This window comes from Enoplosus armatus, chromosome 15 (genome assembly GCF_043641665.1).
Source record: "Enoplosus armatus isolate fEnoArm2 chromosome 15, fEnoArm2.hap1, whole genome shotgun sequence".
NCBI classification, from domain to species: Eukaryota; Metazoa; Chordata; class Actinopteri; order Centrarchiformes; family Enoplosidae; genus Enoplosus; species Enoplosus armatus.
The window spans coordinates 17,945,978-18,016,939 of record NC_092194.1 but is presented as its reverse complement, the minus strand read 5'-3'; the positions used below and the strand labels follow the sequence as shown (position 1 = coordinate 18,016,939).

Below are 70,962 nucleotides of genomic sequence, written 5' to 3'. Positions count from 1 at the left end.
CCTCCAGTCAGTGAATATCACCCACTCAGGTCTCACACGGAGACCAATTAGAGCAGGTTGGTGAAGTCAGAGGAATGGCAGACTAAAGAGGGAATTAATGGAAACAAATACTCACTCGTCCCCCCCCCATTCCTCCCATCAGAGACTCATCATCAGCTCTGTTACATCAATCCCATCTCACAACACAAAAGTAAAACAGAGTCCATTCATGTGATCTTGTTAACAGCTTTTTTTTTTTATTACAAAAACAGCATACATTAAACATTTTGCGAAGGGAATGCCAAGACGTTAACGAAACCTAGCATTGTCCCTCATTTTGTCATTTTATTTTAAATAAAAAAATGTACAAAAGTGCTTACATGGTGCAAATAATGAGAAGTAAAAGGTCTATAAAAGAGGAAGGTAAAGAGAAAAAAAAAAAAAGTACATTATATCCAACTTCTAAAAATGCAGCAGAGCAGGAGAGATGCGACTATATTACATAGCAGTAAAAATAACCCAAAGCTGCTCAGGAACTGTTCACTAGGTAGTTAATCCTCACACAGCAGGACTGCACTGTCACTGTCTGTTAACACGGTCTGTAAATCAAACATACCCTATTACTTAACATGAGGTTAATAAATATTGCTTAAATAACCCACAGTGCTGGTGGGTCTCTGTTTAAACTGATCTATTAGTTTGACTACAGAGCTTGTAAAATCTCCTCTCAAGCCTAACAACGTTTGCCACTGGCAGTGATTATGAGTGACGTTACAGACAATAACACAATAAATCTCCCATTGTTTGCTAATACAATCACAAATTCATGTGAATTTTAATGGCACTTTTGTCAATAATACCTCTAGATAACTTGTAACTCAGTCCGCAGCACAGAAAAGTGAGAAAAATGCTAAGTAACAATGTTCATTTGAGCTTTTATTGTTTCTCCTTCTGCTCGAAACAGTTTCCTCGTCGTTTGTGATGAGCGGAGCTACAGTGAACTTGTTGCTGGTGTAAGGCTACTCATGGATCCAGAATGAAGAGGCTCCCCTTTTACTGACCTGTCGCTCCCGTGATCAGTAACAAAAACTGTTTTAAACCAGACGTTTCTCTTGACGCACAGCCTTTGGTGAAAGTCCAGAGTTTTCTCCCAAAACTGTTCTCTAAAAAAAACGATCAGCTGTCTGGAGGAGGCTCAGTAACTGTTCTCATGACCTGCTAAAATGTAGAGGTTGCTGAGGGCCGTGGGGTTGTCTGTGGGTCGGCTCTCCAAAACCACCACCCTGCAGAAGAAACACAGACACAACAGAATATGTATGTAAAACCAAAGCTGTAACCAAAACTTTAATGACACTCCGGCAACTCAAGAACTGAATTCAGCCACAAACATGGAAGCTGAAGGGTTTCATCATTTGCTATAATCGCATGTACATTAAGGAATATTTCAACATTTTTGGGAAACATTTTTACTTTCTTGCTGAGAGTTAGATGAGAAGACTGATACCACTCGTGTCTGTGTGGTGGACGTATGGCACGAGAGCCAGAAGCTGTTAGCTTAGCTTGGCATAAAGACAGGGGGAAACAGCGAGCCTGGCTCTGTTCAAAGGTAACAAAATGCACCTACCAACACCTGTAAAGCTCAATAATTAACACATTATATATATATATAGATTGTTTGTTTAATCTGTACACAATCAGCAATTTAAAATCACAACTTGTTTGTACATCTTAAACAGATACAACGAGATGTAACATAGTTTCATACAATATCAAAGTGCATTTCCAAAATGTCAAACTATTTCTTTAACACTGACTGTTTTCAAACCATATCATAAATTTTTAGATGGGTGAATGCTTCTTCTCTACCAGGTAGTCAGCACGTTTCGTCAGCGTTATTTTTCGGTCAGTCATATCCTAACTTTGTATGTAAATGAATGGAAAACAATGGCTGCCTGGAAAGTAGAAATCAGTGGACAGATTTCCAAATAAAACAACAAATCTCCAGGAATGACAGATGTTGAGAAAATGTTAGAAAATACTGAGTTTAGGGTACTGACGTCTGTCACCAACAGAAATCTGGAAATGTACTTATGTTTAGTAAGTAGAGTAAGAAATGCTGCTAATTTAACTGCATGACGAAGCTCCAAGCATCATGTTAATGGTATGGATCTACTCAGAGGGCAGCGGACTGATCCAGCTGTCACAGTCAGATCAGGACGGCAGAGCGTGCATCTTCAGATGCCACTCGTCCCGTGGCGGTGACAGGTGAGCAGGGAAGCTACAGTCCATACTGTCCGTTCCATCAGATGAAATTACAGAGGCATGGAGAGACACTCAAACCAGGCTGGCAGTGCCCGGGCGGCGGTGAATAAAACATGGGGGGCTGGGCAGAGAGAGAGGCCTCACTCTGTGCCACAAGCAGGGCGGCTTCAGTAGTCTTTACTGATGGAGCTGCACTGCTGGGAGAGCCTCACTGAGCATGCTCTGTGTGTGTCTGTGTGTGTCTGTGTGTGTGTGTGTGTGTGTGTGTGTGTGTGTGTGTGTGTGTGTGTGTGTGTGTGACATGGGGAGCTCAATCACATCCTGCTGTGTCGGCAGCTGAAACCAACCATCATGACATCAGAGCTGAAAATTAATCTCCAACTATTTTGATGGTCGATAAATCGTTAGTCATTCTGTCACGCAAACTGCCAAAAATTGTGTAGTTTCAGTTTCTCAAATGTGAGGATTGACTGTTTTATATAATTCTAAATTATTGTGGAAGTAACTTTCTAAGCAAAAGGGGTCTTACACATCTGCTGCTTTTCTTCATCTCATGTGATGTAAACGGATTAACTTTGAAGACATATGATGACATCTCCTTGGACTATATAAAGGAAATTATAATCATTTTCTGACGATTCATAGACAAAATCATTATTGGATGAATCTAAAACATAAATAACGAAAATAATCGTTAGTAACTGCTCAAGATATTTAACCAGCAGAAATGCCAAATGCTGTCTGGTTTCAGCTTCTCGAATGTGACGATTTGCTGCTTTCATTTTATTCTATCTGGAAGACCTTTAAGTTTTGGACTACCGGTCTGACAAAACAAGCCATTGTAAGAGATCACATTGGGCTCTCACGAACTTATGACGGGCCTTTCTCACTAGCTTTTGACATTTCATAGATAAACAATGACATAAACGTATCATATACATGAACGATTCATTGATGTATAAAGAAAATAAAGTTATCCACAACAAAAATAATAATCCCTTAAAGCACAACTTTGTCATGTTGCAAGGAGGCTCAAGCAGCGACACGTTGGAGGTTGGTGACTGTTACTGAGGCGTCTAACATTTTGCTTGGCCTTCATGTGTCAGAGCTACTGAAGCAACAAGCATGAAACAGAGAGTGAGAGTGAGAGAGTGAGAGGGCATTTAAGGATAAAGTCAGGGGTGCATTCAGGGACAGTAGGGTTTAGAGTAATCAGAAAGGAAAATCTAAGATCAGAAACAGATGAAGAGAATTAGCTTGAGTTAAGATGAAAATGGCGTGAGGAGAGGAAACATGGCCGGCTGCAGGTCAGGTCGAGACAGAGACAACACAGCAGGTGAGCAGGTTGTTTGGAGGTTTCCAGGTAATAGGACCTGAGGGAGGACGGCCATAATCACGAGTTCCTGGTATTATGTAGGTCAGGGGGCTGATAAATTATACCAACTGTTGTACTGAGGAAAAGACCCTATTTGTAATCCTGTTTGTTTCATATAATGTGACGTGCGTTTTAGATCTTTGTGGTACGTGCTCCTCCACTTGCTGCGTCTGAGCACTCATCTGCACTGACGTAGCTAAAGATGGAAATATCTCTGTACCAACCTGTCTGATCCGAGGAGGCGGAAGACTCTGCTTGGATCACAAATCTCCTGGGTCACCTGGAAATGGAAAAAACACAACTGACAACTGGTTTTTGAAACGCATGAATATCAGTTTCACCAGAGCACCTTCAGCTCCACAAGGACACACACATAAATCTGTAGCATGGTGGGGGGGGGGGGGGGGGGGGGGGGGGGGGGGGGGGCTCCTGTCTTCAGCTGGCAACTGCACGTCAAACAACAACCGATCTGGCAGAAATTCTGATTCTAAAATTAGTTATGGCGACCAATTCAGGACTAAAATCGGGCCGAGACCGCACAGTGTTAGAGCAAGCATTAGAGTGATATACTACCAACTAGGCTGTATACAGGAGGGAAATAAACATTTGCAATTAGGTCTGTTAATACATATTTCCGGTGTACATATTTAAGAGACTGAAGTAAAAAAAACCAAAAAAAAACCTATCTGTTTAAATGATCATAATTGAGATGATAGGACTGCTGTGTTTACGAACATTAGTGATATAAACTTTAATAGCATCACAAAACCTTATTATTATTATTATTATTTGGCAGCTGTTTAGTGTTAGTTTGTGTATTGAAGGACGTGTCAATCAATTTCAGAGTCAGAAAGTTCCCGTCCTGTGTTTTGAATTTTGGTGGAAGGGCGACCGTTTAAATTTGGGTCACTTATTGTGCCTTAAACAACAAGATGTCTCTGCGTCTTTTAACAGCAGACTGCAGGTAACTGAGTGCTGTCTCTAGGGACTCGGTGTTACTGTGTACAATCCTGGAGCTTACCTGTTCTAGTCCCAAGATGTAGCCCGACACTTTGCAGTGTAAAAGACAAGGGCCCCTTCAAAGCACACTCTCACGTGTTGACATGTCATGAAAACTTGTCGACAGATGTGAGATAGTCGGCGTGTGACACCTGCTAGGTGTAAGTCCTTGGCCTTGGGAGAGATCTGATCTGTTTAAGTCTAAACGAGAACAAGGTCTCGGGTGTTCAGAGAAGCACCCACCGAAGCAAGCACGGATCAATAGGCTCGCCCCCCTTGAATGCCTTCGCTTTTGAGAGGAATCATAACGAGACAACGGCTGAATTATTTAGCGCTGCTCCCTGTTGTGTGACGGGTTTCGTTTATGATTGAGCATGAATTTTGCATGGCCGCTGACATTTCAAAAATCCTTGCTATGGGAGAACTGTCAAGCTGGGCTGGGCACAGACTCGACAGGACCACGTCTGACACGGCGGGCTTTCAAAAGGGTGGCCCCTGTCGCCGTATCACTTTTCATAAAAACAGAATGCTTCACCTCCCTGCGATCTCTTGAACTTTTATTCTTCTGCTGGTCAGGTTAACATGGAATCCCTCCATGAAAGGTGGACAAATTCATTACCTCGGCCCGACACAAAGACACCTTGTCCGGCTCCACCTGAGGTCTAATCTCCGGGGATCACCTACAGCGTGTAGCCACACATATAAACGGCCAGCACTCAGGGTCTTTGTTGACAAGGTGTTTGTCCACGTGCAGAACAAAAAAGCCTGTATTCAAGGGAGTTTCTACTCTGTAGTCAATGGGAACCCATGAAAACTGAAACTGATATTTTGTTATCAATATTGACTTTAAAGTAGCAAACAGCTTTAACATGTTGAATTAGTTTAATGGAAAGTTTTCTGAGTCGACTGGCGTCTTTACTTGAGCGTCATCTCTTTGTAAAGACTGAAAATTGTACAAGCTTAGAAGTGAGGATAATATATATATAATAATATAATAAATATATTTCAATATAACAACCAGAATGAGCTTTGCTGTTCTAAGGTACCACCCAGCTGTCGTGGTCATGGGATATTTTACCTCATTAGACTTGAAGCTCTTTCCCTGCATGCCGTGTTTCCAGAAGGCCAGGACGCTGTCCTGAAGGCACACTGTCAGAGGAGAAAGGTAAGAGGCCGTGTGTCAGTGCACAACTGGCGAGGCAGCCACTGAAACACTGCCAACTTGATTAAGAGGAACAATGCAATTCAGTTTGAGTTTACAAAAAGCTTTTTCTGTACACCTGTCAGCTTGTTGGATTTATATTTTAAGACTTCTCTTAAAAAGGTAAGGGATTAAAGGTCTCACACAGAATTATATATACCTCTATTTCTTTATCGATTATCGTTAAGTCCATGTCTAAAAGCTTACCAACAGTTCCGATGCAGAAGTCAAAGCTGAGCTCAGATGCCAGCTTCTTGTTGGACTTCAGTCTTCCCTGGAGATTAACAATCTTCAAATTTTCTGGGGAGAAAATAAAAGGCTGACGTAAGAATGACGTGGCAGAACATAGATATTTACATCTGGACTGTACAAAAGCAGTTTGTACTTACGGTCCAAACACACCAACACTGTGTCTCTCTCTAGCTGGGTGACATGTATTGCATCCACCTGCTGATTAGCTGTGGGAAAGAAAGGTACAACAGTAACAATCCCGGCACGGTAACATGTACAACGTGAGGCTGCATTGCATCTGTGGAGGCCACAGTCAACAGAGAAATTGGCTGTCTTACTTGCTCCCATCTCTGTGAACCAGGAGGAGCAGGAGTTGAGGTTGATGGTCTCAAAGCGGACCACCTGGCCCGGCTCTGTGCCCTGGCTGATGGCCACACACACCAGAGGATACTCCTGCTCTGGGACCACCAGCATCTCAAACACCTTCAGTGGGCTGGGAAGAGGGAAGTCAAAGTGCTGCGGCAGGAAGAGAGAGAGAGAGGGGGGGGGGGTCAGCGGTGTTTTGATGTTTAATGACGCTTTATTTTGTGGCGTAAAAACCAGTGACACTTTGCTACAGGTGCAGTTTTACGCTCATAAAGAATATGCTCAGGGGCAATGGACATTTCTAGTTTATTCAGGTTATCTTGATCCTTCTTTAATTGCAAAGCTAAGTCTAAAAATGTAACTACAGATGGGCTACTGAAAGAAATAATATATAGTACAACCTTAAAAACATGTAGTCTTACTAGGGAAAATTATGGAGGAACAGTTTATGTTGATAGCTAACTGACCTTGATGAGCATAAACCTCTGCATGGGCTCATACCACTGCAACAGGACAATCCCAGACTGCAGCGCCCCACACAAGTACTTGTGGCCTGTATACGGGTTTCTCACTGTGAAATAGAAAAGACAAGTCAAGAAGTGTAGCTAGGCTGAGCTATATAGGTCTTTTATAATTACAGGACAAAAACATTGCAGCAAAGTAAAGGGAGACATGCCTAGTATGGGGATGTTCCTCATGTATTGACACATTTCAATATGATGGAAGGGCGAGTACATAAAAAAAAAAAAAAAGAGTGGTTGGGAGGGAAAGGCCACTCACCAATGCAGCACTTGTGACAGCCCTTTGTGTCAGGGATCTTAGTTGTCAAGGCAAACCTCCTGAGGACAGAAAACAGTCAAGTCGTTGTGACCACAGTCTTAAAAGAGCTGATGACGTCTAGAAAGAGGGAAGTCGGCCAGTGGTTCTTTTTTTCTACTACCGCAGTTGTTTATCTTGACGGTCGACAGTGAAGCGCAACAATGAAAAGACCGCACAGCATGAAGTAAAGTGACAAGAGTGTTGTTGAAAATTTTGTTTAGAGAACGTTACATATACTGAAAACCCCAGGCTTGTTGGTCTCACCTGGGTAAAATTTTGTCTGGGAAACGGTGAGTCTGGAACTGCGCAGCTAGGCCGGGCTTCTTTAGCTGCTCAAACAGCCCGATGAGATTGTGGGAGTACAGCTGGAAGGTTTTCCCTACAGCAGAATGCAGCATATTCAATCATCAGCGTAAAAACAATAAGCAGCGTAGAATTAATCAAAGCCGGGAGTTAAAATATGTTTATCTTAAATATGACAGACAAGAACCGAGCAAACTTTTCACATTCTAAATTATTTTAAACATAATTTCAGATTTTCTTTAACAAATTCTGGATCCCATGAAGCAGCTTTCACACGTAGAAAGGTTAGATGTGAACAGGGGTAAAAACAGAAGTGTGACGATGATGTGAAGCATGATTACCTTCTGATGAAGCCAGTTAGTAGAATATCAAATCAAGCCAGGCGAGAGGAGGATGGACAGTGTCCAAGGGAAGAGGAGAAGAGAAAAGAGGTTAAGTATACCAAGGGGCAAACTGGTGAAGGTAAAACCGAAAGTAGACCTCGCACTTTGTAATCCCATCCTCAACTGTTAAACCGAGAAAAGTCTTCGGCGTCTAGGACGGCCAAACAAAGACAGTTTGGTTTCAAATGATAATGATTTGAATTTTCTGACAACAAATAGCATGTCAGTTTTAATATATGAAAGAAACTTCACTTGCTTTTGCAGCTAGTATGCATTGTAACCTACAAAGATCAATATATCAGACTGGTTCTTCAGCAGGCTGTAAAGCCAGATGTGTCACTCATGAGTCACTGTGCTACAAGGACACAGGCTCTCTGATGGCAAACAAAAGAAACAGTTATTTTAGAGCTGCAGATATGGAGTGACTGTCTTGCCCTCAGGCAGCCAGATAACACAGGACAAAGAAGCAGCAGGTTATGACAGTGGACAGTGAAGCAGAAGGCCGTGAGAAGTCCGTCACTCACCAGATAAAGACATCAGGTTGTTGTTGATAACGTACAGCCATGTACACTTCCTCGGGAACAGCTAAAAAGGGAATTAAATAAAGTCGGGACAATCACCATGTCGTAACAGCAATTGCCCAATCGTAGTTTAGCAACTGTATGTAGTATCAGTCCAGGCACTTTGCATGTGGCTGCAGTAAGAGCAGTTTTTTTTCATGCCTTTCACAAGATGAAATGTATAAAGAATCGCTTTACCAGTGAGTTTGTCTGCTCTAACACAAGCTGAATGTCCTGCGAACTAGCTTACTACCTACAGTGGTAACCGAGCGTTGTTGATGTACATGATTACATGTCTTTTACATGAATCATCAACTGGTGATCCTGCTGACTTTTTGCCTCGGACATGTACCTTTAGCCTTTTAGCACGATATAAGTAACGTTAGCCATCAAGTGCACATCTAAGATCCTTTTCACCAGATTCTTTTAAAACCAATCAGCTGGAAACATTATAGTCAGCCAGTGACAGCATTTTCAACCAACTCACAGAGCTAACATTAGCTTAATTAGCTAGCTAGCAACACAGCAAACAAAATCTGCCATCGACAGATCATCTGGCAAAATCGATGGTCGTTGGCTAGAAATAAGAAGTCTGCTTTTGTCAACCTCAGTCTGAAAACAAGGACCCATTATTTCAAAAATTACTAAAAAATGTGTGAATTGCAGAAGGAAAGGATCGCTTGACGGTGTAGCAACAGTAACTATGGCGGGCGGGGCTTAGCAAACAAACTAAGTAATTTGTTTAACAAATACTGGTTCTAATAATTGTTTAGATTTAATTTAGCTGTTGTTACCTGCTCCATTGTGGCTTCATGCAGCTCATTAAGATTCAGCGTATAGATGCCATCCTCCGTCCCAAAGATTAGGTACTGATCTAGAAGAAAAAAGAAAAAAAAATTACGCACTGGCTTTAATAAAACATGTCAATTCTGTGTGTTTGTGTGCGGAGCTTGTTTCATGAAGCTGTACCTTTGGTGTCTGGATGAATCCATGATGTGGCACAGTTGATCTTCAGTGGACAGCCATCAAACACTTTAGAGAAACAGGCTCCCATCTGAAATGAAAAGCAACATGGCTCAGAACAGGCAGCCTCTGGCTCACTGAAGCGCTGAAATGTCAGCCAGGGTTTAATGAGCTGGAGCTGGAGCTGAGCTGAGCAGAAGCAACCACAGAGCAGAAAGCTCTGTGGACCCCAAATATCTACAAAATGTACAGCAGCAGCTCAGACAAGAGCTCAATAACAGAGCCCATGAAACCAGTCCAGCAGGGAAGAGTGAGGACTGTGAGGGACAAAGCAGATGATTCACTCACCAGTACTTTAGGAGTGGGTGGCAGACCGTTGATAGCGGGTTTCTAAAGGAGGAGCAGAAGAAACAAAAAAACAAAATAATGTAGACGCAGAACACACAGACAAAGTACTAACTATTATTTTTAATATAGCTCCGGGCTCAACAATGAGCCAAACAAAAAAACAATACAGTCTGTTTTCTATTGTGTGTGTGCTGTCAAAGTCAATTAAGCGTTCAACATGAGTGGATGCCAGATTTCCCTCTTTAACGGTTAGTGTTTGGATCTGACGAGGGAAAAACATCATATTTGAGGTTTCAGTGCAAAGCCAGCCAGCTAGTTGGAGACACTCCACATATAAAATACAGGCTCTTTGACCACAGATGACATTTTCATCCTAAAACCCACTGAAACTAAAGATGAGAAGTGTGGCTGTCAAGATTGAAATACATATCGTAATGTAATATGTTGTGGAATATCTTCAGACTCACAGGGAATTCCTTTTTCTCCTTCCGGTGCTGTCGGTTGGGTGGTGGCTTGGGACTGTCTCCATTCACACTGTCATCCGAATCATTGTCTGTTATGAGAGAGCAGGCACATGAAAACAATTACACTTGGAGTATTTGAACTATTAATCATACTGTCAAACACAGAATCTAAATCGAAAGATCAGACACATTCACATCAGACTCCCTTACCTTTACATTGAGATTTACTGAGAGCTTGTAAAAAATAAAACAAGTGCTCATTTAGTTGATCTAAGAAGACAGACACCAACTAAAGGCTTATGAATCAGTTATTGCACATAAATACAGGTAAATTCAGACACTACAAGTGAGGTGAGAAACGCTGAGACTCACCAGGATCAGAGGCGTGAGACAAAAGGCCAGGGCTGCTGACGCTGGCAGAGAGGAAATCTGGAGACGAGTGCTCCTCCTTGTTGCTCTGCTCAGGTGTGCTCTGTCTGCGAGCCGCCTGGCTCGGTCCATTCTCAGAATTAGGGAACCTCCGAACCGTCAGAGACCTCTCATCATTAAGGCCAAGCTCCTCTGACGAGCTGTTTAATCGTGGCTGGGGATGGTGGCAAGGGGAAAGAGTGAAAACAGTTTAATTCACAGCACAATGCAGTACATACACTTCTCACATGGATTCTTATTGAAAAAATACATATAGTAAAGAATATTTTCTTTTGGGTCTCACCTTTGGGGGCAGAGGAGGAGGAATCCCTGGCTTGAGGGTTGACCTGAAATGGAATTTTTGTTTTTTAGAAAGATTTAAACTACAGCAATGAGTGTTTTTGTGTCCATGATGAAATCTTTAAGTGTTGACAAAACTCACAGCTCCACTTCTTCAAAGGCATCTTCAAGGTGGGTGATGTGTCCTCTGCAGGAAACAAACACAGTACTCAGTGTGGAAAATAAGAGTCATCGGAGATCAGGAGGGGTGCTAATGGTGCAAATGTGTATGTAAAATCCTTCCTTAGAGATGAAGAGAGTTATGACTCTAAGGAGAAGAATGGGGGTGTAGCTGTTCTAGACTGAATCCTAGTGAGCATCATGGGATGGAAACTACAGGAACATACATTTCTAGAGCTGTATTAGAGACATTGTTTGTCTTGCTAGACAAGAGTGTATACTTCAAACAAACATCTCTGCGGTATGTCATTCACTATGACTACAATGATGTTAATTTGAAAAATGAACACTAGGACCAAAACAAGGTCTGCAGACAACCTTCGGACTTCTAGAAGCCGTCTCTTTATTCGTCCATCCATAAAACTAGACTTAAAAGTATTTAGAGACCGTTTAGTGGCACATGGACATTACTTGGGTTAAGTCTGAGAAAACAAGTAATTTTAATTGAATGCTGCAGTTTGCATTTAAGTATTTTCCCGTTTCGCTCTACATCACACTGTTCAGCAGTATGCACAGTGTGGATCTACAGCTGTTATCACACATGGTGAATGGAGGGATGATTTGTGGTGGGCGCTAAACTTCACTGCGAAAAGGGTGGGGACCGAGCGAGGGATGGAGTGGAGTGGATGGCATAGGGTACTACAGCACACAGTGTTAGTGTTACCGTTGGAACAATTCGTCCTCAACGCTTTTGAGGAGGCTCCTTCGGGGGACAAGACGAGAGAGAGACCGACAGCCAAAAGAGGACAGAGAGAAGTGGAAGAGTCAAAAGCACATGGACAAGTGAGAGGAAGCTTACAGGCCAAAGCAACATTTGAAACAGCAGACGGTGAGAGTGAGTTCATGCACAGACACAAGTTAGCTCCAGTCAATAAGCAGGTTAGTGTGAGAGACAGTGAGGAGCATTCATAACAAAAATATATTTACACTCAGTGTCAACAATAGATTTCAGATTACAGAACATGACTGTTACGACTGACATGCTTTAGGCTCTTCATCGCAAGAAGTCTTATACACTACCACTACTAATATTGTGTGATTTTGTGTTTTTAATATTAACAGGCTCCAAGGCAGTAACAACAACACATTTGTTTCCTTTCTCTCAATGAATCTCAAGAGATGCATCCATCTAATAAGTAAGCCAGGTCAAGAGAGAGTGTGAAAGAGAAAGAGATTTTTGGGGGGGTGGGGGTAAATAGGTTCCCTCCATAGTTCCCGTGACAACAGTTTCCATGGATTACCTGGTTGTTATTCCTCCCTCTGCAAAGGGACTCCAGGGGGAAGGGAAGTCATTATCTTTACTGACATCCTGTGGAAAGCCACACATGCACAAAAATAGAATTTTTAAAAACCTGCATTTTGTAATTTGCAGTTATACTTTTTCTTTTTCTACTTGCACTTAAAATGTATTGATTACAAACAGAAACAGAAAGTAGTACATGAACACCGATTGAAACTAAATATGACTATCACCATTTCAGAATGAGCCTCAGTTTCCTTCCGGAGCGGTGGTTCAAACTGGAGCTTGTCGACTGTAAATGAAAAAAACAAAAACAAACGGAATTTATCTTATTTTATTTTTTTCATCTTGCACATAACTTTGGCACTAGAGGGCATCAGATCCCAACACTTCAAGACAGCCTTGGGAGTAGTGTCCTTGTGTATTAGCAGCAGAAGCCTTGGAAAACACTCTGCGTCTGTTCTTAACGTAAACTCGCATGTAAGAATGAACCAAAAGCAGACCAACTGCTTCCATTACAATGTACCTGCCAAAACACCTTCAATGATTTATCATGCTACTATGTGAATGTTTGGTCTGCAGTCTAAAGACTAATCGGTCACCAAAGACAAACACAGATTACATTTGACACTAACCAGATCTGTTCACTTTGGGAAAATATTGGTGAGAGCGCAAGAATGACAAATAAATCACGGAACAGATTCCTCTTAGTTTATGTTTGAGGTTACATTCTTTCAAACAGTTGATCCCATAGAGGAGACTGGTTTAGTGTCCAGTGTAAACATGGTGTGATCCTGCTGCAATTAGGAAGGTGAAAGAAATCAACCAACCTGCCAATAAATACTCCCACATAATCAGCTTCTCATTAACAAAGAAACCTTGTATTCAAGAATTCAGACCACAGATTTGTGTGTATTTCTCTGCTAGAGGTATGCTGATAATGTGGAGGTGCTGCAACATTTAAAACACAGATAACAGTGAGGAGGTGAGTCACTGGACTTATGAAGCCAAGATACAACAAAACTTTTGAGAATGTGAAGTTGAGGAATGAGGTGAGACGTACGAGTCAAACTGAACTTCCTTGTTAGGATCTGATTAGTCACTTACAATGTCATTTTTTTTTCAGCCAGTCTAACAGGAACCAAGATGTCAAAATGTCCAAATTATTCAACCCCATGCTGAGGAACTCACCTTATTAGTGCCACTAAAATCTTAAAAACAATGTTCTGTTATGTGCTACTACATTATCCCATTTCTCAGGAAGTCTTAGGAGTGAGCTAGGGAATTATGCAAACACACACTGTCTCACTACACTGTCACTAACCTGCTTCCCCCCTGTGTCCCTCAGTGAAGCTAGGACTTGAGCATGGCCCTCCGTGGTCTGTCCCATTGTTTGCTTCATGTGAGAGGGAAAGTCAGATGTGATTGTGAGAAATATAAATAAAACTAAACAGGAAGTGCATCTGGTACAAACGATCACAGTACGAACAAGCAAAAAACACAATGAAGCACAGCACGTACCGCTACAAATAAATACATCCAACAAAGACACATATCTCACCACTGGACTGTTACTACATCAAAATGATGAAATGGGAAACAGTCTGACTTCTGACACGACAGGCACAACACAGCGCTCAACTTTATCTACAACAACTGACGACAACACAGACACACAACAACTTCCCTGAAGGGTTACAAAATTACACATTTACACAATCGATTAAGCTCAGTACCAACAATAGTTGACTGAAAGCCAAAATCCTCAAGAAACCTTCATTACCCCTTTAGACAAGCTATTTCACATTATTCAGTGAGTAAAAAATGAGGGACAGTTAACTTGCTACTTAAAAATAACACACTACACAGAAGCATCATGGACTCAACTACATCCACTTTCTCTTCCGTGAATCCCCAGGCTATTTTTATACACACTACCACATGCTGTGGTCTGGAAAAGTGCCAGCCACTGCTGCAGGATTAGGGGGATGACCCTCAGTCAAGCTGCCGGACCTCTATCAGCCTAAACAGCCAGGCTTACTGACATGCTGACCAATGGCAGGACAGATTCATGGCAGGGGGGTTGGACTGGGTGATGGGTTTGGGCTTTTTGTTCACTTACAGTTTATCTCTGAGCGCGTCCTCTCAGCTCTGGCTTGTTTGTTGGTGGAACGGATGGTGTGTCTGACTGCAGAGAGGGGCTGAAATAAAAAGGGATAGAGACAGAGATTTAAAGATAAGAAAAAAGGTTTTGACAGCGGGAGCAGACAAATGTTATCAAATTATATAACACCGACGCTGCATTGCCTCGAGTCATTTGGCACAATTATGATATTTATCTTGCGAAATAATCTCTAGAAACAAAACCTGAAACTTGCATGTCAAGTTCAAGCAGAACTGAGAGCTACTTTTTGCACTGCATCTTTGCATCATCACATTATTATGCATCCCAGAGGCTGTTTGTTTGCAACAGGCTCCATTGCTTGCAGTCAATAGCCTTCAGGGTTTTTTCATTCATCGGGGCCAAGACAGTGCTACTGCTGTCAGCGGGAGAAAAAGCACAATGGTCTTTTAAAAGGCACTGGTACCACCTCTTTGGCTGCCACATAGATGTGATGCTGATTCGAGTTGGAATAATAATGTTGATGGAGAGAATCAAGAAGGGGGGAAGGGAGGTTTTAGGGGAACATGAAAACACACTTCAGTGAAGCTCACCTTTTATCTTTTATTGCCAAGTTGCTGAAAAAACATGCTCTGCTAATATTTACATTCTGAGAGTCTGTCAGTGTTTGCATCAGTAGCATCACATTTGACAGGGAGGGATTCTGTCATCATTTTGTTGTTTTTTGCAACAATACAGCCAAAAACATCAACACATGGAGCACCTTTTCCATATTTCCAGGTATATACTTTGAAAAAAGTTGTCAATGTGTCTATATCTTTGATCACTTCTTTGCAGGCTGTGTAGACTTTCAATTTCTCAAAGCAAAAGCGAATTTCCCACTTTCTTGGAGATATTTATAGTATATGTGATGGAATCAGACGTTACCTCAAGGTCATCATCGTCCACCTCACTGTAATGCTGGTGGTTGTCTGGGTTGTTCATCTTATCTAGGAGGTCAACAGCGAGTCTCCTTGTCAAACCCGTCTGGGCGACGTACACATGCTGCAAGAAGCAAGATAGGATTGCAAGTGATCATAAGCTGGTTCATAATAAGTAATATGTTTATACTAGGTCTGACATCACTAATCTCACATACGAGATCCATGCAAACTGGAACATTAAAATCTTTGCAGAAATGGATATCAAAGTCCTAGTTTCACTATTATAGAGTAATTAAACCATCTGCATTAATCATCAGATTCCTGGACACCTTTCCTCAGAGACATGCACTGTGTTAATGATGATAGAAAGTATCTTTTAAGGAGCAGCAGAACTGTCTGCTCCTTAAGAGACATCTCTTTTTAGTGCATGGAGGAATATAAAAGCTAATAACTTTAATAAATATGCTGTAACTGAATTTTAGACAACAGTTTAGGGTCTGACTTTTAACCCTAACAGCTAGAAATTCAGCCAAACCACACAGAATATCACTGGGTCAGCTGAGATCCTCTACTTCTTTGTCTGACCTACAGGATTCACAAATGGCAAACTAAAATATAGTGAACGCAATTCTAATCGCAACTAAGAGACTTAGCTAACATGCAGATTTTTCATTGTGAATAGGTTCAGACTAAAAAACTGCAATACATTATTTGTTGCAAACATTTCAATCTCCGATCACACAATGTTGATACGATATGTCTGAGAGAGCAATTAGATTTATTACCGATAGAAGTTTTTCTGCAGTGGGCCTCTTCTTTGGGTTCTTTGTCAGAGACACTTTGACAAAGTTATGGAAGGCGGTGGACCTGGGGAACAAGATGATATTGTTTTAATGCAATCATCATCACTCTATCCTCTAAAACCAAAGTATAGAGTATCAAAACGTTATATAGAGTTATATAGTTATAGAATAGCTCACTGGATATTCTAGGAAACTCACCATTTGTTTTTGTCTTTTAGCTTCGGAGGCTGGAAGCTGCTCTTTGACATCAAAAACAAGGCCCTAAGGAAAACCAAAAAACAAGGATTAAGAGTGGTTTAGACAGACTTAAAGAGGGAAGTATAAGGCGACCCAAAGTAGGAAATGAAAAGGCCTGCGATCTCTTCTAATAATAACCTAAATGTACTTTGAATTAAACAGGATGACCATTCAAGTAATCAAAAGACATGATGAAACACAAAAGCAGAAAGCAGCCTGAGAATCATCTGAGGAGGCTCTGACTCATCATTTTTGAGGAAAGTAAAACATACCTCATCGGGTGTAGGTCAAACATTGGAGGCTGTAGCTCGGCCAGCTCTATGGCGGTGATGCCAACAGCCCAAATATCACACAGCTGGTTGTAGCCTCCGTTCTTCTCCACTGCGGCTACTTCTGGAGCCATCCTACACAAATCCAGGACAGGAATTCAGGATGAAATACGAATATACTTGTATCTTTCATGTGAAGCATCTATCTAACTTCTTGTAGACCTCGTCACCACAAACTAGATTCTGTTAGACAAAATATGGTGATACAGACAGTTGACTGGAAAATGTTTTAGTATCTGATTTAAAAACGCAGTTCCTCAACCTCTTCAACAAAGCCTGTCAAAGGCCCAATGGCTCAATTGATGAGGGTGACACACTCACCAATAAGGTGTTCCAATGAAGGACTTTCTTTTGGCAATGGTGGCTGTTATTTTGGCTGCAACTCCAAAGTCAGCTGTAACAAGGATTGAAAGGGCTTTTCAGATTGTGTAATCCACATTCGACTGAAAGCTACACAGGCAGTTCAAGTCCTTGAGAATTAACCCTAACCCAAAAGAGCAACTTACCTAACTTCACATCTCCGTTGTCTGTAAGAAGTATGTTGGCACCCTGTTAAAAAACACCAGAAACATTTATTTCACTTATATTACATTCCATTACAATACATTCAAGAGACCATACTAATATCTTAGTATCATGAGACTCAATACTGAGTTGATATGTTGCCCAACTGGTTCATAACAAAGTGCCAGTTATGTGTTAAACTTTCTCAGTAACATCGGTTACTGATCTGACTGCAGTAAGGTTGCACCAGTATTACAGAGTTTTGACAGTTCCACTGACAGTGTTTCTGTTGGCTGTGACTGACAGTCTCTCTGGTGGCATCCTGTGGTGAGAGTAGAGGAAACAGGAAGAGCTCGCTGCGTCGAGCAGAGTAAAGATAATAGGTCCAGCCCTGACCTTCTGGGATAACACATGAGAATGAGGCTCCAGCCTGTGTGCATGCACCAGGCATGATCAACTTCGGCCATACCACAAAACTGACACCATTGGTCACATGCTTTAGAGTAAGAACATCCTTGGCTACGCTTTTCCTGTGACTTTAATTCACACCTCTGCAGGGCTGCTGTGTCAGAGAGAAGTCAACAGATGCATTTACAGCGACATTTATTATTCTAAGGCTGTGCTACTAACAAAAACAAAATAGAAAAGATATGATACCTTGATGTCGCGGTGCATCTTGCCCTTGCTGTGCAGATATCCCAAACCCTGTGATGGAAATTAATGTATTTTGCATGAGCTGAAATTCCAATTGCTGGAATATTAATTCAAAAAAATGATTTAAAAATGCAATTACCTGTATGGTCTCTCTGCAGACATATGCTATCTGAAGCTCTGAGAGAGGTCCCGTCACTAAAACAACACAATTTAATTCCATGTTTGCAGGGTAAGGATTAAGGCAGAGATTACAATGTATGGGCAGCATTTTATGACTGCATCTTAATAGTTATAAGAGAAAAGCTCACCATGATAAATGTCCTGCAGAGATCCTCCACCACAGTACTCCATACATATCCAAAGCTTCTCTCGACTGACGAGAGAGAAAATTATTAGGAACTGCTGCTTTGCCAATTAGCTAGACACACTTGCTATACAGCAAAGTAGCCAAATATTTTGACAAGTACCAAAGCATAATTAAGTAGTACAACAATCATTCTACAAAAGGTGTCTTGTTGAACAAGTTGTACAAATCAGCAATCCGTCCTGGAACAACTTTATCAACACATATAAACAAGGTTAAGTACTTATGTTGAAAGAGGAAAAATAAACAAAGCTTAGTGCTTCTGTATTTAGGTGAACTGGATGTTTGATACGAGAAGGGAAATTAGAAAAATGATGTCAACCATCTGACAAAAAGCTAAAAATAAGACTGTAATCAAACTGTGACTCTTGGCCAGCAGAGGCGATGATACTGTACGCTGCCCCAGATCCCCAATCACAACTGTGCTACTTTTCACATCTTTTAGCTGGACATGGAAATAATTTTAGGTCAGGAAACAGGTCTGAAAGGAAACTTGAACTTCCTCAAATAAAACTGCGGTTCTTCTAATACAATTAATCCAGTTTTATAATAATTAATGCATGGTGGGTTGCTCATTAACATTTAACTGTTACCATTTGTGCTCTGTGTGGCGAGACTGCACAAGACATGCCTGCTGCGATAAGACATGCATCTCTCTGGACTAACAGCCATATAAAAACAGATCAGAGGCTCATATTCCAGTTAAACCTGCTGGAAGTCAGAGGCAGTGGTGGGCGGACCGGCCCAGCTTCCTCTCAGATACCAGCCACAAAACATAGGCTCCATTAAAACATGAGTGCCGCATCCTGGCACTGAAGAGCCTCGTCAGCACCAGTCAGCCCAGTTCATGAGCTTGAGTCATATTTTCACACACAGGTGTGACTAAGTAATTAAATACGTCATGTGAGTTTCAGGCAACGGCTCGTTAAATCCTTTTGACAGCAACGTATAAATTACATAAACGTTATACCTTGGACTGACTGGGAGAGAGGAGAAAATAGTGAGTACAAAATGACAAAGCAGGAGTATTTTAAGCTGGCTCTTACCAGAGGTAGCTCCCAAAGTAGGCCACAATATTGTGGTGCATGCATTCCTTCACCATGAAGATTTCCTGCTGTATGATGGAAAAGTCATCCCCTGGAAACAGAGAGAGAAATCACACAGACACATGGACAAAAAATTATATTTTCATTTTCTCTACAGAGAATTTTTTCATTTTTAAACGAGATATTTTCCACTTGGCAATAAACACCTCACAAAATGATTACGGTCATAAACTTACAACAATTTGTGGTTTGATTCATCTACAAAACCCTTGTTTTTGACACTAGGAAAAACCTTGAATTTGAAATGCTGACAAAAATAACCACTCAAAGCATCTTGGATGATACAAAGGTTGAGCAGGCCTTAAATTTTGTGTTTTAGAAAACACTTAAATCTTTTATTTTATTTTGCAAAACCACAGAACAAAGTCTTATATTATATCCGATATTTCCCTCTGACTATATGGTTCAATATTTCATCTCTGTGTAAATACAGCAGATTATAGAACAGCCAATAACAATAGAAGAAACACCTTGTACTTTTAAAGTTTATGTGGTATAGGCTAATATCCAGGCTGCTTTCCAGTTCAGCAAAGCACTCTAACACATCCGACCAGTAGGAAGTAAGAAGACAAAAATATGTAAGCCCAGCTGCTCCCAATTGAGCAGAGACACGGCCCTGGAATACATTAACAGGAGGTTAAGATCTACCAGACTCTGCCAGCTTCAGTGCTCCATCAACAGGCTGTCATCAAAGGAATCAGTCCAGGTTAAGCTCATTTCATAGATTCAATCTCTGCCAATGAAAACTGCATATTACTTGTAGTGGAAATTACTCTCAACAAACCTTTTTTTAAATGTTTTCTGCATATAGTCAAGTGTCAATTCTGCTCACGCATAGTCAAATTTTGGCAACTGCCACCAGCTGTGGCCCGAAACACAAAAACAAGTTCTTAACCTGCGCCTTACTACAATGCATACCTCCAGACACTGTGCCAGGTGGCTTGTGGTCTAGCCTAATTTAAGTGATACAGGGGAATTTTAACTCTGGAAGAAAACATGATACATGGAGATACATCCTGGACCACAGAGGCTTTTTTTGAGCACACAACAGTTTGTACCCGATGAGGCAACTGTTGTGCAGCAGTCCTGTTTTCACTCAGTCAGTCAGTCAGTTGGGGGGGTGGGGGGGTGGTTTGGCTCTCTCACGTGAGTGTCTGAATTAAAGTCTGGTTGGAATGCCAACACGTGCATAACTATCCCGCTGATAAACAACAAACCAGTGAATTTCCATTAGCTTTGAACTTACCCTCTGCAACTAATTTGGGTATTTATTGACATCAGAAGAATTGAGATAATGTAACTATTGTAGATTATATATTAAACTACATAAAACAACAACTTTGTACCTGCATCCCTAGTGACAAGTGTCACGTGTTCAGTATCGCAAACATCACGTTGCTTTTTATGAAATAGACTCATTAGATTAATCTAACTGTCAAGTGGTAATATCCCTTTGTCTCGCTAACAAAACATTGTTCATGTTCAATCATGAAGGGCAGTTGGAGGCCTTATGGGATAAGACTCGTAATATATTATTGTCAACAAATCACATACAAAGACCAAAATCAGTAATGAATTGATCTTATTAAGAAGTATGGTCTATTTACCCAAAGCCTGATTGACTGTTTTCATTCCAATGTGCCATAGAGCTCCATTGTTGCCAATTAAAAACACACCAATGAGCCACATGTTGCACTGGGTGACATGTACTTTATTTTGAGTCGATCCAACATTCACCGTTCTGCTGCTGTAAATACTCACTATTCACGAGAGTATCAAAGGTGTATTAATCCGCAGCTGAAAATAGTCCCCAACAAATGTACTATCTACCACTGTTTGAGGAACGTTCCCCAAAAACTACAGTGTCTAGCCGTTTTAGGATATTACTGAGCCCTTTTTTAAACAAACTATATATTTGTTACTTTTTAAGATTTACGTCTTCAGAAGGAACCATTGAGTACAACAGACAAAATATTTTTGGTCTTTTCATGGGTTTGTCGACAGTAACAAAAATACAGAATATGACTAACCTTATTCATTAATCAAAAGGGAGGGCACATGTCACAAAAACATTTTTTAGCTTTTACCCAACTGAGATGTTGATTGTGCAACAGTAGGTGCAAGTCACCAGAGGGAGGATGTATCATGTATCATGAATGAACATGCAATATATAGTATATGGAAAGCTTGAGTGGAGTGGAGAACATCCCACTGGTTTTACATAGGTAGTTTGGGATGCTGTTATTAATATATGACTTTAAAGAGCTTGATTAAAATCCTCTTCATGAGATTTCTCTAACTTGCCACAGTCCCATCTCTCCATGCTTGAGACTTGGCTGCAGTGATTTATTCCTACAAGCTAATCGTGTCCATTTATTTTTATTATTCTTGTTACAGAGGCTTGACAAGTCTGTAACATGAATAAATTAAGTATGCTAAAGAATGTCTACAGAGGCTACGGTGACGTGCCAATGACATTCAGGTTGAACCCCTCCCTTCTATCTAAAATTAAAGTTGTGTTTTTCTCCCTTGTTTATTGTTTTTATGTGTCATAATAAGGATGTACTGCTTTACAGCTTTAATGATGATGAGAAAATAATTTCCCACAGTCACCTTTGTTTGCCACATTATAAAATGCTAATAAAGTCACACTTTAGGGACTCATATGTAATTACAGTATTATTAAAGTTAGTGTCACGTCACATTAGCAGGAACTATCTGTTGACGGAGAGCAAAATGGTGCGAGGAGCCACAAAAATTCGAGCAAGGGTAATTTCAGTGACATGACTCTGAGCTTGGTCAAAAAAAAAAAAACATAACAAGACAATCTTCTCTTCTGGTGAGTTGAGGCCTAAGAGTGCAGCCACTTCCTCTCAGACTGAGCGCTTCCCTCTGCTCTCTGAATATACACATCCTCGCCCATCGCTTCAAGTTTCAGTTCGGTGTGCTGGAGTTATTCACTGTCTTGACCAATCTCACACCAATATGATTTGATGGATGTTCTGTTACTTTACCCATAAAATCAAATCTTTGAAGAAAAGAAGTATATTTTTAAGCTAAAAAAACGAAACCATCCAAGGAGAATTGAAAACTGTTCAAAAGGTTGCTACTTCTGTTATGTCGTAACAGCTTATAGAAAATAAAAGTAACTGCATGCAGAGATTAGAGACATTGTTCCACACCCAAATGGCTTTAAGAAGAATTTCTAATGGAAGAGGTGCCAACTTCTCAGGAACAGTAACAACAAAAATATGAAGAAAAGAGGTATAGTATTTGTGTTTAAAAGAATTTGCTTCTAAAAGTTTGTACACTACAAGAGAAAAGAGAGAAAAATAAAACTCCATCTTCCCTCAATGGTCAGTGAGTAATGAGCAACACTAATTTGGTCTTTGGTCGTTTACCATCCAATTTATCAGACTGTTCTGTGCTATACAGCCCCTGCAGCCAGAGGGCTTCACCACTCCTGTCTCCTGTCTCTCTCTGTCCCTTGCTTCATACCGCCGTCACTCCTGGTCAAACCTGTTTGACTCTGTGGTCCACCCAATGCTGTTTACCTGAGGCACAGAAAGGAATGACTCTTGCAAGGGGGGGGGGGGGGGGGGGGTCATGCTTAAACAGAACGACCTGGGCTGGGTTAATCCTCTTTTCATATGAATATGAACAGAGCAAATATGAATGCTGTTTAAAGATGCTTATAGGAAGACCTGCCCAGGGCCACGCAGCTTACATGTACAGGAACGTAGGATAATTTTTGACTAGAAAATCCTCCCTGTTAAACTGTAACACTGCTTTGAAACATTTTTAACTAGTTAGCTGTACACTAGGCTCATTTTCACTTTATCTGTGAATCTGTGAATCATTTTCATTCATCCTTTACCACTGAAGTTTGCACAAATTATATTTACTAGGAATGTAGATTAGATTATAGACAAAACAACTAATTCAATAATCAAAAAAATAATCTGCAGATAAATAAATAATGAAAATAATCGTAATCTGCAGCACTCGAGTGTGGATTTACAATTTCTATTCTCAAAAGTCATCACAGTCTTATTCCTTTTCTTCCAACTTACAGTTAAGCCTGATCCTCTGCTTCACACAGATACACACTAATCCCCCCTCCTCCTATAGTCAACCAGAATATGTCTATGCCTTAAATAACAGCTGAGGACCTCCACAGGTTTACCAGGAGGTTAAACATTTTTTTCGGAGCAATCATTTTGAAATTACAGCTCAAATACAGAACAAGACGACACCTGAGGAAAACAACATGTATAAATTTAGTAGGATCAAATCCATACCACTTGTCCCACATCCTCTCACTCCCAGCCTAACACCGACAGTGACATGATGAATGAAAGAGAAAACAAACACAAGTGAATCTCTTCCTTCACTGACTGGTAATCAGCTGAGCTCAGTCTGCTTGCTGGTGGTACAAAGCCCTCATCGTAATCCCACTAATCTGGATCGCACTAACTCTGTCACTAGGTCACCACCAGCACAGACCCACAGTCAGAAATGTCCTCCTCTCCTTCCTCACATGAAATACCTCATATCACATCGCTCATTATAAGGTTTGAAGAAATGTGTCTTTTACAAATGATGTACTTTTTCCAGACTTCCAGACTGGTCAATATCCAAAATAACATTATATACAGTAGAGGACCATTGTGGTCTATAAACCAAAGATCATTTCACATAACAAATATGAAAATATGTAAAACAACCCTGGATCTATGAGCACATAAATATTTGCAGTCATGAGTTTTGGCACCATACAACAATATTCTTTCAGTCTTTTTAGTAGTTTTTGAGCATTCCATTCAAAACCCTGGAAAATACCAGACTTATTTTCCAGACTTCTTCTTATTTTTCGGCTCCGACAAAAACTCAGACAACAACATATTTTTTTCCCCCCTCACAGTGATGAGAAAAACTGAGATAATGAGAAGGTCTCTCTTACCTGGTTCCAACTTTATGATCTTCACAGCAGCAAGCTCCCCAGTTTGAATGTTTCGAGCCTGAAAGCACAACAGCACAACAGCACAATTGTCAGCAAGGCCACAAATATCACAATAGTGTTACTATTACCGCCTTAATCACAACTTGGGTTACAAAACTAGTAGATTGATTTGTTGATCAAAAGAACAATCTGCAACAATTTTTAATAATTTATTTACAGTCATTTAATTTCCATCAAAAATGCCAAATATTTGCTCGTACCTGCTACTCAAATGTGAGGTTTTGCCTCTTCTGTTTGTCTTTTTTGACAGTTAATTGAATATTTTTTTGTTTTGACTTTTGGTTGGACAAAACAAGACATTAGATGAAATCAAGTAAGAGAAACCTCTTCTATGTTTTCACACTAGACCAACTAAAAACCTTAAGTCTGCTTAAACAAGCATCATCACCAGAAGCCATTAGTTCAACCAATGGGTCATTATTAGTCATCAGGGAGAAGCTGGACAGTGTCTGTCCACAACTACAACAGTAAACCTTTAAACATCCCTGCTGTAGATGACGTGCAATTTAGTCAATCTTTTGAGTTGCATAATTTTCTGCATTCTTGATATTCATTTTGTTCCTTCTGTATATTTGTGCAGTGCCATTTCCCTGTTGTATTATGTCAACGCCTCCATCTCAATGGCCTTAGATTTAAACACATATCTGTCCATCGTTTGTGAAATTTCTGTCTTTAAGTAGGTTGCACTGACTTCCAAATCCAGGTCAAGACGGGATGCTCCCTAATCCCTGGGAGTGAAGTGAAGTGAAGGGACGAGCAGCTAAATCAACCGTAAACCATAAAGCCCTCCAGCATGGCCACCTTTCAACACAGGGAAAGTGCTGGAGATTCACACAGTATACCACACAAAGCTTAAACTTGTTCTGCATGAAAACACATAACAGAAAACTATTTTACAAAGTGATTCCACTGTCTATGCACTGCACTATGACACATGTGTTCAGCTTTCAAATGGGGAAGTCAGTGACTCTCCTGCTTTAAAGCGTGTTTAAGTAATGACCACATACTTGCTTACAACCGGTGTCTAACTTCATATTTCCTGAAGTAGCTGAAGCCAACCTGAGAACTAAACCCTGAAAGGGGAAGTTCTGAACTGAACGTTCAAATGTGATGCAGCTTTAACAACCTTTAACTGAAGGAATGAGTAGTCTGGCATGTCACAGACCTCTAAAGAGACAAGATCTGACACAAGATCAATCACCATGTCAGACTGAGGGAAAAACAGGTGTCTTCATAGATCTAAGGTTCAGCTAACTGTAGTGAGAATGTAGACACTGACTTTACAATGAACAGGAGAAGTCTTCCAACTTTTCAGAATGAGTATGTTCACTATAAAGGCTTATTGTGGTGTGTAGGATCAAGAAATCTTTAAAACTCTTAACCGAAACATTGTTAGAAAAGTGAAGACAAGTGATCGACGGTGTGCAGGATTCCTTTGTTTCTTTTTTTGTCATCCAACTTTGACAGAAACACTGACAGGGGCAGAGCTAGTATTAGTACTCCACTCACCTAATTACTGACCTTTTGTAGATACCATTTGTGGCATTTCATCTGCTAATGCAAACTCAAAAAAAACAAAAAAACACAAATTGCCTAAGAATATTTTTCTGGTACAAACATATAATTAGAGTAAGATACATGGCTACACAATGTGTAGTAAACCTTAATAAAAGTACTGATTATAAACAAAATCCAGCTTATAAAAGGGATAACAACAAACTACGCTGCGAGCCAAAGGTATGACATGATAATGAAGATAAATTAATCATTATCAGCAGTAATACGAGCACAAATATGTGATCCTCAAATGAATATAATCAGATGTAATAAATCATCCAAGGCGAGGAAAGCTGTGCCCATTAAAATTCAACTGAGCACAGCAGGCCAAAGGAGGACTTTTCCCAATTTGAGGTGTTTCCGCTGTCAGTGTGGCCCAGAACACACCCATAGTGAAACGCATGTTTAGACAGGGGCCTGATCATATTTCAGCCTGCTGCAGCCCTCAGCCTGTGAGCTGTGGGAGAATACCAGGCGCAGCATTCCACCAGTGGCCTGTCTGGGGGTGGGGGCTGGCCAGAGAGGCTTTGTATGGAGAGGGATCATGACAGGCTGCCTGAACTATCACACTGGATCAGATGGGTCGTCTGTCGTTTGTGTGGCCGATGGATAAACAAGAAAATTCTCCAGCAAAACACAGATCACTGCAGCCAACAGAGAGTGGGGGGAAATCTGGACGAATTATCTTGTTTAGACTTTGTTTTGACTTTCATTCTTCTCATATTTAATTGAAACAAATAATTACAAATTTAGTGCAATGCAGGGGCACATTACACACTATCTCTCCAGTACATGCCAATGAAGATTTTACAATCATTCCTACAGTTACTTTCCACCAAAACTGCATCCATTAGATACTAACACAGCCATAAAGAATATATGCAGTAATTTGTAATAATTGGCTCATTTTAATTTTTTGAACTGTTATGAGACAGAGGTGTATCCTTCCTTTTCAACAATAATGTTTTAACTCTGCAGTCCTATTTTTGGCAGTTTAGTCTTGTTTGTTTGACTCTTTGCAAATGTGTAAATGTTTGCCGTCTGTGAGGGAAAAAGATGGCACTCTTACTCAGTTTCATCTGAGTTATCTAAAAAGAAACTGGGGGGGGCTTCTAAAACTGCAAATAAATATAGTACATGAATAGTTCCTTATTTTTTCTCTGTAGTCTGGCAATATGTATTATGGTAGAGTTGCCTGCACCTCATGTCATCACTATTGAGGGCAATTTGTAGACATATAGATTATTTACAAAGTTCAATATAAGTAATATTACTTTACAATTGATAGTAAGCCAACATCCACTTTGGGGAATGACTACTGCTGCTTAAATACTGATGCTTTAGACTAGGTATGGGTGACATGGTCTCCACTGCAAAACAGAAAAAGTGATGTAGATAAAACAGACAAGCAGGTACAAGCATTCACTGTTCATTTCACTGCCTTAACAGTCAAACAAGTTCAGCAAATTGTTTCAGTTAACTGTAATGCAGCCTGCACAAACAGGAAGCTACAGCTGCATCTGCAGACGATGTTCTTGATTAATTGACTAATCCATACGTCTATCAAATATCAGAAAAGAGAATCATCATAATTTCCCAGAGCCCAAAGTGGCATCTTGAAAATGACTGTTTAGTCTGTCCAACAGTCCAAAAACCACAGATATTTCATTTACTATCATACATGACCAGAAAAAGTAGCAAATCCTCACATTGGTGAAGTTGGAACCGGCAAATATTTGGCATATGACAGAATCAATTAATCAATTTCAGCTCAAAACATCAGTCTTATCTCATATCTCACAATTAATACATTACCCAGCTTATTTAATATGACAGTATTGTAAGGTGAGTTACAATATGCTTCCCATCCATAGCTCCTTATGTAATGTGATATCAACTACAGTTATTTCTGCCAATAGACTATAGCAAATGGATGCAAAACTTGGCCCTCATTCAAAAGCTACTGTCAAATGTGCTCGCCACATGTTATCATAACTTCCAAACCAAACAACACTCTGCCTTAAATTAGGACGATGGGTTGATTAGTCATGTGATGGTAAGCCAAGATATCTCCAGCTCTGGTGACAGGCTGTGGGAACCAGTAACTTCACTGTACCTTGTACACGTCTCCATATGTGCCACTTCCCACCCTCTGAATGAGCTCAAAGTCATGCTGAGGGTTCCTCCTCTGGATTTCACCGCTTGGCCGGGGAAAGATATCCATGGTAGCTTGAACCAAACGATCCTTTACATTTAGCTGATCAAATCTGGATGCGCTGGTTTGATGAAGGGCAGGTCCTGAATATAAGTTAGTCACTGTTACTCAGACGGTCCTTCTCCGTGCTCCATGTCCTGATAGAGAAGCATGAGAAAAGTTTTGGTAGAAAGTGTTAAAAAAAGACCTTTACGTAACGCAATGAAAAAGGGTACAATAGTAACACAAACTTGACAAATATTTAATCTTTGCAATAGAACAGATGAGGGCATTGATATTCTGGCACATACCGTGACATCTGTCACGCACTTAACCTAGCGTTAGGTATTTAGTTTGTCTAAAACTACCACTCAAATTAAAGTTACTTAGAGCTCACACTGAGGCATGTAAAATAACAGCGAGCACTAAAATAACAGCAGCTTGCGTCTAACGTTAGCATGGACACAGTGGTCATTCCAGCAAATAGCCAGAGCCGGGTCTAACATTACTGTGGATAGGGTGAGTTAGGGGCTTAGCATCCAGGCAAGTCAGCTAACAGCTAATGCTAACTAGCAAACGTTAACTTAGCGTCGCTACTGGTTCTAACTTCAACTGTGCCTACCTTTTACAATGCAAACACCGTGGATGAGTACGCCTTGCATTTTAAATCGTTTCGAGTCTTTTAACCGTACGATGGCGTCGAATAACCGCGCAAGAAAAGAAAAACGTCCCCCTTTGTTATCGAGGAAACAGTAATAAACTTCAGTTGGCTGGTGCTGTTCGCTCCGTCTCCCTCAGTGCAACGGCAGCACCGACGTTACAGTCCAGCTCAGTCCTCGGCGAGAATCCCAGCTTTAAGTTTAGCCGTTGACATGACATTTCCCTCTGCTGACAGCTTTAGAGAAGCGTCAGACTCATATGTAAAATATTTACGGCAAACTACATTAATAATGTCAAGTGTTACTCTTAAATTTATGCCATTAAAAAAATCACTCGAAAAAAAGCAACAGTCTGTTGCTAATCTCTCTGGAGTCGCAGTTACAGAATGCTGATGCTGCGTTCATGAGCTCCTCGGGAAGATCTAACTTCTCATCAGAAAAATCAATACAATACAAAATGTCTGGTCCCACAACCACAATCAAGTATTAAAGAGTGAGATAGCTGCAACATGGAGCATATAACAAAAGTCTTTTTTTTTGCACCAGTTACTGTTACTGGTAAGGGTTTTGTGTGTTTCAGCCCATACATTTCACGAATATCAGGGAAAATACTTCTTCTGTACTTTTACTTATGTCAAAATTTGAATGCGGGACTTTTAGTGGTGGAGGAAGTACACAGATCGTTTACTTGCATTTTTCTTGTGCTGTGGATTGAGGTGGGGCAAATTTTAATTTCTTTAAATACAGTTGGGTAGTTTAATCTGCAACAATGTATAGTATTTTATAAGATCATATATTTTATATGACCCAAACTCTGACGCTAACCCTAAAACATAGTGGAGTAGAAGTATAAAGTAGTAGAAAGTGGACATACTCAAGCAACGTAAAAGTAGGCTCCTACAAAACTGGACTACTTGGACTAGTATGTAGATATTTTCGATAGTACGCGAAGGCAGCACGTGTTCCAATCTCTTTGTACTCACCGCCACCTACCGATGAAAGTTGAACATGTATTTTCAGAATAAATGAAAGAGACTTGCAATCAATTGCAACTCCCATACTTGACATTTTCGGTGGTTGCACCTATTTGAGCACAACGTCCAGTGAACCACATTCATTTTTTCCGCATTATTAAGCCGCTACAGTAAGTAGGAACAACAGACAACAGCGCCCCCTGACTACATGTATGAACCCTGCATCACGCTGGGAATAAAAGCTCCATCATCCTCCTGCGATACGAGCATCGTTTTGGTGGAGCCAGGGCATCCTCCCAACCCCCGACACCCATGACTGCCGACTAGGGTCGCTCATTACCGGACAAACAGAGGGATTTAAGGACAGTATTATGGCGAAACACCGTAAAGACAGAGACAGCTGGGGTGAGTGTACGTACAATATTTGATATTTCATGCTTTCCTTGACGCACATTTTTTTTGTGTTCCTGTCGAGGCGAGGGTGTAAGCAATGCAGCCAATTAGATGTTTATTCTAGACTCCATCATGAAGGGCTTATTTTCGTTTCGACAAAATTATGATCAATGTGTATTTATTTTGATCTGGATAATATCTAATGTTACTGCTAACGAGAAACACACCGTTTTTTTCTGTGTGTCATTGCATGGATATCGGTCAATCAAGCATACGCCAACAGACATTTAACAAATATATATAAATGATATATAATAATATATGTTTTACCATTAAAACCTGTGGTGAAAGATGCTGTCAGCATACAGGAAATACTCTGATGGGGCGGTTCAGGCCCCTAAAGGCCTGAGAATAACCTTCTGGTTTTATTGTGTTTTTCACACTGAGCCTCTCGTAATGGTCTGTGGTGCATCTGGCATCCAATTATGTAATATTGCATCAGTAAATAGCCTGTCACTAGTTTCATCACCACCATCTTTATACTAATCATTACTGCTATCACCATTATCACCTCCACCACCACGATTATGATGACAACCAGCATCCTGATTGTCACTGACATCACTCTATGGTCCATGTTAACTTTAAACACTGGAAAGAAAAAAAAAAGACTGGATGGTTGTATCAAGGTTTAAGAAAAGAGGGAAAATGCTGCTGTGTGTCATTGGAGAGTTTATCTGGTCTGACCCACTTTGAGCAGACAGTGCTTCTGACGGCAGCAACATGATCAGGTTAACCAGGCAGGCTCGTGCCGGGCCCGGGTGAGGCCTTTGCAGGCGATGTGAAGTCAAACTGACAGTCCTCTTCAGGCCTGAGAGGAAACCTTGGATGATTCCTCCTTAAATTATTCACGGTGCATTCTTGGCACCCTGCATAAATCTTTTAGCATGCTCCCAAATTTTGCCCGATACTCCGTAATCTGCCACAGTGCCTTCATAAGACTCATGCTTTACTTGCAATTACATCCTCAACTGAACATCTCAGCCACACAGATTGGAGTGAGTGACTCCAAAAGTCATTTTGTGCTTTGCAGAACGTACATGGTGAGACACAGGTTTGTTGCAGCATAATGCATACATTACATGAATGGGATTTGGAAGCTAAAACTCCCCCAATCTCTGCACCAGGACAGTCATGCAGCTTGCACGCTCTACATGAGACAGCAGAGATTGGAAACACACTGAGTCACTGCCTGGAAAGCTCTGAATGCACATGATCTCATTGGACACAAACAGATGGGATGGATAGCATGGCGTGATTCATTATTAGTATTAACAAGCTTGCTATTGATCTGGGGCTAACAGGACGGAATAATGGATTCACCTTTCCTGTTTCCTCCCTTAATGGACCACTAAGTTTGCGTCTTATCACTGTGAACAAGTTCTGGATGTTCTCTCGCTCATATAACATTGTTATAACATTGTAGTTGACTTTCCAGTGGTGTTAGTGCTGTAAGTATGTAGAAAAATATCAGCAGGTAAAATACTCATCATCAACATTATCATTTCCCCCTTTCAGGGTCTTCCCCCTTCTCCTCCAGAGCAATACTACATTATTTGAATGCCCCCCCCCCCCCCTCTGTTTTGTCCTCCAGGGTCCCTCGGTGACAAAAATGTGTATGACTGGAGCTCAGAGGAGGAGGAGCCGGACGGACGAGCCCGGCCCGTGCAGGTGCTGCTGGTCAAAGACGACCACACCTTCGAGCTGGATGAGGCGGCGCTGAGCCGCATCCTGCTGGCGGAGGAAGTCAGAGACCGCGAGGTGGTGGCCATCTCTGTGGCCGGAGCTTTCCGCAAGGGCAAGTCCTTCCTCATGGACTTCATGCTGCGTTACATGTACAACCACGTAAGTATCTGGTTCTGTGCTTGAATCTGGATTTTGACTTTGGTCCTCCAACCTCAAAAATGTAACACTAATAATTTTTTCTGCTGTTCGAAGGAAAACTTTCAATGTGACGGCTGCATGTTTAAAAGACTTTTGGAAATTGGAGTTTGACCAAAAGCCGTACCAGTAATTTTCTGCTGAGGCTGCCAATGTCTATATTTAAATATTTTCCTGATATTCTGTTTTCATGCAAAAGATTATATTCATTCTTCTCTCAAAGAAATCCAATCCTGTCAGTGTGGAAAGGTCTGTGATTTAGCTCATGATTGGATATTTAAAAAACTACATTTAATATGAGACGTATCACATTTTTTTGAAAAGGTGGCAAGAAAATAACAGGATGCAGTACATAAATTCATATAAATAAATTCAAATCAATTAACAATAAAATAATCTAACAGTAATGCTGTAAAGCAGCAGACCACATACTGACCAAATATCCCACATTTCATTAAAAGAAGATATCCATTGTACTAACACTTCTGATCCCGTTGTGCTCAGGCGTCTGACAGCTGGCTCGGAGATGCAGACGAGCCTCTGACCGGCTTCTCCTGGAGGGGGGGCTCGGAGAGGGAGACCACCGGGATCCAGATCTGGAGTGAGGTCTTCCTCGTGGACAAGCCAGACGGCAGAAAGGTGAAGTCTGTGACTGTATACCATAAAGTAGACTATTACAATGCAACCAGATACACTGCGACATAATTAAATATGACACAGATACTTTATTAACCTTTTACACTACCTTTTTTATATTTTTATTCATCTTGGCAACAGGTCTGCGTAAGCCTTTATATTCATATAGATACACACACTCACACTTACAAGCTGCCCCGTGAAACCACACTTTGGTCGGTTAACTTGAGAGAAGCCATTTATGCATAGAAACACTTCTAACTAGCTTCTTTTACGCCTGCATCAGCCAAATGTCTCTCATCTTTAGTCACAGAAGGCAGCAACAAAGCAGACCAATAGCCAGAGTGCTGCTGGTTGTCAGCTTTAAATTTGATCCTAATTGTACTTATGTTGTATGTGTTTTTTTAAGAGTCAGAGTAGATTTGACTCGTTCAAGAGCTTTTCTCCGTTTAAATCTCCATTCAAAACCAAACTGAGCTCAGATGGTTCCTTACTCATTTTCAGTGCCTACATGAAGGAGTTGCAGCACTTCTCTAATCCCCCACACACTCTGCTACATCTCACTTTCCTCAGCGCACTAGCTTCACCTCGCAGCGCTGCTCAGAGTCTTTGTGTCTTTTCACAGGTCGCTGTATTGCTAATGGACACACAAGGCACGTTTGATAGCCAGTCGACACTGAGGGATTCAGCCACTGTGTTCGCGCTGAGCACCATGATCAGCTCCATGCAGGTACAGTGACTTTAGTCTTTAGTAATATTGTATGTTTATGTGAATGAATAGGTTTATATTTTTAGCCGAGCTAGCATAACTGCATAACGTTGGTCCAGACTGAAATATCTCAACAGCTATTGTTGTGGTCATGGTCCCCTGAGAATGAGTCCTAATGACTTTGGTGATCCTCTGACTTTTCCTCTAGCGCCACCATGAGGTTGACATTTGTAGTTTTGAGTGAAATGTCAACTACTGAATGGATTTCCATGAAATTTGGTTCACACAGTCATGTCCCCCTTTAGGATGAATTGTCAACACTTTGTATTTAATTTAGCACCAACAGCAGGTCAGAATTTGAATTTGTCCAATACTGTTGGTTTGTGACCAAACCGAATGACATTCCCATCAGGCTCAGCTGTGCAGCACTTTGTGTTTACTGCTAATTGGCAAATGTTAGCATGCTAACATGACAGTGAACATGGTGAACATCATACCTGCTAAACATGAGCATGTTATTGTCATTGTGAGCATTTTAGCATTTAGCTCAAAACACCTCACAGAGCCGTGGCTGTAGACGTTCAGTCTTGTTTGTTCTTTGACTGTTATGTTCCTCTGTTTTCACTCACCATGATGGTTTTATTAAATAGATGTACTACATACTTCCATGTGGAAGTGCTTTAAAGAAATGATACTATAAACGGATGTTTTTAGGTCTACAACATCTCGCAGAATGTACAAGAGGACGACCTTCAGCACTTGCAGGTAACGCTGTCAACACTAAAGCATCACTGACATGTATATTAGCATTTAGATATATGAGTTGACTTCTAGCAGAAACATAAATCCTGTGAACAGACTTCTACACATATTCGAATCTGAATTCATGTGCTCCTGTAGATGCTTTCTTAAGCATCCTAGCGGTCACACTCCTGTTGATCGTTTATAAAAATGACGGTGAGACTTAATCACAACATTTCACATCCATGTTGTTTCAGCTTTTCACAGAGTACGGCAGACTAGCTATGGAGGAGACTTTCCTCAAACCATTCCAGGTACTGTATATCATCTTCACTTGCTGGATGGATTTTTAACTGATTGCATCCAAATGGTAGGAAATGACATTTGGAAATTATTATGTTTATTGCTGTTTGTTTTAATCATCTTGAAATATTGGATTGAGGTTTGTTATGTAAGGAAATTTAGTGAGCAATGGAAAGTTTAGATAATCACAGGAAAAGATTAGAAGGTGTCTGCAACAAAAAGGCAGTGAATTATACTATTTGATCGTAATGTACGGTACGAGATATCATCAACACATGGTAGCTTTTTTTTTTTTTCTTAGTCCATGATTTTCCTGGTTCGAGACTGGAGCTTTCCGTATGAGTTTCCCTACGGACAGGAGGGAGGCATGAAGTTCCTCGAGAAGAGACTGAAGGTCAGTTCTCACTTCCAGTCCTGTCACGTCAGTTTTCTCTGCTGTCATGCTGAACGTGCAGTTTTAAACAATCGCTGTACAAACCCACATGAGGCGAACTAACCAAACTATAAAACGTGATCTATGTGGTCGTGTTTGCGGTGTAGATCTCAGAGAACCAGCACGAAGAGCTGCAGAACGTGCGTAAACACATCCACTCCTGCTTCACCAACATCTCCTGTTTCCTGATGCCTCACCCTGGCCTCAAAGTGGCCACCAACCCACACTTTGACGGGAGAATTACAGGTACCTATCCTCTGTCTTACAACGCTTCATTCAGTCTTTCATGTACAGTAGGGTTCCTTGTTAAAAGTTTCTGACCTTGAGTGATCATCAGAGTCAGGTTTGAAATGGGTGGATTGCGCCTATCGGTTACATTAAACATAAACAATATGAAATTATTTCAGTCACACTAGGGATGGCGATGTCTGTCATTTTAGTTCAGACTGAAATATCTTGACTAACTAACGATTTGGACGGATCGCCATGAAACTTTCTACAGACATTCATTATTCCCAGAGGATTTTATTGTGAAATGTCTTTTGGAAGGATAGCCATGACATTTGGTACAGACATTAATGTTCCCCGTAGGGAAAACTGTAATAACTTTGGCAATCCTGTGACTTTTCATCTCTCATCAGATCAAAACTTTAAATCGTCAAATACAGTACTTAATACTTGCAAAAAGACATTCTCAACAGCCTCAGCTGTACTTTGTATTTAGTGCTAATTAGGACTTAGCATGCTAACATGATTAACAACTATTACCTGCTAAACATTAGCATGTTAGCATGGCTATTAACTCACAAAAGTCACATATGTATACATTTGAATGAGATCATTTAGGGAATAGGTGAGTGTAGGTAGAACAGAAATGCATCATTTACAATGCTCCTTACTAAAATGTGTGAATTATGTGTGAGAAATACAAATAAGTGATGTAAGTTATGGTTTTGAGTTAACACAGACAGGTTGAAGTATTTAAGTTAGATATATATCTACAAATCTAAGAAACAGGTATAAATATGTAACCACACAGCCGGTGCAGGAGCAGCGCCCGGGGGAAACAAGCCGCTAAGAGTCTTACTGTTTGCTGCTCCGAAATGCTGATCTTTCCCATTTCTTTTCCTGGACCACCACATGCACCACCAGAAACGTCACCGAGCAAACACTGTTGAACTTCAGCACAGACTGTACACACACACACACACACACACACACACTCACACACACACACACACACACTCACACACACACACACACACACACACACACACACACACACTCACACACACACACACACACACACACACACACACACACACTCACACACACACACGCACACTCACCAGCCGCTGCCTCTCTTCCCCGTCTAGAGATCGATGGCGACTTCTTGAACAACCTGAAGGTTCTGGTCCCCTGGCTGCTCAGTCCTCGTAACATCGACGTGAAGGAGATCAACGGCAGCAAAATCACCTGCAGAGGCCTGGTGGAGTACTTCAAGGTCAGAGCAAAGGACCACGCTAATATCTAACACTCGAGCCAACACTGTACTTTCTTTTCAATACTGATATTAGTTTTGACATATTTTATCTTTATAGCTAAAACTTGTTATTTTATTGTGTATATTAGTAACTGTTCCACTCTGTGTTTCTGCACACGACTGTGTCTAAATCCAACATATTTATTTTACTTGATGATTTAACCACTTCTGTTACTTTTAATTATTTTTGTTGCCCCTTTATTTCAGGCGTACATCAAAATATACCAAGGTGAGGAGCTGCCACATCCAAAATCCATGCTGCAGGTACATTTTCCTCATCGTCTTTCTAGAAGAAATTAAAAATATTTTACTACTTTTGTCTCATTGCACTTTAAATTTACTATTTTTGTCAGTGTATCTAGTATTTAGTACCTTTTATTTTAGTTTTTCATGCTTTATTTGTACACATGTATACATAATGTGTATATTATTCTAGTTTTTAAAGTTACTTATCTAAGCATCTGTTGTTATATTTCCCCGGCTGTGACACATTTCCCTGCTTGGGATCTATAAAGTTAAAGTACCTTAAAATAAATGATCACTATATTTTCATCTGCTTCCTCTCAGGCCACAGCAGAGGCGAATAATTTGGCAGCAGTAGCGGCCGCAAAGGATCTGTACAACAAGAAAATGGAGGGGGTAGGTGGAAATGTAAACAGGACTTTCAAGAAAATCCCGACCTGTCCACTAGCTGTGTGATCCTTCTTCACTGACCCTCTCCATTCTGTTCCCAGGTCTGCGGGGGTGACCGGCCCTTCCTGGCTCCCAGCGAGCTGCAGGCCCGACACAGCGTCATCAGAGAGGAGGCCCTGCAGGTGTTTCGGGGCGTGAAGAAGATGGGAGGCGAGGAGTTCAGCCGCCGCTACCTGCAGCAGCTGGAGGGAGAAATCGACGAGGTGTTTGTCCAGTACATCAAGCACAATGACTCCAAGAACATTTTCCACGCTGCCCGCACGCCGGCCACCCTGTTCGTGGTCATCTTTGTCATGTACGTGGCTGCGGGCATCACAGGCTTTGTGGGCGTGGACATCATTGCCAGCTTGTGTAACATGATCCTGGGTCTGGCACTGATCACTCTCTGCACCTGGGCCTACATCCGGTACTCCGGGGAATACCGAGAACTCGGCGCCGTCATCGACCAGGTGGCTGGTGCACTGTGGGACCAGGTAAATGAAAACATAAACATATTCTGTCTAATTTAATCAATATGTGAATCAATACTCACCAAGTTCAAATGTTATTAATATTGCAAAATCAAGAGCAAGAGTCTTTGCACACAATACAGAAAGATAAAACTTCTTTATATGTGCACAGCCACATGCACAAAATGTGTATATTGCATGCAGATTAAATTACATTTTTCAAGAAATGAACATATCAACAGCGAAAATAGGAGATACTGAAGTGAAAAAGAAGTTTACAGTAAACTGTAGAAATAAGAAGAGCCATAGTAAAGAGAGAATATGTGTGTTTTAGAATTGGATTTAAAATTCTCAACTGAGCCAGATATCCAGCAATGAAGATGTACTGTTATATATGGTTTAATACCAGGCGCTGGATACACAGCGGTACCAATCTGTTGAGGGTTTTGTAGTTTAGAAGGAGATATAACATCTGGTTAGTCTGGCCAAAACTGTTTCTTTCTCATTATAATAAATTAATACTCATCACAATTTCCCAAAGTTGACTTGTTCAAATTACTTGTTTTGTCCAACCAGATGTATTGCAGTACACTGCACAATCATAGGAGAATAAGAAAACCATCAAATCTGCGACAATTCACCTGTCAATAAGATATATGCTGGTTCATTTTCTGTTAATTGACTAATTGATTAATCAACAATCAACAGCACAGACCATACTGTACACTGTCCACGTCTTTATCAGTATCTTTAAACCACTAGAGGGCAGCAATCCCCTTTACATCAGCGTTAGAGGCAGTAAGGCCAGATCCATCACAGCAGTAATGAATAGTTATTGAACATGCTTTACGTTATATATGCATGTATGTGCTCACTCTCTATATATTTCTTGTTTTTAATGCCTCTGCAGGGGAGCACAAATGAGGTAAGTGGAGCAATCCAAGTGGGAATATTTACTTTTTCTCAAAATTGAGTTCTCGTTTCACAATTTGTGTCCAAATCTTTTGGAAGGTGGATATCATGACAATATCTTAATGGGACCCTACAGTATGTTAACCTTATGTTAACCTGTAATTCATTTAGATCCTCACAGTAACTTATGCTAAATACATTACTGATGCCCATTACCCCCAAAATTGCTGAACTGCATCCCCACCCTGACATTATCTGAAGGGATCTTTGGGAGTTAAATTCCCTGCCTGTGACCACCTCTCTCTCTCTGTCTCTGCCCCACAGGCTCTCTACAAGCTGTATAATGTAGCAGCCAATCACAGGCACCTGTACCACCACGCCTTCCCCGGGCCTCAGGTGGACGAGGTTGCCGAGGAGCAGGACAAGAAGAGGGACTGATAAGACAAGATAAGACAGAGTACAGCAGGGACTTCCTGGACAGGAGGAGGAGGAACATCCTCACCCATCAGGCACTCTTTTATTCTGGTATTGGCTGGTGCCCACCAATACATCCACCACTTTAAACGTAATAACGGACTGTATAATGTTCATGTATAGGCAACGTCAGAGCATCTCCTCAGTGGGTGCCTGCTTTCAAGCGATGGATGCCATTTATCATTGTCTCTCACTTTTTGTCTGTGAAAAGAATAACACCTGTACAGATACTGCAGGCCCTCTGCCAGAGGAGACCTCGGCATGTCCAACCTCCAGTTAGCTGTTGATTTCATATCAGACGGGTTTCTTTCCATCATTTGTCTCCGACGACGTTTTTCAAAGTATAGCCAAATCTGTGAAATCCCCATTTGTGACGATCGTTACGTTCTTTGAAGTTTAGTGCTGTTTATAAGAAACAATATCTATGATCTGCGATGTTTGAAAGACAAAATATGTACTGTATGTTAAGTAATGAAGCGTTACAAGCATCATCAGCATGGTAAGTGGTTAATGTCTGTCATCTTTAAGCTCTGAAACCAGGTATACTTTATAAACAATTGAGTTTTAATGGTTGTGACAAAGTGGTATTGTGCCATAACATGTAAAAATGATTTCACATCTCCTGCAGCCGGGCTACATGCAGACACTCGATGGCACTTTTATTAGTTGTATACAGTATGTTTTGTTTTGGAGGTTGGTGTTACTTGTGACAGAGGTCTAGATCAGGGAGTTGCTTTGTGCTGACATTTACTTTAAAACAACAGCACTGGGTGGAAAGACAAAAACACACAGTTCAAAGTTTACACAGCATAGCTGACATTATCTCTCACTTTGTAGTCTGCTTGCAGTTTTGTAATTACGCAGCGTCCCAGTGATCCTCTGTGTGCGTGTTTGGTCTTTGAGGTTGAGGGGAAAGAGCGTGTTTGGTTTCCATTGTGATGTAGAGGTGGTGGGCGAAACCATTGTTGTGTTTCTCACTGAATGTTCGAGCAAATCCGAGGAATGTAGCTATTCTGTGGCCACTGAGGAATCAAAGCTAGATGTTATTAGGCGGGGCGACAGGCCTGCTTTGCAAAGGGATCCTCATTCCACATCTCTTTCATCATCTTCACACACTTAAGTTGAATCATCTGTAAAAAAAAAAAAAAAAAAACTGTTGCATGGTGAAAGAGGCCAGCCCCCCCCCCCCCCAGCCCCACTTTTTGTGTTTCAAAAACAGCTTGCATTTGTAAACAAAAGGCTTGTATTGGTGACAGCACTTTTTGGTGTTTGACTACGTTGGCTTAGTAGACTGTTACTGTACATTTGTATAACTGCTGTAGTTATTGTTTTTAGCTCATTGAATAACCCAGAATCATAGAGCTCGCTGTGAAATGTCTGCATCACGTACAGCTGCAGCGCTGAAATGTTTTTTTTCCATGTATATCTGGTCACCAACAGTACAGGAACACTGTCATGCATATTTAGCAAGTTTATACTGAGGTTTGACCTCAAGGGTTGAAAATTTCAAGGCACGGCAGCAGAGTGGCTTCTTGAGTCTTCCACAATGTATAATCAACATCAGTGAGGCCTTCACACAAAGAACCATTGAAGTCCAGTTTAAGATTCGTGAGGTTTGAAAATCCCATCTCTTCATGACTCTGTTGAAGTGTCCATTCATAAGTCAGAAAAGTAGCATTTGTTTACATTGTGTTGCGTTTACACTAAAGATTAAATAATAATTGGAAGATTTGCTCTGTTTAAAAAAAGAAAGAAGAGACAATGTTTCAAAACGTATTATTCCTGGATTTGACAATTCATTCCTAAAGCCGCCCCCATCGACACTTGAATCAACTCCGGATATCGTGGGAGCCTCAGTGTACTGAAAGGTCACATGAATCAGCCTCTTCCAAGGCAACACTGCTAAGTTTCCGCACACACACTGCAAAACTTCAGTTACGAGGAAATAATAAATAATAAAGTTGGACCAAATTAACGAAAACTAGACTTGAGTAATTTCTTTAACGATTCCCTCCAGACATGTTTTAATACTTTGGTATTGAATAATAATCTGTGTCTGATGTGTATATGTTTTTTTTCACAAAAAAAAGTTCAATTAGCTTGTTAAAAATTCTTAAAATTACATCTACTGCTTCTCCCTCATTGAAAAATCCAGCAATTATGAATATGCAAATATTTTTATTTTCACAGGATGTCTCAGACTTCACTGAAAAGTCCATTCTCAGTGTTTGTGCACTGGAGGCTTCATACAAGAAAATCTAGTGATATACTAAATAATCTACAATATGTTTTTGCCAGTTTATTAGGTACCCTTAACGAAAACTGCGAAGAAGTCCTGCAATAAATCCTCCCTTCATGAAGGTTATGATGTTCAGTTTTTGATGACACTGTTTTATAAAGGTGTTTCTTGAACTGTATGATTATTTTGGAGGACGTAGTTTGTGGTGTTGTATTGCATTATAGTATTTATATCAATGAGGGAAGGTTAAATAATAGAAACTCCTCTCAGAATAATGCAATATTTTTCAGTTTTACAATAGAAAAGACTTTCAAGATGAAGACTAGCTGGTTGGTTTGGTAGACGCTCATCCCTTTTCTCGGGACCTTCTGGGACCCCACACAGGATGAGACAGTCCTGAACGGGATTCAGGTGATGATTCTCTGCAGGTTCTACAAGCGACCCCTTCCAGACCCCCTTTAATACATTGTTATTATAAGAACATTGCTTATAGCTGCTTTAACTGTTTTGTGTCTCAAAATGAAGTCTGTTTAAGGCTCCACGTGACAGTGAACAGGCTGTATGGTCAATTATCGTATTTTTCTTCACTGCAGACTTTATTGCTTATGTCCTGTATTTGAAATCCACAAAATCAGATATATGTACAAACTGATGACACCATTGTGAACAGATATGATGGAGACCTTCTTGCACAGCGAAGGGCTCGTCGAAGAGATGTTCTTAACAAACCTATTCCACTGTTACCTAATCAGACACCTTTTAAAGACATTCAGAAATGTTTGGATTTGTAATCACTCTCATATGCAGGTCCCATTAAATACTTACATTTATTTATTTTATTGCGAACATAGTTTTTTGTTGTATATTTTGAAAGTAGTAGTGCCATAAAACATTTGTCTTTTTTCATTTTGGTGAGTAAAACTAGCACCAGACTCAAAACCTCCAGCACAAAAACATTTCTGAGTATCTTAAGAGCTGATTGATTAGTGATCAATAGAATATGCTTCCAAGAACCAGCACTTCTTCTTCCACAGAAGAGACGTGTCAGTCCATAAAAATAAGGCATTACCAAGGCATGAAATACCCAGAAAGAATGAAACAAGGAGTTGAATTGCACTTGTTTGGCAAACTTAATGTGTTTTCTGAACTATTTTATGAAGTTCCAGTAGCTTATTTATGTCTCATTATACACACAAACACACAGAATAAGAATATTCCTGACTTACAGTAATGCCAAGAGCCACGAGATGCTCAAACCACTGCATCAAATGTGATGCTTCATCCAACAAAAGGTCTTTAAATAAAGACGTGTTTCATATCAAAACTTAAATATCTGTGAACGTTTTGGTGGATTGTCTTATAAAGGAAATTAAAAAAGAAAAGAAAAATGCACACTTCATTGTTTAATGAAAAAGAGTGTGGTTTCAGTTTATGAGCGTAACAAAGCAAAAGGAAAAAATAGTCATGAAGTATTTCAAACAGAAACAAATTAGAAGAAGCTGCCGGTCATTTTCTCCCACAGGAAACAATGACGGAGTAGCTGGTGTATACAAAACATAAGCAGACATCGTAAAAATGCTGCGTTTTATTTTATTAAAAAGGCACAATCTCAGGATGTTTTTGAACAAGTATCCATAGTTTGTCTGTTCTCAGTCTTAAAAACAGAAATCCATACAGCAATTCAGTTCCCAGGGCAGTGGCTGTAAATATCTGCACATGTAGCACATTATAGGTTCTTTTTCTTCACTGGAGAGTTTTTTCAGTCTCATGGTCATTCATAAATTGAGTGTCACATGGGGGAGAAGGGGGGCCCCCCCTGTGTGTCTTGACTTCCTGGCTGATATATTTGGATCAAGCAAAAGGCACAGATGTGTTTGGTAAAGATGCAATTAAGAGTCAATCATGATTTCAAAAGAAACCCTGACCGCTCCCAAACTGTGGAAACCTCAGAGAGGTGTGGCAGCGTCCCTGCTGCACATACACATCACATGTTCCCTATGAAGTTCTTGTTGGGCTGCTGGGCGTACCACTGCTGCCGCTGTTTGCGAGCCTCCACCTCCGACAGCAGCGCCTGCCGGTACGCCTCGTACGATTTGACGATGTGTTCCAGCTCCTTCATGAAGAGCAGCTTCAGCATGCCCTGATACGTGTCCAGGTCTGCCAGCTGGAACAACTCCCACTTCAAGATGTGGTCATACCTGATGTAAAAGGGAAGATATTTATGGTACTTTGCAAAGTGTTGGACGGCCATGGTGCTGTTTTAATGAGTGGGTATTAGTAGTACCTCTCATTCCACCAACTATAGCCCGGCTGATACTGATATTACTATTTTAAAAACTAAAAAAAGAATTGGCAGACTAATCGATGATGAAAATGACTGTTATTTGCTGCTGTAATAGTACTCACTTGAGAGGGGCACGGGCATACACCTGTAGCCAGTCTGGGATCTCAGCCGTGTGGTACGGGTTAGCGGGCACCAGCACTGGCTGGTTCCTCTCTGCGGGTCGTGGCTGATAGGCCACAGGAGGTGGTAATGGCGGAGGCTGATCATAGCGAGGCACACTGGAACAGACAGAGGCAATGTTATATTTCTACCTTATTTCATCTGTGTGAAACCAACTCAGGCAACTCAAAAGACTGTGCTGATAACCCGGGCCAAACCTTTAATGAGGAAAAGAGGAAAACTTTTTTCTAGCGAGTTCATTGTTCCAGGAAATGGTAGCATTTAAGGGCTGTGAGGACGAGTTCAAAAGACATAAAAAATAAGTGGAAGGGAAAAAACGCAGCTTTATAAAACACAAGATCTTTCACTTTTCACATTGATGACATACCTTGGAGCACAGGGGTGACGATACTGTGCCCTCTTGTTGATGTGATCCACATAGTAGACCCCAAACTCAGCCGACTCCACCTTTTCCCAGCCTGGAGGGAGCCCCTCCCTCTCCAGAGGGTGGCTCCAGTGTGTAGTGTTAGTGTTGTGGTCAATGTAGTACTTCCTGCCACGGATGGTCCAGTCAACGGTCCAGCCGGCAGGAAGGGGGAGGTCCTCTCCCGTTAGACTAGAGAGGTTCCCAAGGGACTTGGCCTGTATTCGACCTATGCCTGAGGAAAACAAACATTTCTTTTTAGAAACCTAGAGGGAGAGGGAGAGATGTCTGACCAAACATACAGCAGAGCAGCTGCCAGCAAACAGCGCCTCTGGGAATGAAAAAATAGTTTGAGAAAATTCTTAAAAACAGCATGTGTGGGAAAATGTCATTTAAAGGAGAGGAATGTACAGCATTTAAAAAGGTCATTCTGATGTGGCAACTGAACATAGTGCAGGATATGGGAGGAATGCAATGAATCACCTCTTTAAGCATGACTGATGCAGGGATGCTTAATCCCTTTGACTCTGTGACTGTTGTGACGGAGCATCTTATTCTAACTGACATCATTTGGGATGAATGGTAGGAAATGGGAGTGTTGTTAGGTTTGGACAGGAAGGCAGAGATCTGTGCATGGCCAGGCATACACACAGGAGCTTTCACCGGAAGAGAACAAACCACTGAACTCCCAAACACTCTGTAAGAGCAGACAGCAGTGCGGGTTCATTCAACACATCCTGTACTTTTATTGGTGAATAATGTCAGCGAGGAATGTCGAGCCAACAGCTGTGTGGATGAGTTAGACTGAGTGAGAACTGTCATGACTCAAAACCAATGAGCCTGGAGGAACCCAGAAAGGGTTGAAAACTCAGGAGAATGTGTGGGGAATGAAGTTTCTCGGTAAAATGGCCGCTACAATCTGATAAATTCTGCACGAGAGTGACAGCAACAGAGCTGGAGCTCTTTGCCAGCTGCTGAGTGAAGGGACGGAATGTGCGAGCGCTCCGCAGAAATGCGCTCCTCCTCCTCCTCTTCCACCACCTCATCATCATCATCTCTGCCCTTTTCCTCAGAAAAATGGCAGAGAGCCATACTCGCTGCAGACTTAAAGCTCAATGCATCACAGGAATTTCACTGGATACAGGAGGACTAGACAGATATTTACAACTGGTGACTCACAACGTAGTTGTGCAAAAGAAATAAAATTGAAATTGAGTCAGTGATTACCAAAAGTATGAATCACCAGAAACAATTATTTGTTTAAAAAAAGGACCAGATCGGCGTACAATTTCTCTTTTAAACAGATTTTATGTTTCCCTGCATTCAAAAGTGGGACTGACTTTCCCCTGCAGTTTCAGGAAACCGGGGTACTTTTGCAATGAGCACATTTAATGCTTCAAGTAACAGAAAGTAAAAGGAAAATGGGGACAGAATGAAAAATGAGCTGCTAACCATGTGTCAAAAATGCTATGATTATTATGTGTGATCAACAAAAAAAAAAGAACTATGTGAACAACTACACAATGTTTGCACTGCAAATGTTGTTTGTATAACACAGTTTTTATCCATATTTTCAAAAAGATTAGCCAATGTTCACCTATTTATATTAAAAATAAACACTAGTAAATTGCCAATTTTCTAAATGGAAAATTTATATAAGAAGCCCTACAAATAAACATGGACTATTTTCAAACTACATCTTATTTCCTTTAATACTATTTTTGTGAAAATGAAATGTTTATAGTACAAAAATAATGCTGTTCCTGATAAAAAAAGGAAGTGTCAGCTGATTGTAGGTAGATGACTCCTCCAAAACGTCTCTGCTTACCACCCAGTGCATTTACCTTACGTGTGCTATGTAACTATACAGAGAGCAGTACCTACGTACACAGATGATTAAAAGAAGTGAGCAGTCTGAGGCTGAGACATTTGACTGGGGGCAGACTGCAAATTGCTAGTTTGAGGGCAGAAAGATTCAGCAAACAGAGATGTGAAAAATGCAGAGCCCCTAATGCTTGTTTAACTTCACTCAAAACAAGACTCCATGATGTGAGATAGGCGGGTCTGACATAAAACCAGACCATATACATGACGTTGACAAGTCAGCCACAAAATAAAAGGTTCTCTATTGTTTGGAGTGGGTTGGAAAAGTCCTGTGACCCCCTAAACATTTAATCTCATGGAAATTACACACTTACATGATACTAATGTTTACAATGTGGAGCAGAAAGATAAAAATATTTGATTCCTCAGGAAAACTGAAGTAAAATTGTTCTGAACTGTTCAGTGACAACCAATAGTTTGCATTCCTTTCAGAGTGGCCTATGTATGGTCCAAAACCCATCCATAATACTTTGCCATTTCAAAACAGCAATCATGCATGAGTATAGCCTCTTTACTTCGACGGCAACATTTTCTTGGGACCCCAAAGTTGGCAACGTTTCCTCAAACTTTTCCCCAAAAGACAAAACTGTAAAGTTGTAGACTTGCTGGTGTGATTTCACTCATTCTCAAACATGACTGCTCCACTTTCATACCTCAGAATTTGCAGACAAAAAGCCATAAAAAGATCAGTTTTAGTCCCTCCAGAGATTATGACTGCCAGCCATGTACTTTCCAAAATCAGGCGTGCAGTTGAAGAACACAATTCCTGATCTTTGTCACATTTGGAACTCTTTCTTGCTTCCAATTTCTTATCACTGCCCCTTGTTTACTATCCTATAGAGAAGAAGCATCTAAACTAATACTGTAAAAAGTGAGTAGCAAAATACATTTCATGTTTACCTGAAGGGGGTCTGCTTGGAGCTGGTGGTGTGTGTTGTCGTGGAAGTCTTTGGAAGTTGTGTTCATTGTGCTCATAGTATCTATAGTCCTCAGGAAAGCGGTCCGGGACCCTCCTGGGCTGATGCTGCTGATGCTGTTGGTGCTGCTGGTTGTCATAGTAAGGTTCAGAGGGGTAGTAATACCGGGCAGCGTCTCCATTCTCAGACATGGGGCTCACGTCTGTGAGGAAGGACTGTGAGGACCCTCCGTACTCGTGGGGCAGGTCTCCCAGACTGCGAGGCAGGTATGGAGGTGCTGACATGCGGTGGCTCTCTCTGCGCGCCACCTCATGAGGGGGCCTCTGCACAGGGGTACGGAGAAAACTCTTGTTGCGGGACACCACAGGCTCCCGGCTGGGTGCCACAGGGTAGGCAGAGGGCCCCATGTCTGGCAGAGGGACCTCTGTGCGTCTGGGAATAGTGGGTCCATGACGGATGAACGAGGGCATAAGATCTGCAACCAGGTAAACACGGCAAGTGCAACTGTCAACATCAGTCAACACAATAACGCAGTACCAATAGAGAGTGGAGGAATGTAACTAAGTACACTTACTCCAATACTTTGCTTACGTAAAGTTTGGAGATACTTGTACTTTTCTTCTAAAAATTGTAATACAAAATAAATGATCATGTTATAAAATATGATTTATTGTTAAAGTGTATATTAAACTGCCCAACAGTAGTTAAATTAGCTCCACCATGAACTACATTACATTTCTACTTTCACTTCAATGCATCATTAATAATAACACAATATCATAAACGTTAATACTTTCATACTTTTAGTTACTTGTATAACGTCAAAAGTTTGAATGCAGGATCTTTACTTGCAATGTAGTATTTAACAGCATAGTACTGCTACTTTCAGTAAATGTTATTATACTTCTTCAACAGCTGCTAATAAGTACAAAGTGGTAATACTAACAGTATAACGCAAATTACGCGCTTGAGATTTTTCCTTTCTAACAGACTATTTAACATCAGAGGACAATTCAACAAGTCACGGACAGATGACAACACTCATTCAATTTCTACCAATGATCAAATGTAAGCTAACTAGCAACAACTCTGACTTCTCAGTAACATTAAACCACTCCACTGAACATAGAGTCAGGAAACACCTAAAAATAAAGGCAATAAAAAAGCAAAATACTTATTTTAGTGCTATCAATCTGAGCAGTTACCGTTATCTCTCAACTTTCCTTTGGCATCGCAGCTGACGTTAATGTAGCAAGATGATGAACATTTAGCTAGCTAGCACTTGAACTACAAGGTTAGCAGCTTGTTTGGTTACGGTGTATAAAAAACGGGATTAATCCGTTGGTTACAAGCTCAAGAGGCTCAATAATGTGGCTTTATGTTTCCACACATGCACTTCAGCCCGTTTGTAATTGTTAGCTTGCTACTTATTAGCACTAAAGTTCATTTTCGCTAGTAGGCTAACTGGTGCTAACTTGAGCTAGCTGGCTAACTTAACAACTTGTTGCGCTTACTTCGCAGGAGCGGCGACGTTTCCTTCTTCACATATTTCCCGTGTACCTCGGCTGGTTTCGACGCTTCGTTTTTACTTTTCTTTCGTGAGAGCATAACTCAAGGCTCGGAAACATCAACAACACGGCGCTGTTAAGTCATGGCACAATCCCTCGACTCTGCGACCATCCCGTTCAACTTGCAAAGCGCGGAAAGTAAACATTTTAAGCTTTAGATTAGCTAGCGGCCAGTTAGCCAGCTAACTTGAGCTACTGGATGAGTGTTTCCTCCAGTGGTTCAGTCAGCTCTGAGCAGCGCTGCACTCCAACCGCTGATCCTCACTGGGAATGGTTACTGTACGGCCCTGCCCATCTGGAAACTCAACCTCTGCAGGCGGATACACAAATAATGTTGACAACTGAGCAACACAGCCCATTCATCCACATGACACACAGTAAACAGAAAATGGGACAAACATGTACATGTGTCATGACTCTAAACTGAGACTAGGAGATCCAACCTTTGCACATAGGTTAGCAAAGACTGTTCAAAAAGCAAAGTGGAAATAATACCACACTGTAAAAAACACTTAATTACAGGTAAAAACACTACATTAACAATGTCACAAGAGTAAAAGTACACAAATAAGTGCAAACAACATACTTTGCAGAATGACTCCTGTCAGGGATTTATAAATACATGTACATAATTAGTCCATGCATTTAGGCAGAGTAATGTTGTATATAGTGGAGCATATGATCAGTTATATGTATGTCAAATAATATGAAACATAATTAGTAACTAGAACTGTTAGATAACTGTAATGGAGTAAAAAGTACAATTTGTACTTGGAGTAGAAGTATACAGTAACAAATATGCAAGTACGAGTACCTTAAAATTACACTCAAGTACAGTACTTCAGTAAAATACAAACAAACAAGAAGAGACAAATTATTCCAGTCAAACCAAACACAATCCATGTATTTATTTATACCTGTATCACAAACATTACCCTGTTTTCACCTTTAGTGTATGCACTGCAGCAACTACAAAGGTGAGGTCCTTCATTTCATCAAAAACATTCAGAATGGCACAGTTTCACATATGAAACTTTACATATTGCAACTGTTCATAGGATTTGAATCAGATGTATTTAAATAGTATTGCCTCCTGACATTCATTTTAAAGTGAATGTAACTTCAGGTAGTGTTATATGAAAGCAAGTACCTTGAAAAGGTCACCGGATTATTTGACTTTTCTGTTTACATGATTTCACTACTGACATGTTTGTTTAAGGGCTTAAGAAGGAAAGAGCAGACAGATTAGCACAAATAATCTCTTTGACAACACAGACAAAAGAACACTTATATAAAAAGTGCACTTCAGTATTGCTTTTCTCTTTTGAAAGAGAAATATAGTGTCATGGTAAAATATTTACTAATTCACTAGTAGCAGCTACTGCTTTGAAAAATATAAATTACTGTAAAATAGCATGTTTTTTTTTCTTTACAGTCTAACCCTCACATTGGGTTCTTCATAGGATCAACACAATATAATTAAGTTGATAATTATTGCTTACAATAAAATGAACAAATAAAAATACTGTGTATATATATATATACACACACACAAAATTAGGCTTAAACAACATAAAACATGCCAGTTGACGTGCAACGGAAAAAGGCCTTTTTCTTGTGCATTTGGCTGCATCTGTTGCACAAAGGTTCAAACAATGAAACGCACATTTTAAAAGATCTTTCAGTAAATAAACAGTGCAGTTTAGGGTTGACTTTGGACACTTGCATTTGACATGGCAAGGGCTGTTAATGTCCCGAGTACCTTTAGGAGATACATCATGAGCACTGATAGTGGTAAGGCAGAGAGGGGAGGGGAGAGGGGTTCAGGTCACGCACTATCTTGTTCAGGCTGGAGATCTTCTCTTCCAGTAGGTAGTTCTTCTTCTCTGCGATCTTCTGCCGCTGCTCAGTTATCTCCAGGGCTTCCAGCAGCTGGGAGTTCTCCACATACAGGTCTTTGATCAACACGTCTGCTTTGCCATTCTTGTGCAGCTAGAAAAGTCAGAGAAAGTAGGTGATAAAGGCTTTGATAATTCCATAATAAATCCCATTTAATGTAGGCTACTAGAGCCCGGATGAACCTTTGGCTTATCAAACTGTTTATGTTTAGCGGTTTGTTTTTTGCATTAGTGAGCATAAAAGTTTGGAGAATAGACCTCAATTATCCTGTCGCGGCTCACTACAGTGGTTTTTATTATACTAAAAGACGTCCTTTATGTTTTCTTTTAGATTGAAGTTCAAGTTGTTAGATATTTTGACAATTTGTTCGATAAGGATGATTTTATCAATTGTTGATGTGGCAGTTGTCTCAGGAGATTTGGCTTCAATGTTTTGAGATTTGTTTTCCTTTTTTTTTTTGATTGGCTGTCACAACCTGTGGCTTTAGTATAGAGATGTGTTTTTTCACTGTGAATCTGATGCCCGATGAAGGTCTACGAAAAAAATGTCGTCTCTCTAATAAACTGATGACCGTGTGCAGGAATTCAATAACACCTTGTTTCAGCGGTTTCGTTGAAAAAAAAAAAGAATATTGGCCAATATCGGATTTTATAACACTCAAAAATTCAGGCTCTAAGGAATACTTTATCTAAAATAACTACTTTAAATCACAACTTCTCTGCGAAAACACAACTACAAGCCGTTTCCCCCCCCCACACTTTAAAAATGGAATTTAGTTATGTGACATTTATGCAAGACATTTCAAAGTTTCAGGATTTTGGCCAAATTATATTTATGATTCATTTTTTTCTGAAGAGACGACAGTGATTTATTATTTCAGATGGATATTTGCTTTTGGAACTGACCTGGTCTTTCAGCTGAGCCACCTTCTCTTTGAGCAGCAGTTTGACGTTATGCAGCGACAGTTCAATTTCCTTCATTCGCTCCTCCATATTCTTCATCTTCCTCTCCCTTTCATCCTGGTGAGAAGACAGTGAGCGATATCAAATAGCTGCTAATGCAATAAAATGATGATGAAACTTGAATTTTCTTCCCTTAAACAAAAAACGTGAGTGAGAAAAATCAAACATACAGACCACATTGTAATGAGCTAGATTCTTTATTTCATCTTGAGTTCAACATTAAATGATTTCTGGTACATTTCTAAAAAGGAGGCCAATGCACTAAAAAAAATAAATAAAATATAAATAGGTATAAAATTATGCCATGTATTCCAGATACCTCTACAAAAAAATAATTTAATGCATAAATAAAATAAACCCTATTAAAATAAATAACAAAATAATAAAACAAATGACATACATTTGAGTCTATACATGGTGCAAAAAGAAAAAAACTAAATGACTCAAAACACAGTTACGACATTAATAGATATGACACACTACTGGGGACAAACAATGATTTGGTTCATGTGGATTTTACAATAATAAATACCAGATAAACATTCAGAGTTAACAGTTGTGTAACGTGTTTGAACAGTCCTTGTTCAAAGAAAACAAACCCAGAAAGATGTGACTCACTTTGGTTGTGCAGCAGCAGCAGCAGCAACAGAAACATAAACAGGTAGCTTGAAGAAACATTCAGCTATGTGTAGTGTCAAATACGAAATACAGGCATAAACGACAAAAGACAAACAGTGAAAACTTCGTACCTTCATTAAGAAATCTCTATAAACCCTGACTGGACACACACAGTAATGTCACCTGACAATTACAGGTTGAATTTGCTTGATTGTTAGAAAAGGCTCAGAAGGCTTGTTAGGCACTAACCTTGCCTCAACTTAACACTCCTCGATGATCATAAGGCAAGCTGTCACACAAGATTTAGCCTCTGAGGATGTATATACCCTGTTTCAGACAATGATAAATGGTACAAGTGCAGAATATTCCCAGAAAAAAAATACACCCTGCGTTACAAAGATTCCCTGTATTTAAAAACTACAAAAGAGCATGAAAAAGTCCTTACAAAAGTCAAGAAACAACGTTGTACTCTGTTCCTTTAGGTGTTACATTTTCAATAGTAACGTCATTATTTTAAGTCAAAATCCCATTGGGAAAAACCTCAGGAGCCTTTTCTGTGTTTTCCTGCCACCTAGCAGCAGGGAAATACAATTACACATTCATGCCTTTTGAATCAGGCACCACTTTTGTTCACAATCTCCTATAAGGACGCAGAAAGGACGGCAACATGTGCCACAGTCAGATTTTGACTCCAAACACAGCAGAGGAAGAGCAGGACTGAGAAGTGCTGTCTTGGAGGGGGAAAAAAAGAGGCTCAAGTGAAGAGCAGGAGAAAGATGCTGGTGTTTTACAATCCACCGATCCGCCGGTAGCTGTCTGCGTGAGCCGCCCGCTGCTCCGGCATCGCCGCCTGGAGAGAAAAGGCAGGTAGACTTCACCACGGCTCTACCCTCTCCTCTAATCCTAAAAACCTACACAGGCCTGGTCAGTCAACAAGCCTTTAACCAGGTTTTTATGGCCGTTACATATGGAAATGTATGTTCAATATTACATTGATAAATAAGAAATAAATAATCATATGAACAAACACAGACAAAATATATAAAATCTAATAAAAGTTTAAAAGGTCATTGTTATAAAATGTGATTTCAATCTGCTTCTTTTTACAATAAACAATAAATTACAGGTCATTTTATTTTCAAATCTCGTTTTTTCAAAGACTAATTTCACAACACTATATTCCCAATGACTGTGATGAAAAGAGTCATTACGGAATAAAACAAAAGAGCTTGTTATGTTTTAATGAATTAGCTATTGCTTTGGTCTGAATGAGAAAAATCACATAATGAGCCAAATTTTAAAAAAACTTGGATTATTTTACAATTTCATGCTTATATTACATGTTTTGTCTGTATTTATTCATTTGTATTTATTTGATAATATCCAATTCATTTATTTAATATTGACTGCTTTTGGGTAAATGACCAGACATGAAAATGAAACTACTTGTTCGTTCATTCTGAGCTGACAAATCTTAACTTTTATACTATACGCAATTATTATATTAAATGGGATCCTCTTTTCCTTACAACACATTCATGACTTTAATGAGAACTAGTGTCATGCTGCAGGTATGCTATTAAATTAAACAGTGGGATGACGCCATTTACAGATAAACCTGAACAAACTACATCAAGCTGTGGAGAGACGGATGTTTGTGCAATATGACTCTGATAAAAGGGTGACAAATGGAAAAACAGCTACCAGGACCACACCCAGATGATCACACCACTGCGAAACTAACTAAAGAAGAGACAGTGAGTTCAGAAACACACAGGCATCACAGACTAAATACCAAACCCAGAAAGTAAACACAACACGCACACACACATGACATGAGGAGATGAGGACAGACAGGTGCTGGGATGGATCTCAAAGCACCAAAACAAGGAGCACTGAAAACCCAGCAAAGAAAAAGGTAATGGAAAATAAAAATAAATGAGGACTATCACAACTAAATGACACTCAGCTCAGGTGTTTGAGAAATGGCACACTAAAGCAATTCGTCATTGTTATGAATACTCGCTTTGATGCTGAACATTTTGGTGACGCGTTGCTTTTCCTTCCAGCCACAAAGCAAAATTTTAAAGAAGTAAAATACATTTTTCAGCACCTGAATTGAGCGATTCGAGTGGGCACACGTTCTACACCAAAGTGACAGTGAAAGAAACACAATGGATGTATTCACATTTAACTCCCATTATATCCCAAAACATTTCCAACATGAGATGTAGTTCATAGTTCCTTTCTTATTGCCATTAATGATGAATTTATGATAAGTGCGACAACAGATGGCAAAAGAAAATCATGACAGTGAGAGAAAAATGGCAGGAGGTGATTGTAATACCACACCGTGCAATGATGCAATGGCACTAAATCTTCAGAAAAATGTAGTTTGAAAAGGATTAGGAGCTCTTAATTTGTTTATCCTGTAAGTGATGACTTCACTTGCAGGCCTACTACAGCAAAGTGCAGTCATGCCACTCTTTAGCTCATGTATTTTCAAATACATGTATATATTCGCCCGAGTCTGCTATCAGGGAAGCTTCAGGTTGTACTGTACCTGCATGTTGTCCGGATCTTCGCCACGATGCTGTCCCCTGGGCATCCTGTGAGGTGATGGAGGCAGAAGTCCGACCAGCTGAGCCTGAAATGTCTGGTAGAAAAATAAGTAAGACAAGACAGTAACACAGTCAGAGGAGAAACATATACAGTTTGAGGTCATTTTATTTAACAATACTCTTAAATCATGTCCTCCTGAATGTATTTCCAGTCTTCCAAGAGAGACTTGCCAAAAAAAGAGTAGGTTGAAGTACAAAAGTTGCAAAGCACAAGTGTATTAAGGAAATATATTTAAATAACAAGTGAAAATCAATAAATTTTACCATAAAAACACTAAAATAAGAGGAGAAAGGTTGCGACTTACCTCTAGCAGCTGTGTAGACAGTCGAGCCATTTGGGTCCTGAGCGCCTCATTTTCTTGTTGAAGGCTCTCCAGCTCTGTGAGTCCTTGTCCTGCTTCATGGCCCTAAAACACACAAAGCACATGTGATAAGAACTGAAGCAGACACTGCAAAATAACAAAGGTTATCTGTATAGATTTATGCAGTTTATACCTTGGTGAGCTCCTGCTTCAGAGAGGCGTTCTCCTGTTCCAAAGCCTTCACCAGGGAGGACTGACTCTGCTGTTTGTGCTGCTTCAGGGACAAGATGGTAGCATCAAGCTGACGGACCTGCAGGTATAAAATGAAGAGTTCGTAGATTAGTGACAGAGAGAGAATATGAATGCAGGTTTTTAAAGTTCATTACAGTTTGCTGTAGTCCTCAGCTCACCTTCTCTCGGGACTGAACGAGGTCTCCTTTCATGCTGCGCACTTCTGCCTGAAGCCTCTCGTTTTCCTGCCTCAGCAGCTGCTGATCCTGCTCCATCAGCCGAGACATCTCACCTCTGTACAGCTTCTTGCTCTGATTCTGGAGACCACCCGAGTGCAAGGCCATCTCCAAAACATGGTTCTGTGATGAACAAAGGCATAAGGTCAAGTCTACTGGAAAAAAATTACGAAATTGTGCTCCCTTGACTCTTTTTTGCTGCACTTAAAGTGTGTTTTTTTTTTTTTTTTTTTTTAAGTCTGTACGTGAAAATCTTACTTTATCATTGACATTTTGCAGCTGATTGTGAAGCACTGCAACGTCATGTTTGAGGGAATCCCTCTCCTGCTGCAAAACCCGGAGGTCTGACTTAAGACGAGCACTTTGATGGTTCACAGCCTGAAGAGTTTCATCCACTGTCTTGACCTAGAGTGGAGAAAGGAATGCATTTGGTCCTGAGTAACACTGTTTTCGGGGTTGTTCAACTTGTTCCAGGAACATCCAGGTCACAAATCTGATTAACTGCTATGAATGCTACTGCAAACGATTTGTTAGGGTTTTACACATTTTAATTTAGCAGCAATTGTAACAGCTGATGATTCTGTAGGTTACAGCAGACTCTTACCCTCTCCTCAGCTTTGGCTAGCTGGTTGCGGAGGCCCTGAGTCTCCTTATCCACACTCTTCCGCTCCTCTACCAGGAGGCTGAGCTGACTCTCCATAGAGTCGACTTTGACCGCCTGAGAACCAGAAGATGACAACAATAATGAAACAACCCTTTATATACACACCTTCACTGCTAAAGCTAGATCACATTTTGCTTCTGTCATCGAAGGTGAAATTATTCATAGGTGCTTGTTTTCACCTGGACTGGCTGAGTCATTTCATGGTAGGTGGTGTTAATGCTGTATCACTTTGTGTCTGTGTCATGCTTTGATGGGGTTAAAGTGAGATCCATTAAAGTGTCCACGTCCTGATGCTCACCTTCTCTCTGAGGCCAGAGAGCTGCTGTGACAGCTGGGTATTCCTCTCCTCCAGCTGCGCAGTGTCTTCCAGAGCTTTGGTCAGCTCTGCCTCCAGAGCAGACACACAAGCTGCCAACTAACACAAAACAGCCACCAATTAACTACCCGCTACGACCACCACGACACCATGACAACCGTCAGTCTGTCAAAAAAACAGTTTACCTTGTTTTTCTCTTCAGCTGGGAACACCTCCCTCCTCTCATTTTCCTTTATCAGCTCTGCAAGCTGCTGTCGTAGATTCTCCACATCAGCAATATTTTGGGCATTTTTCTCTGACAGCATCCCATTCTCATTCTCCAGTTGCTGGCTGTGCAAACGCAGCTCTGAAATCTGCAGAGGAGGAGGTAACACATCTCATAAACTACTTCTGATGACGGAGGAAAGACTTTTTAGCCATGCTAGCAGCATGTCAGTCCACCACTTTGGTCCAGATTGAAATACCTCAAAAACGATTGGATGGATAACCATTAAATTTGGACATTCATGTTCCCCTCATGATGAATCAGAATAACTTTGGTGATACTGTGACCTTTTATCTAGCGCCACCATCAGGTCAAAATGTGAATTTCTCCAATACTTTGGTTTAACAAACATTCTCATTAGCCTCATTTGTACTTTGTGTTTAGTGCCAGTTAGCAAATGTTAGCATGCCAACACGCTAAACTAAGACAGTGAACACGGTAAACATTAAACCTGCTAAACATCAGCATGTTAGCATGCCTTTGCTGACGTTAGCATTTAGCTCAAAGCACCGCTGTGCCTAAGTACAGTCTCACAGAGCTGCTAGCATGGCCGTAGACTCTTGTTATAATAAGTTACTTCAGTACCTGTTTCTTGAAATTCTCTGCTGCCCTTTGAGCCGCGATCTTCCCCTTTTTTAAGTTCTCCAATGTTTGTCTAAAATCAAACATTGGAAGAAAATTTCAGTTAACATGACAAAACAAAAATGAACAAAAGGTAACAATTTACAACCAAAGTGGTTTCTTACATCAACTCTTCCTGGGCCTCTTTCAAGTCCTCTTCCTTCAAAGTAGCGAGCTTTTGCCTGAGGACGAGGTTTTCTTCAGCAAGTCGACTAGCCTCAGATCTATAGACAGACAAAACTACGTTCCATCAAGCTATAATATAACCGTACATGTCAGAATACACAGAATTGAAAAGGATCTTTGTCTACGATTTACACACATTGAACTTGCATTTTCTTTTTCTTTTCCACTGCTGATCTACGGGGATCAAAGGAGCACAAGTGTTCAAGATCTGTTGCATCGCACGAAGGGTTTAGGAACCTAGTCACAGGTAGGACAAACAGCACTACCTTGTGCTTGGGAAAGGGATGGGACAACGAGAAGCCACAGGTGACATGGAGGGACGGGTTCCTAGTTTCTCTCCACGTTACCTATGAGCTTGTGTGGTTTCATTTAACGTCTGCGACTTGTCCTGCAGCTCTGTGATGGCCCTGCGAAGTTCGGAGTTCTGCTTCTCAAACTCCTCACAGCAGTCCTCCAGGTCAGTCACTGCCTGAACTTTAACCTCCAGCTGACTGGTCAGATCCAGGAGAGACTCCTCTGTGGGGCTCTCCGGTCGTCCAGCGTCTGGATGTATGGCTGCAAGAATCTCACTCTGCCTCTCCAATTCACTGAACAACTCAGAGAGCTTACCGTTCTCGTCTCTCATCCAGCCGATCTCATCCACCTGATCTTGGAAATCATGGAAAATATTCATCCTGCTTTCAAGGCTCCAAACTCTCTTTTCAAGTTCACCGTTTTGGTCCTTCAGTTTGGCATTTTCACACATGCAATCTTCATATCTAATCTGAAGATCTGTCATTTTTAAGACTTTCACCTCCAGCTCTTTGACATGCTCCATTAAAAGTAGCACTTTAACTTTGAGGCTATAGTTTTCTTCCAATACCTGGTGGCCAGTTTTGATCTTTTCACTGTTATGATCCAGAAGATTTTCTAGTATTTCTGACTTCTGTTGAAGCAGAGAAATCTGCTCCTGTAGGAGGGCGTTCTCCTCTGTGGCAGTGTTATACAAAGCCTGTAGTTTAAGGAGGGAATATTCCTTATCCTCACAACCATCATCATGTCTATGGTCATGAGTGTTATTTGGTAAACAAGAAACCTCAGCATCCAGTTCATCAGAGTCACCTGTCTCCTCCAGCACTGAGGCATCAACCACAATCTCATGACCTGGCTCATCTTCATAGGACGTGCTTTCATTGACCAAAGCTGGTACATCTTGAGGTTTGTTCTCCTCCTCACATGATTCAAGAGCTACTTTATTCTCACCATCTGTTGTATCTTCCTCTTCATCTACACCTTCAAACGCCTCAAGGGATGAGACCGCCTCACACTGCATCTCTGGGGGAAAAGCTTTGTTTTTGGATTCAACATTTGAATGATTTTCATCTGGAACTGGGGAATATGTGTTGTGGCCATCACATGATGTCAATTCAGGGTCTTCATGTCCAAGTTCTGCAGAGCAACAACCTACTTTAGGGTCTCCTTCAACTTCCTCAGGGCTTGAATCTGGAACAGCAACAACCTGATTGTGACATTCCCAATCACCAAAAACAGTGGTGCTTTCAGGCCATGTGTTATTAGTCTCAGTCAAGTCAGTCAAAAGTTGACCATCATGTTCTTCGTTTTCAGTGGAATCTGTCTTTACTTCCAGCATGTTGTCTCCTTGATTATCATTGGTAGCATCCAAAGCTCCGTCTACTGCATCAGTGGCCTTCGTCTCTACATAAACATCTTGCTTACCCAGAAATGGTGACAAACAAATTAGTTCCTGATAAGAGGAATCAGCAAGAATAACATCACTATTGGGGCAGATTTCAGGAGACGTCAAACATATTTCCTGTTCTCCACCAGAGAAAGAAATACATTCTCTGGTATTTAGCGCCTCCTCTGTAAATGTGTTTATTTCATTTGATTCCTCGGTTTCTTCTTCCTTAGCCTTTTCTGCAGAAGACAAAACCTTATTGAATTCAACCTCCAGCTCTTTAATTCTGATTTTAAGCACATCTCTTTCTGCTATAAGCTCTTCTTTGTCATTCTCTAGATTATCTTTTAACCTTTTCTCAAGAATGGATATATGTTCGTGTTGCTCCGTCCTCTCAAGCTCAAAGTCCACTGCTGCCTGTTGAAGCAGCACCTCCAGCTCCTCGATCTTCATCTTCAAATCATCGCGCTCAGTTAACAGTTCAATCCTCTCAGTAATCTGCCTCTCAGAAATGGAAAGCATCTCATTGTATTTTGCCTCTAGTTCTGACTGGCTGCTCAGAAGTTCTGCCCTCTCCTGTTTAAAATCGTCCACTGTTTGATTTATTAGGAGCTCAGTCTCAAGAGCTTTCTTCTCAGACTGAGCAAGAAGCTCGTCTTTGGTTTGCAGGCTTTCCTGAAGCCGATTGTGGAGGTCATTCAGCTGCTTACTCAGCTCTATCTCCTTAGTCTGAGCCATACTGATGAAGTCATCCAGTTCATTTTGCAGTCGCTGGTTTTTCATGACAAGTTCTTCCATTTCCTCTTTATGAAGACTTTCTAGCTCATGTCGTTCTTTTTTCCACTCTTGATTCAGGCTCTCTCTTTCTTGCTCCATTGCCTCCTTCATCATTCTTCTTTGTTCCTCTGCGTTCTCAAGGGTCTCCTGCATCTGTGCCTCCCAGTGGAGCTTCTGCTCAACATTGCTTTCAGAAAGGGCCTTCAGCTCACTTTGGTAATGCTCTTCAAGTTTCAAAACATCCACCTGAAAACGCTCTGCAACAGATTCTTGATCACCTGAGAAACGATCTTCCACTTCCTTGATTCTCTGGGTGAAGCTGATCTCGATTTCTCTCCTGTAAATGGTTATTTAATGATTGTTACAGCAACAGTTTTGAACTCTTAATAGCAGAGTAAATATTAAGTTTCTCAAAACAAATTGCTTTTTTTAGCATAGTAGATTATTTCAAAGGATTAGTTTGATATTTTGGGAAATGTGCTCATTTGCTTTCTCGCAGACAATTAGATGAGAAGATTGATACGACTCTCATATCTGTCTGTTCAATATTGGGCTAAAGCCAGCAGCCAGTTAGCTTAGCTTAGCATAAAGACTGGAAACAGCTAGTATACCTCTGTCCAATGGTTACAAAATCAGCCTACCAGCACCTCAATGGGTATACTCGATCAGAACTAGTTTGTACGTTGTTGTTGTTGTTCCAAACTGTTACACCCAAAGGTTGAGAGAAAAATCTGCCGTTGTAAAGAGATAGGGGGGAAATATCGTTTTAACACTGGAATAAGGCACACATTTTCAGATCCGCAACAAGAAAACAAGTAAGCGCATTACCCAAAATGTTGAAAAACTTCGGGTAATTAATGCACATTTAAGGTTTTATGGATGAAGAAGTTATTATGATATAAACATAATTAAAAATCTCACCTCTCCTGAGCGATGTCATCTCGTAATTTGTCCAGCATGCTGCTGAGAGCGTCCCTCTCGCCAGTGTGCTTGACAGTCAGCTCTTTCATGGCCTCTCGGTGGCTTTCCTCTAGACGAGCCCTCTCCTCTGCCATTAAGCATTCTAGTCTCTTCTCCGCCTCCTCCGTCTCAGTCTCAAGCTTCTCCCTGTCCTCATTCAGCCTATCCTGGAGCATCCCTTCGTAATCCTCCTCCAGCTGCAATCGCTCCCTCTCCCACTCCTCCTTCAGCTTTTTCTCCCTCTGCTCAAACTGCTCTTGTAACTGCATCTTTTCGAGCAGTATTCTCTCGAGCAGAGCCTCCTCCTGGCGCTCCTGAAGCTGGGCTCGTTCACTCTCCCACTGCTCCCTGAGCTTGCTCTCCTTCTCTTCTTGTTCCCTGACAAGTCTCAACATCTCTTCCTCCAGCAGCACCTGCAGAGACTCATTATTCTGCTCATCCAGCTGAGCCTTCTCTTTCTGCCACTGCTCTGTCAGCCTCTGCACAATCTCATAACGCTCTTCCTCAAACCTCACCTTTGCCTCCTCTAGTCTGGCCTTCAGTTTATCCTCATGGCTTTGTTGCGACAGTTCCTTCTCCCCTTCGTAATCATCTAACAATCTCTTTTCCATCTCTGCCTTTTCTTCCTGCAGTTTCTTTCTCTCCTCTTTCAGTCTGGCATCAGAAAGCACTACATACTCCTCCTCCAGTTTCTTAATCTCAGTGGCATGTTGTTTCCTCAGCTCCTCTATATCATTAACAAGGTTTTCATCTGTCTCTGCCTGCTGGGCTTCGAGGGTCTTCAGCTGCTCCTCCAGGTCTGCAGTGTAGGTGTGGGCCTCTAGCAGTTGTTGTCTGAGAGTTCCCACTTCCTCCTCTTGCAGATTCTCGAGCTCTTCCCTCTCCTCGGCCTGCGTCTGCTCCAGACAAGTCCGCTCCAGCTCCGCCTGTTCTAGCTGGCTCTGGAGCTCCTGTGCGTGGCTCTGAATACCGGCCATCTCCTCCCTCAAAGCTCGGACCTCCTGCTGGTAATGGAGGGCTAATGCAGCCTTCTGGTCCTCATGGGTCGCCCTCTGCTTTTCTACCATCTTGTCAAATTCATTGATCTGTGGTGATATAAAGAATAGAGAGGAATTAAATTAATATTTTGACTTTTAAAGAAATACGCTTGCTTTTTGTGCCAAGAGTTAGATTAAGAAGAGAAGATCAATACGGTTCTCATGTCTGTACACTAACTGTGAGACTACAGCCAGCAGCAGGTTAGCTTAGCGTAAGATAAAGGGGGAAACAGCTAGCCTGGCTCTGTCCAAAGGTAACAAAATCTAAGATAAGCTAATGATTTGTTGGCTGCAGCGTCATATTTACCACATAGACAACTGTATCTAATCAGCAAAAAAAGGAAATAAGTGCATTTCCCAAAATATCAAACTAATCCTTTCAACAATAGTTTGAGGCACAGGAGTTAACTGTTCATTTAATTTCTTCTCGACAGTCAAGTAAGTTCAGCACTGTGTACCAGCACACAAAACCAGATAAAGACCAATTAAAGTACATATCAATGACAAAAATGCCATACAATATCTTGTCTAAAAGGTTTCTACTAGACTCACCTTGCTTTCCAGCTGGTTTCGCAACTCCTCCATTTCCTGAAGGTGCTGCTCCTTCAGCTGCTCCAACATCATCTCTGCCTCGAGGCTCATGCTGAACGGCTGGACCTCCTCTGAACCGATACCTGCAAAAAAGTCAAGTTAGAAGTTGGTGAAGCTTGGAACATTTGACACAAGGTTTACTTGTTTCTGTTCAAAATGTCTGATTGTTGTCGTGAACAGATGCAGTTACAGATGTAGTAGTGCTCTATAATGAGCTCTCAAGGGGCTGTATGTTTGTGTATGTGTTGTGTAAGTATTCATTAGGCCTACCTGGATCTGACTCCATACCAGGACTTTTACTCTCCAGCTCTTCAGAGAGGGGTTTGTGGCAGGGCTGATGAACTCGTCCAAGACTGTGGAACTCCTGCAACTCTGACTGCAGCTCGTCAATACGATCCTGCAGCTCCTACCAAATGAGAGCACCACGAGTTAAACGTGTGAACGGATAAAAAGAATCAGTCCTCCACGTTAAGTTAGATTTTTCAATGTATCCAACATCTAGTCTATGAAGACATTACTGTCAGCACTACTTACATGTCTGTGCATGTGCAGACACGCAAACGAAAAGAGAATATATAAGGTGGCCATTTAGATGCAGTTACCCTGTACTGAGCTTCGTAGCCGCTACGTAGCTGTTTAATACGTTCCTCTTGGAGAAAGAAGTCGGCACTGCCAGGGTCCAGGTCTCCAAACTAAAAATAAATAAAGATAATTTACAAGTTAGTTTAGTTTAGTTTGTTTGTTTGCACTGAGACCATAAAGTAAAAACAAAGACACAAACAAAAAGAGCAAGACTGAAGAGGAGAGAGAACACAGACAATCTTAAACAGGAAAGCAAGCAGGAAAACAATAAAAAAACAAAGTATGTGTATGTTCCAATAACTCCAACGATAGAGAAAGTCATTATTGAAGTGCTAAAACTCCCTAATGGATAGACACAAAATGTCTCCATACCTTTTCTTTCATAATGTTGTCCAAACTTGTCTGGAGTTTTGTAATTTGGGTTTCTGCCTCCACCAGTTTTTCTGAGCTGTCCAGCAACTCCATTTCAAGACGTCTGTTTTCCTAAAATATAAAAGACACCGACAACAAGGTTATCTTTACATTATGCGTCAACACGTAATATAAAAACATATTAAAGCAAAGAGACATACAATACGAACATCACCAAATCATATCACTACAAATCTTTCTGGTACCTTCACAGAGATGGAGAGGTGGTCTCTGAGAAAAGATTCATCCTCCCTGATCTTCTCGACCTCCGCTTCCAGTTCCTCGCGTTGCAGGCCGGCCTGCTGCTGGATCTGGTCCATCTCCTTCATCAGCTCTGATCGTACCGCTGCGAGCTTCTCTTTGTGTTCCTGTTCAAGCTTCCTGTAAACATTTGGACACAGAGAAAGCCGAGTGTAACGCTTACATGCTGAAAAATTTAAGATAAAGAGCGCTATAATACAGACTGTACCAAATTGTTATTGTCGTTGAAACACATAAAATGTGGTATATACAAATCTATAAATGTAACGTGACAGTATATAAGACTAATTATGATCAGCTGCAGGCTCAATGAATGGACTAGATAAAGGGATACAGCTGTAATCCCTTGGTATTTTAATCCTGAAAATCCACCTCAGAAATGATGCCAAGTTGTGGGGAAGGAGACAGGCTGAGACGACCAGGAGGCACAATTAAACATGAATCAATCAAATTATTCTGGACATGTTAGTGGATGGAGGCTTCTGGAGAACAAACAGCAAAAAAGGGACAACTGGCGTAATCTGAGGGATAAATTACCTGAGTTTGAGGTTATTCGTGTGCTCAATCGCAGAGTGATGCTCATCCACCTCAGTGGCGAGTTGAGTTTTTAGTTTCTCTGCTTTTTCCAGGTCAGATCGGATTTTCTCTTTCTCCCTGAGTTCTCTGTCCACACGCTCTCTGACAAGAGAAAAACAACAGGGACAATAATCGAACCACGACGGCAGAAAAATTACAACAGAAACAAACCAAAGATAATCCTGTAGGTTTTATTTATCTTGTTCTATTTATTTAACAGTTTCAAAATGATTCCAAATATATATAAATAAAAAGTAAACAAAGGGTATTAAGATCTGAATAAGCTGCATTATAATCATGCTCATACTCACAGGAGATATCTGATCTCAGCTCTGAAGCTCGCCAGTGCCGCTTGGTGAATCCCATTCTTAGCAACGAGTAGCTCATTTTCAAGTGCCATGGTGAGGTCACTAAGACTCAGTTTTCCGTCTAGGCTGAAATTCAAAGCCTGCAAAAAACCAAACAATTACATATTTACCTTTCTTGTGAATATTTTAGTAAATCATAATTAAGACTAATGGCCACAGTCATAACTAGAATAATAAGTACAGTGCAGTACCTGCAGGATCTCAGTGCTGTTTTCTATTCCCTCTTCCATCCAGGCATCCAGGATGTATTCGACTGGAGTGAAACCGGAACCGTCATCAAGGGTGGAGAAGAGACGCATGCCGATGGTGCTGGTCAGAGCAGAAGGAGTGGCTATCCTACGGCCTCCCTCGTCAAAGGGCTGCATGGGGAGAAAACAGAAAGTTCATTTCCAAAATTCCACTTAATGCAAATGCAACCTGCGATCTACCTTTCAATGACTCTACTACAGAGGAACTAGAAATTTGTTTTATGCATCTTTTTCAAACTCTAACAGATAACAATGAAAAACAATTAAAAGAAATTAATGAACAACGAGGGAATCACCCCGCATATTGTGCCCTTGTACAGCTCAACAAACAACTGACGTACCTGAGTGGAGTGGTGTCGTTTAAGCTGTCTGTAAGGCGTGGAGGCGGACGGTGTCGGGGGTTTGTTGTGGTTTACAACCCTGGAAACAAACTCCTGTACATTCATCACTCCGTCGCCGGTTAGACTCTGGAGCACATCCACATTTATCTGAAAAATAAATGTTTTTTTAAGTAACAACATTTGCTAGAGAGACTAGGTATTTTCTTGACACTGTATATTTGTGTGAGTGAGCAATCTTTATCATTTGATTCCCTCTGGGTGATTTGAAGGTTGTTGAACAAATTGTCTAAATGAGCGAAGAGAAAACAAGGCAATGCAATCAATAAATTACAACCAGAGCCAAAAACCTTTTGTTGTGAAGATGTGCATTACATTGTGCACCACTAGGCCAGATTGCATTGAAATGCAGTGTGATTCTATAAAAAGTGATTTCAGAACTTTAACCTCAAGTGTGGATAATAAGATTTGAAAAGCCACCCTGAAATAAAATTGTCTCTTCATTGACTTTTAATCTCACCTCCAGGCCCAGGTGTTCACAGAGAGCGAACAGTTCAGTGTGATCGGCACATCCGTCCCATGATATCGCCAGCTCGTCGCAGGCTTCACGCAGTCTCTCCTCTAAACGGGTGGACAGAGGAATGACGGCTCCCCGAGGTGTGCTCGGCTCATCGGGGTTCCAGAGATGCATCTGGCCTACAAACAGGGTAAAAGGCTGATCATTCACTGACAAACATCTTTAAAAGAGACTGTATTCTGAAAATACTGCGACTTTGACGACGTACCTTCTGCCTCATATTCCTCTGTGCTTGTTTCATGAGCATTCCAGCGCTGTTAGAGACAAATACACACAGAGACTGAGATTAATATCACAAAGAGGCGTTCAAATGACCTACTAACAGGTTGTTTTGTTGTAAAGACTCAAAATATACAAACTAATTTGTGAGAAAAAAATTACCAAATTAAAATATCCTTGCAGGCTGTTTTTCTCATGTGACAATCAGCAGTTTATAAGTTCAAACATGTTTTTAAATTAGGTGAAGTTGAGTGCGGGTGCAAAGGGGGGGGGGGGGGGGGGGGGGGGGGCTGGAGTGTCTGACAAAAAGAACAAGAGAGCTTTTGTGATGGCACGAGCATCAGGGCTGGTCAGTGGGCAAATCAGGAATGGTGGTAATAATAGAGAAAATGTGTCATGGACAGACAAACTTTTATTTTCTTTGTCATTCTTTGTCTTTTCAAAAATGTGAAAAGGATACTCTTCAAACCAAAGTTAAAATTGCATACTCTTAAATTTCAATTTGAGTACCAGTGGAGTTTAACGTAAACTCAGTTTGTGTATTTTTGTGCTCGTCAAGAAATCCCAAAGGAGGAGGTGTTTGTTTGGGTGGGACTCTCTGTGCTTCGACCCAATCCCAGCGTGACCATCTATTGTTTGGTAGTGAGCGGTGAGGGAATGAAGAACAGATGGGGTTCTGCAAGTGGCGTTTTGATACATGGTGTATAGGCATCCAGGAGGGTGGGGGTAGTGGGGCTCATTGTTCCTCTGTCACAGTGCTACACCCTCCTCCTCCTCCTCCACACCAGGCCTGCAGTCTCTGTGGCAGAGCCCCCTGACCCATCCCCATCTGCTGGTCCCCAGGCCGGACATTGTAGCATTGTTGCAACCTAGATTACTCAATACCAAGACACGCTTCAGTTCAATGTCTTGAATAGTGTTTGTCTTGGCGCTGACAGGCATCTGGGGTGGAGTCAGGAGCACAGACAATACACCGAATATTAACACATCCATCCGCGCACAAGCTGAACCGGCCATCATTATACCGTTTTGGTGACCAGTTGGGGACGTGATTTATTATGCTGCAGCAGATCCACGCTTGCACATTCAACCTGCCATTAGTATGAAAAATAAACCTGTTGTGCAAAGGCAAAAGTTTTGTGCCACCAAACAAGCCCTTTTTATTGATACATTACACAGATTACATTGTGTTAATCGACTAAACAATTAATTGTCAGCACAGCTCTACTATTTCACGGCCAAATAGACTTTCAGGACAAAAATGGGACGTATTGTGGGTGATACTGTATATTTCCCACCCTGATTTCCATTGCAGTGGAAGCACAAAGGGAGCTTAGACCTCCGTACATACGTCAAACAACCCTCCATGTCAGCAGTGAGAGCAGGATAATCCAAGAAAAGGCTCTAGAAGATCAACCAGAGAAACCACGCAGAGTGTTCAAAAAGCTGTGCATGTCCATGAATGAACTCATGCTAAACAACTCTGTGACACAGAAGCATACTGCCTTCAAGCCACTGGCCTTGCAGACAGTGGGAGACACCTACTGTCAATCTTGTATAAAGAAAAAGGCCTCGACAGCAACCAGGAAAAATACTGACAACCATAAACAATACAATCAGCGACCTGTCCCTCTTTATCTGCTGAAAACTCGCATCTGTTTGAACATGATGAAATAAATTCCTAAATCACTGTCACTGTTGCCTTGACCACCACATCACAGCCAGCATACACACTCAGGGCAAAGTTCAACTCACACACAAACGCATCATGAAACATTAAACTGACAACACTGCGTGACGCTACACAAACATTGCGGTTACCATCTTAATTACCGGAGGCTAATTTAACTGTAATTATGCTCGCAGTGTTATTTACAGACAGTGCTGCCTTGTTATGCAATGAACAGGGCCTTGAGAATCCTGTGTTTGAGTGTCTATATTACATTTCGGGATCTGCCCTGCATGCCACTAAGCTGATTAGCTAAGAATAACGCCTCGCTGACCGTCTGTGGCTGCAAAGAAACACAGTACAAACAAGGACAGGAGGTGATAAGGATGGCACCCGAGTGTCTGGGGTGCTGGGAAAAACTCAGAGAACAGTCTTAGTCTTTTACCTCACGCTTCCTGGGAACAGCAGAGTCATAGTTGTCCTCCAGATCCTCCTCCTCCTCCTCCTCCTCCACCGGGTTTGCATTTCTAACGTCAGACAAGTCTGAAATAGGCTCTATGAACTCTGGCGTGGAGCGGCGGCCATAGCGTTTACTGCCCTTCACGAACTTTGGTTGGATCTCAGGAGAATCTGCAGAGATGCAATGACAAGAAAATTAACAATAAAAAAAAAAGCAGTTGTACTTGCACAGCACTTGAATGTCACACTAAAGTTTGTACAACAGACCACATTGTCAAATACAGACAGAAAAAATGTTCAATGACTAAACTGCAACAACTTCTCTAAAACTGGTAACCAAAGAGTCTTTTAAAGCCAAATGTTCTGTGTGGAGAAATCCACTGGTACTCTGTAGGTTTAACTTTAAGCTTCATTGACCATCAGACATAAATAATGCGTTGTCTGTTAATACACTTGTTACCACACAGAGTGTATGGTCAGTCTGTCATTCTTTTGTGATCACTAGTGTGAGATGGGACCCTAAAGAAATACAATAACTGAGCTAAAAAGATGTTGGTATCAACAAGGAGTCAAGGATATTCATTCACAAAAATAAAGATACTTAGTAAAACAGATGAAGAGATGTTAAACTCTGTGTGTTCACTACATTCATAAAATAACAAACCATGCCAGCAGTCCAACCATGAGAGTGCAAATAGTTAAACTGTGGGCTAATTGGCTCTGGGCCTGCACTTCTGGCTCTGTGCCTCTGTTATGTAGATTTACAGCTGATTCAGCTGTCACAAGTCTCCTTCTCTGCTTGGTTGACTTGTTGAATGGAAAAAGTCTCCTCAAAGTTCAATATTAAACTAATACTGACATGGCTTCATGCTTTGTACTTGTTTACAGGATGATACTGTGTGCATTTTAAAAAGACATTTGTCCGTGTGAAATTTCTTTTAAAAACATGCAACACCAGAGTCTAGGCTTTACCTGGTTTTGACAAGGTCTCCTGTTCCGCTTGTGGTGGCTCAATAGTTGATGACAATACGAGAATCAGTGCATTCTTGAATTGGTCGAAGTCAACCTGAAACAAACAAACAAACAAAAAAAGATTAGAAATTGAAGTCTGAAATAGATGTGAGACTTATTTGTGTAAAAATGCCAGCAATGCGTAATATGTGAAGCAAAGTAAAAACAAAGCAAAAGTTCATGAAATTCCTTAGATTGGATGTAATTCCCCGTGTGCCGGGTGGAGGCTGGGTGTCCCTGGGTGTCTGGGTGGAGGAGGGTTTGCTGAGCAGGAGCAGGGAGGTCACACTTCAAGAATCAACAGCTGCTAACCCTGAATATGGTGATTTTCTTTGTGTGTCGAGGCTGGCGGCTGCCGGTTTTTCGTGGGCTTTTCTTTTTTTTTGTTGACCTTATTGTTGGATGCCATGAGTAGGCAATCAGTTCACTGGCCCTCTGCTAACATTGATGCCGCCCACACACACCCGCACATGCAAGACAATAGGCATCCGTCTGTCCACACGCTTATCTACAAACACAACTTGATGCAAAAGTGTGGAGGTAAGCAATTTGGAACATCTCATCCTTCTACTTTAGGCTGAAAACATAAAAACAACACACTGGAGATCCTGTGAATGCACTTTATACCAACTGAAGTCCAGTTGCACAGATTAGACCAGTGTCCTTTCTATTTCATACATTTCCATGTGGAGCACCCTCAAAGAAATGCATCTGTGAATGGTGATTAGCCAGCTTGGTTGTCCTGACGACAGACACCTGGGACCAGGGTTGATGGGGGCACATTTTCTCCTCAACAAGACAGCTAACAAAGCACCAAAAAAGCCTGGAGACACAAAGACCTGAAAGCTGGAGTGGCTCAACACAGGCGTCTGCCAAATTCAAAGAGTGCAGAGGACCCTACGCAAAGGAAAGTCAAAAGGCCCTGACTCACATGTACATCAGGAAAGGAACAATAATAATTCTGCAAATACAACTTCTGAGCAAATTACTTCAACACACCTATGAGACACAAACAAACACTTTCACCAGAGCAATGAACTTACCCTGGCAGTGAGGCGGTCCTGGTTCTGCAGCAGGGTATGGAGAAGAGCTGGTGTGGCATCATCCAGGTGCAGGGACTGGCAGAGGTCAGAGAGTTCCTCTGGACACAGTGAGCCGGAGCCGCTGGCGTCAAAACTGTTAAAAACTTCTTTTAGGCGCTCCTCGTAGTGGTCCTGCTCTTGGGTGTCATCCATCCCACAGGACAGCACCCTGCCCTGGAAAAACAGGAAGGGAAATCCTAGTTATAATCACACTGTGTTTATCCGGAGTGAAATGCCATAACGATAGCAGAGTTCAACTTAAATCACCGTTAGAAAGCAAAAAAAACAAAAAAAACAAGAGGTCAAAATCTCTTCACTGTAAACTAAAGCATAATATATCCAATCAGCGTTAAAAGATACTCACAAGCAGGGTGGAAACATCTATCTCAACAGCATGCGTTCCTAACAGCACCCTCATTTGAGTCGCTGAGCCACTGAGCTACCAACACACTGCACCAGCGTCATTTGTGGTGGAGGCTTTGACTAATCCAATTAGAATGATTAGACAATCGGGTAAATTGATAGACGTGGCCAAGCCTGACACTGACCATGACTCTCTTTTATCGCCTTTAGCTGGGGATGTTTCATGAACCATGTAATTCAATCTGGGGCACACGTGAAAGGGG

General features: G+C 41.0%; 4 protein-coding genes across 6 annotated transcripts; 1 reads left to right on the top strand and 3 right to left on the bottom strand.

Annotated features, from left to right (window-relative positions):
- Positions 1-205: 205 nt before the first annotated feature.
- map4k5 (mitogen-activated protein kinase kinase kinase kinase 5) lies at positions 206-29,138 on the bottom strand. The gene is made up of 34 exons (XM_070921005.1): positions 28,859-29,138; positions 28,159-28,394; positions 24,426-24,483; positions 19,403-19,493; positions 18,301-18,365; positions 18,132-18,187; positions 17,996-18,043; positions 17,341-17,383; positions 17,156-17,228; positions 16,778-16,909; positions 16,467-16,529; positions 16,251-16,332; positions 15,470-15,586; positions 14,543-14,621; positions 12,654-12,712; positions 12,422-12,489; positions 11,104-11,148; positions 10,966-11,008; positions 10,626-10,836; positions 10,257-10,342; positions 9,790-9,831; positions 9,448-9,532; positions 9,273-9,352; positions 8,443-8,503; positions 7,877-7,879; positions 7,497-7,611; positions 7,194-7,252; positions 6,881-6,984; positions 6,386-6,563; positions 6,206-6,274; positions 6,024-6,116; positions 5,694-5,764; positions 3,841-3,896; positions 206-1,262 (listed from the first exon to the last, which is right to left on the bottom strand). The coding sequence occupies exons 2-34, from the start codon at positions 28,264-28,266 to the stop codon at positions 1,175-1,177; spliced, it is 2,631 nt and encodes an 876-aa protein (XP_070777106.1). The 5' UTR covers positions 28,267-28,394; positions 28,859-29,138; the 3' UTR covers positions 206-1,174.
- A 1,102-nt stretch (positions 29,139-30,240) lies between these two features.
- atl1 (atlastin GTPase 1) lies at positions 30,241-39,060 on the top strand. Of its 3 annotated transcripts, none has more exons than XM_070921009.1 (14): positions 30,241-30,274; positions 31,917-32,167; positions 32,708-32,842; positions 33,465-33,569; positions 34,263-34,313; positions 34,547-34,603; positions 34,894-34,986; positions 35,133-35,271; positions 36,402-36,529; positions 36,776-36,832; positions 37,136-37,207; positions 37,303-37,734; positions 38,621-38,635; positions 38,947-39,060. In XM_070921009.1, the coding sequence occupies exons 1-14, from the start codon at positions 30,241-30,243 to the stop codon at positions 39,058-39,060; spliced, it is 1,683 nt and encodes a 560-aa protein (XP_070777110.1). The 3 variants fall into 3 exon arrangements, with proteins under 3 accessions (XP_070777110.1, XP_070777107.1, XP_070777109.1); XM_070921006.1 differs by having other exon boundaries at positions 30,241-30,280; XM_070921008.1 differs by lacking the exon at positions 38,621-38,635.
- Positions 39,061-41,910: 2,850 nt separating this feature from the next.
- On the bottom strand, positions 41,911-48,665 carry sav1 (salvador family WW domain containing protein 1). The gene is made up of 5 exons (XM_070920369.1): positions 48,518-48,665; positions 46,987-47,478; positions 44,167-44,437; positions 43,742-43,897; positions 41,911-43,533 (listed from the first exon to the last, which is right to left on the bottom strand). The coding sequence occupies exons 1-5, from the start codon at positions 48,609-48,611 to the stop codon at positions 43,320-43,322; spliced, it is 1,227 nt and encodes a 408-aa protein (XP_070776470.1). The 5' UTR covers positions 48,612-48,665; the 3' UTR covers positions 41,911-43,319.
- A 1,538-nt stretch (positions 48,666-50,203) lies between these two features.
- nin (ninein (GSK3B interacting protein)) lies at positions 50,204-70,504 on the bottom strand. Its single transcript, XM_070920745.1, has 27 exons — positions 70,298-70,504; positions 69,216-69,309; positions 68,230-68,414; positions 66,105-66,150; positions 65,840-66,015; positions 65,323-65,469; positions 64,925-65,092; positions 64,677-64,813; positions 64,327-64,467; positions 63,735-63,909; positions 63,490-63,600; positions 63,138-63,227; positions 62,806-62,941; positions 62,497-62,618; positions 60,869-61,992; positions 57,432-57,530; positions 57,271-57,340; positions 56,606-56,773; positions 56,403-56,519; positions 56,045-56,158; positions 55,699-55,845; positions 55,384-55,563; positions 55,167-55,283; positions 54,977-55,078; positions 54,614-54,706; positions 51,376-51,489; positions 50,204-50,563 (listed from the first exon to the last, which is right to left on the bottom strand). The coding sequence occupies exons 1-27, from the start codon at positions 70,487-70,489 to the stop codon at positions 50,348-50,350; spliced, it is 4,581 nt and encodes a 1,526-aa protein (XP_070776846.1). The 5' UTR covers positions 70,490-70,504; the 3' UTR covers positions 50,204-50,347.
- Between the last annotated feature and the right edge of the window lie 458 nt (positions 70,505-70,962).

Coding starts and splice junctions, on each gene's coding strand:
- map4k5 (XM_070921005.1), bottom strand. CDS start 28,266: ATGGATATCTTTCCCCGGCCAAGCGGTGAAATCCAGAGGAGGAACCCT. Junction 16,530..16,777: donor TTTGACCTACACCCGATGAG/GTATGTTTTACT, acceptor GGTTTTCCTTAG/GGCCTTGTTTTTGATGTCAA. Junction 15,587..16,250: donor CTGCAGAAAAACTTCTATCG/GTAATAAATCTA, acceptor TGCTTCTTGCAG/CATGTGTACGTCGCCCAGAC.
- atl1 (XM_070921006.1), top strand. CDS start 30,241: ATGGCGAAACACCGTAAAGACAGAGACAGCTGGGGTGAGT. Junction 33,570..34,262: donor CCATGATCAGCTCCATGCAG/GTACAGTGACTT, acceptor GGATGTTTTTAG/GTCTACAACATCTCGCAGAA. Junction 36,833..37,135: donor ATCCAAAATCCATGCTGCAG/GTACATTTTCCT, acceptor GCTTCCTCTCAG/GCCACAGCAGAGGCGAATAA.
- sav1 (XM_070920369.1), bottom strand. CDS start 48,611: ATGCTCTCACGAAAGAAAAGTAAAAACGAAGCGTCGAAACCAGCCGAG. Junction 44,438..46,986: donor TCCAAGCAGACCCCCTTCAG/GTAAACATGAAA, acceptor TGTTTTCCTCAG/GCATAGGTCGAATACAGGCC. Junction 43,534..43,741: donor TATGCCCGTGCCCCTCTCAA/GTGAGTACTATT, acceptor CTTTTACATCAG/GTATGACCACATCTTGAAGT.
- nin (XM_070920745.1), bottom strand. CDS start 70,489: ATGGATGACACCCAAGAGCAGGACCACTACGAGGAGCGCCTAAAAGAA. Junction 68,415..69,215: donor GGAGACCTTGTCAAAACCAG/GTAAAGCCTAGA, acceptor GCATCTCTGCAG/ATTCTCCTGAGATCCAACCA. Junction 62,942..63,137: donor GCTACGAAGCTCAGTACAGG/GTAACTGCATCT, acceptor CTCATTTGGTAG/GAGCTGCAGGATCGTATTGA.